The sequence below is a fragment of the Dendrobates tinctorius genome, unplaced genomic scaffold, assembly GCF_039654945.1.
Source record: "Dendrobates tinctorius isolate UK_male_01 unplaced genomic scaffold, ASM3965494v1 ptg000117l, whole genome shotgun sequence".
NCBI classification, from domain to species: domain Eukaryota; kingdom Metazoa; phylum Chordata; class Amphibia; order Anura; family Dendrobatidae; genus Dendrobates; species Dendrobates tinctorius.
The window spans coordinates 1,039,749-1,111,837 of record NW_027361785.1 but is presented as its reverse complement, the minus strand read 5'-3'; the positions used below and the strand labels follow the sequence as shown (position 1 = coordinate 1,111,837).

The following is a 72,089-nucleotide window of genomic DNA, read 5'->3' as shown; positions in this document are numbered from 1 at the left end:
ACTCTTCAGACCTACAGATGACTACCCATTCCTGCTACTACATGTGGGGACAAATGACACCGCAAGAAACGACCTGGAAACCATCTGCAGAGACTTTGAAGACTTAGGCAAGAAAGTGAAAGAACTGGGAGCACAGGTGGTCTTCTCTTCCATCCTTCCAGTGGATGGCCATGGAACAAGGAGGTGGAATAAGATTCTGCAGGTGAACAACTGGCTACGTCGATGGTGCCGTCAGCAACGATTTGGATTTCTGGATCACGGAGTGAACTACTTATACGATGGACTACTTGCTAGAAATGGGGTGCACCTTACGAAGACTGGAAAGCATGTATTTGGAAGTCGCCTTGCTACACTTGTAAGGAGAGCTTTAAACTAGAACAACATGGGAAGGGAAGCAAAAGACCAGAAAAAGCCATACACCTGACAAATGCTATTGAGAACTCTGCTAATAGAAGTGGAAAGGAAGAACAAAGACGAAAGAATCTAATTAATAAAAATATTGGAGAAAGAGAAACCAATCACAAACTAAAATGTTTCTATACTAATGCACAAAGCATGGGCAACAAACAAGGAGAATTGGAACTACTAACACAGGAAAAGAAATATGATGTCATTGGAATCACTGAAACTTGGTGGGACGATACACATGATTGGAATACAAGACTAGAAGGATACAACTTATTTGCAAGAAACAGACTTGATAAACGAGGAGGGGGTGTTGCATTGTATGTTAGAAACGCATATATCTGCACAGAGATTGAAGCTTCAGAGACTGGGAGTTCTGTGGAAACTGTTTGGGTAAGAATACAAGGACAGAACAATGGAAAGGACACGATTGTAGGCATTTACTACAGGCCGCCTGTGCAAGCTGAAGATATGGATGAACTCTTTATGCATCAAATGGCCAAGTTCTCCAAAAAATATGACATAGTTGTCATGGGAGATTTCAACTATCCAGACATTTGTTGGGAATCTCTCTCAGGCAAAACTAACAGGTGTCGGGATCCCTCAGATTACTCTTTCATCTGAAGGACCGATGTTCTTAGGTGTGAAGCACCATATGTCTCTAATCAATTGCTCCGTCGAGAAGGATAACACAGACACGGCTGTATAATACCACTCGGGATGCCTCTCAAGACGCCTCTGGCTTATCAGTTAGGCTTCCGTCTTTTATAGTAAAGAATTTAGACATTTACAGACATGCGCAGTACAAATGATTTTACAACTTGTTTTCGACAAAGAAAGTCATTTAGGCGAAAAAGCAGAGGTATTTGACCTTGGTTCACAAGGGAGATGTCTGAGACATCTCCTCGAAGAACAGATAAGGTTTTAAACAAGAGAATGCAACATAGACAGAACTCAATTTAACTCCTTCAGTTCCTATCATTCCCCCCTTTGACATCTTCATTTTCCACAATCTGGAACACTGGATCCTGCAACAACAGCGGATAGTGGCTCGTTCACCAGGTACTATCCCAGGCCGACGGGTTGCCCAAGGGAGACAGGTCTTCTACCTTCTATATCCCCAAGATACTGAAGCCACGTCCATCATTGCAAGAGTACGCTCCTTCATGCCAGAAATGAGATGTCAATCTAGGACTCAAAGGAATAATAGTTAAATTCTTGTTGTTTACAGTCAAACTTCCTTATCTATTTCTACATCTTTTCTTGCATACAGAGATACACCAAAAAACAAGTTTCAATAGCACATATATTACGAAGATACAAACAACAATACGTAATAGACTTAGTATAATCCCAGTTATCCAGCCTCCAATACCCTTAAACCAATTAGCTGGATTAAGAAAGGAGAATGTATCTGACCACCAACTATCCTTAGTACGATCATTGTCTTTATTGTACTGATCTCTAAGTTTTTGAACATCCTCTATTTTCAATTTTAACTTTATAATGCTGTTGGGATCTATATAATGACAGCAAGCTGGTCCGATGACCTGACACATACCTCCTTGCGCTGCCGTTAAATAATCTAATACTATGGTATGCTGATTAGTGACTATGATGAGCTGATTTTGGACAGCAACGGTGGTGTTCAATATATCCAATATATCCCATATTTGGTCATCTAAGTAATCTGTAGCCCTGACTAATTTATCCCACATTTGAGTAATCATAGGATAAATAAAAATAGAGCTGACAATTTTATTGGCCACACTCATCTGCACTATATGTGGTCTCCCAGAGAGGCGAGGTGTATTGTCAGCAGCTCTTTTGTACAACGTGTGTTTAGGTATGCTCTGAGTATTCAACTGGTCATTCGGAATAACAAAGGTAGCTGGAGTCAAACGACCCAGAGTACAAGCACCTTTTACCCCTACTGGCAACCATTTATATGCATTGTCTCCACATACCCAGAACATGTCACTAGGTAGGTCCCATAGGGCTGAATGTTGTAATACCAGTCTATGGACTAAATCTATGAACGCAGATACATTCTGAAGCATACACCAATTTGGAAGTTGTCCTAAAGGTCTACAATACCCTACATCGGGATTTCCACAGGTGGGAGTTCCTTTCTCATATCCAGATGACTCGTTGCAAGGTATATTACCTGAAATATTAAAACAAGTTTCATTATTGCCCTGGGGAAATAAATTGGAATACTCCCAGGACGTGTTATGCAACCTTCTTTCTAGCAGTATTGGTTTGAAGGCATCAGTAGAGTGGGAAGTTACATTAAAACTAACTTGTAGGCCATACATTGGAATTTGCCCCAGGTAGGTTAATCGAGTTCTATTCCTGGGTACCCAAGCCCCCCCTTTATATACCAGATATTGAGGGTATGTATTACTTCCTGAAAGATTACCCTGCCACCAAGGGTATCCTACCCATCCCACAATAGGTATTTCAACAGTTGTGTTCCATAACTTCACATTATTTGTGGCATTATTAGCAAGTGTATCAGAACAACTGGTCCAGGCAAATAATTCCTCGGGTGGCATAGGAATAACAAGGAACGGAATACTAGTGGCTGATACTGCTGAATGTGTGCAGATCCAGCAAATGATTTGACCAATCATTTAGTATTTTTTCATGATGTTGTATAAACTTATTATTCAAGGACATTGGAGAATTTAGATTGTCCCACGCAGCTACCATTATTACAGATAATGCAACAAAACCAAACCAAAACATTATGCACTCTTATGCTTTGTTAATTCCTGTGGCTAGTTTGCAATGCGATGCGTGGATCCAGGTTGGTCGTCCTTCCAACTTAACAGAAGTAGGCGTTGTTAGGAGTACTTGGTAAGGTCCTTGATATCGGGGTTCAAGGGTCTTTCTGGAGTGTTTCTTGACATATACGTAATCACCAGGTTGTAGACAATGAGTTCCTTCCACACTATCTGGATCTGGAATGGAAGAGAAAACTAGAGAATGCATTTGAGTTAAATGCTTTTGCAACTGGATTACATAACTTGTCAAATTATCCACATTGAGTGTTAAGACCTGTGGGTAGTACAACCCTGTGTTCGGTGGTCTTCCAAACAGTATCTCGAAGGGTGACAGTTTAGTTTTCCCCATGGGTGTGTACCTTACTGAGAATAATGCTAATGGGAGACACTCTGGCCATGGTTTATGGGTTTGTTCCATGGTTTTCTGTATTTTCAATTTTAGTGTCCCGTTCATTCTCTCTACCTTCCCTGAACTCTGTGGGTGGTAGGGTGTATGAAATGCCTGTTCTACACCTATCATTTGCATGACATTTTGCATTACCTCAGCAGTAAAGTGTGTACCTCTGTCTGATTCAATTGTTTCAGGGACACCGAATCGTGGTACTAGTTCCATCACCAGTTTCTTTGCAGTGGCTCGAGCTGTAGCCGTTTTCACCGGGTAGGCCTCTGGCCATCCAGAGAAGAGATCTACACATACTAGGATATTTGCATACACTCCTACCTTGGTAGCTGTATGTCGTCAATCTGCCGTCTCTGAAACGGGTAGAGAGGCCTAGGTGTCGCTTTCTTAGGGACTTTTACTGTTTTACCTGGGTTGTGCTGTGCACAGATGAGGCATGATTGTACAAGTTTCGCGGCTGCGCAACTGAAGCCAGGAGCGATCCAGAAGGCATCTACCATGGCACACATGTGACTTTTTGAGGTGTGATTGGGGCCATGTGCTGCTTGCGCCATGATTGGGAACAGGGACTTTGGTGGGCACATTTTATCCTTATTCTCCCATACTCCATTTGAGTTCAGCTCAGCTCCCAGTCTCCCTCGGTGTACCTTCTCTGTTTGGGCAGCCTTTTGCTGGAGGGATTTCAGGACATCTAGACCCAATGTGGCTGGAATACGCTGACTCCCCGCCACCGTCCACTGCTCTCTCTAGGCCGCCTTGTGCTATTTTAGCAGCCTCGTTCGCCCTTCTATTGCCCTCTACCTCCACGGAGTCACCTTTGTGTGTGCTTTTACCTTGACAATGCCAACCTGGACTGGTAACATCAATGCCTCCATCAATTGTTTCACCAGCTCTGCATTTTTAATGGGCTTCGAATCTGTGAAAATATTAGCGACTTTACCTGCAGCGGCTCTACACGCCTCAGTGAGTGCCTTCAACTCTGCCTCCTGCGCCGACATGTGAGGAGAGAGTGGTTCCGCTCGGATTACCTCATGTGAGGATACTACTGCATATCCAGTGTAGAATCATCCATCCTGGTGGTATCTGGGGCCATCTACAAAAAAGAAACTCAAAGTCTGCATTAGGAACAGGTTTTTCATGAATGTGTGCAAACCCAACTGTCTCCTGACTCATCAGTTCTATGCAGACATGTTCATGCGTCATGTCAAAGTATCCTTCCTCACTTGCCAATACGGTCACCAATTCCCCCTTTTCTGAATCCACAGGCAGGAGGGTGGCTGGATTCAGAACGTTACATCTTTTGAGGAGTGACATACTCAGGAATTAGTAGAGCACACTGAAGTCGGAGCTGTCTGGCCATAGACAGATGTTTTGGTTGAACTTGTAGGAGTATGGCATGGATCGTCAGTGTCATCTCACATGCCTTTCCTATTACGTCTCCACTTTTTTCCTTGTGCTCCAGCATACATGACAGGTCGTTTTATTGTCCTTGTTTGCTCAATTTCTTTAGCTACCTTAAGGAGGTCTTTCGGATCTACATGTCTCCATTCAGGTCTGGCTGTCTGTACTGCGTCTCGTAAGTCTTTGTTCATACCGTCAATGAATGCATTCACCAGTATTCTAACATCAAGTGGGTTTATGCAAATGTACCCCATGTCTGCCCATTTCAGCTGTAACCGTCCAAGGTATATCTCTACTCTCTCTCCTCTTTGCTGTGTCACATTAGTCAGGAGTACAGACTGCTCTGATTGTTCCACTGCAGCCCATTGTCTTAGTGACTCACAGTACGTCTCCCAAGATCGTGCAGATTTATCATCCATGCCCCAAGCCTGATTCTTTGTCACATCTGTGTGTCTTAATTATATGATCTAGTGCGTCACCAGCCTTTAAACTCACCAACCTCTCTAGGTCTGCCCAGGTACACTTATATGTCTGCTGTACTTCCTTTATGTGTCTGTAAAACGGGAATGGTTGGTCTTCAGGGGCAGGCAGCTGCTTCAGAAAAGCTAGCTGGTCAGAGGGGCTCCAGGGATAATACACCTGCATCTTTCTTATTCTAGTCACACTTCTAGGTCCTGATGGGGTTGGCCGTCTGATGTCTACTGTCAGCTTACTCCTCAAGGGCCAATGTCCCCACTACCCACTATCCACACTATTATGTCAGCTTCTTATGATCTTGTCTGGATAAGATTTAGTGCAATTCTCTTAGGTCAGTAGCACAGGTCACACAAGTAGCTATTCAGTCTGGGTTTGTCTGAGTCTGACCACAGTGTTTACAAGTCCATCTGTTTTGTCTGGGTCTCTGGTTACACTTTGTCAATCAAACATTCATAATACACCTTCCACACTGCTGCACATTCTCAAGCATCATTTATTCACTTGCTATTTTCTTCCCTTGTCTGTGCCTTTTTGTACATCCAAACATTCACACTCTGGTATTTTTGCCTTTTTCAATGTTTGTCCCACTTGTTTTACTGCTTCCTTCCTTCTCTGTCTCTTGTAATTTGACACAATTTGCTATACAAATCAATCACACAACTAGAAGCAGGTTCAAACACATTAATGACCAAGCAATCACTTACAATTCCCTTCTAAATTAGGCACCATATCTTACTTTTAACTTCCAATCTTCAATTAAGTACTGTTGCTTTAAAATGCACAAATCTTTCAGCGTGTTCCTTACGGATAGAATTACAGAGAATTTTGAGCACAGCTCACACTCAGCAGAGATAAGAGCGAAGGGAGAAGAAAAACTACGCAGCTCCATCCTTCACCCCTCCCGTCAGAATGCAGCGTCGTCCTTCACAGAATTCTGTAGTTCTTTAGACTTATCAAAATCAATTTCTACAAAGAAACTCAAAATCACGGGATTTCACTGTAAGGGCAGATAACTGTATAATGAGATTAACCATGCCTTGCCCTTTTTCTGGCCAAATGCATTCAGGAAACTTTACAATGTAATGCCACATATAACATGAACTATATCATTACTCAATTCATTCAGTCTCAGATGTAGATTTGAAATATCTATAACGCATCTGTCCGGGATTCCACCACAACTAGAAAGGTCACAAATCTCTTGACACAAAAATGATGTGTGATGATTCATTCATACGTGCTCATTCACTGATTTTTTTTTTTTTTTTTACTCAATTACTCATCTCTCATCTTATTCAGAGGTTCTCATAGACATATATACAAGGATTCACACAGCCTGCCTATCTTGCACTTTGGATTTGATTAATACTTTTTCCAGGTTCTTTGCTGCACTACTTCCATATCTATCCTCAATTATATCACATAACCGGTCTCCTTCTTCAGGTGTCTTTCCCTGACTGTTCCCCATTTTATCTTTTATTCTTATCCTGTCTCTCTTGTTGTCTTCCTGTTAGTCCCCTGCCTTAGGTGGTGTATTTGGTAAGCTCAAGACTAGGCTCTACTATACCTCGTTACCTTCTTCCTAAGGTGCTAACAGGCTAAATGGAGTGTCTGTTCCTCGGTGTACTACGTGTTTCGTGTACTTATATGCTATGTAGCATCCGAACAGAAATACTCCCACAACACACAGGATTGTAAATAAAGTGTCCATCTATTGGGGTTCTTCAGTCATATCCTGTCACAGGCTCATTTCACGGTCCTGTGCTCATTCGGTCACACTCTTATCTGTCACAAGGTTTATTCGTAAAGGGTGTTGATTTAAGCTTAGGCGGTGACCTCCCCGAAAGGACGCTGTCACATGACCCAGTTAGGCAATATCACCACTCTTTGAACGAATACCTACTGTGCAGCTTATTTGTCTACTTTTCACAGTCCTTCAAATCAAAGTAGCCATTCAACAACCTCCTCTATTCCTAGTGCGGAACCGTCTATTGTGAAAAACTTGTCCGTCCGAGCTGCGCAGTATGAACTGTTCACCCAGCCTTATATTCCGTAATGTCAGACCTCTCCCATTTTGATTTGCATCAGCTCTTTTTCTAAAAATAGCTGTGCACACACAGAACCTACAGTAACCTCTCATTCGAGCAGAAATTACATATGCGTGTCACACCCGATTTCCTCAGAGTTCTTATATGGACCTGATTTTACGGCCCCCTTCTCTACTAGATTCCCCTTTATACGGACCTTAGTTATAATGATAGATTATGAAGAGCAGAGAAGAGAAAAATTGATCTCTTACCTGGCCAGGTGTTTAGGTCTGCTGTTCACAATTTCATCAGTAACTGGAGTGGTCTGTAGATCGGGTAGTCTTGGAGAGGTGCCTATATCAGGTCCCTGTTTCGGGCGCCAGGAAACTGTCGGGATCCCTCAGATTACTCTTTCATCTGAAGGACCGATGTTCTTAGGTGTGAAGCACCATATGTCTCTAATCAATTGCTCCGTCGAGAAGGATAACACAGACACGGCTGTATAATACCACTCGGGATGCCTCTCAAGACGCCTCTGGCTTATCAGTTAGGCTTCCGTCTTTTATAGTAAAGAATTTAGACATTTACAGACATGCGCAGTACAAATGATTTTACAACTTGTTTTCGACAAAGAAAGTCATTTAGGCGAAAAAGCAGAGGTATTTGACCTTGGTTCACAAGGGAGATGTCTGAGACATCTCCTCGAAGAACAGATAAGGTTTTAAACAAGAGAATGCAACATAGACAGAACTCAATTTAACTCCTTCAGTTCCTATCACAGGTCAAGGAAATTCTTATCCTCTCTTGCTGACAACTTTATCTTCCAAAAGGTAGGGGAGAAAACAAGGGGAACTGCTACCTTGGATCTAATCCTTATAAACAGGGAGGAAATGGTTGAGGAGGTAAAAGTGGCTGGAACCCTAGGAGGTAGCGACCATACTATTTTAGAATTTTGGATAACTAGAGGCGGAAGACCTGTGAAGACTCAGACGTCAAGGTTAGATTTCAGAAAGGCAGATTTTAAGGGATTCAGAAAGATAATTGGAGGGATCCAATGGCTGGATATCCTTAAAGACAAAAATGTCCAGGAAGGATGGGAAATCTTGAAAAATGAAATTCTCAAAGCACAGTTGTTAACAATTCCGAAAAGAGGGAAGAATAGGAAGCATTTAAGGAAACCAGGATGGGTGAACACAGAACTTAAGCACATGCTAAAAAGGAAGAAAAAAATGTTTATAAAATGGAAAGAGGGAGGCATATCTAAAGAAGAATATAATGCTGTCTGCAGAATCTGCAGGGCACAAATCAGATTAGCTAAAGCTGAAAATGAATTGAGGCTTGCAAGAGATGTCAAAAGCAATAATAAAGGATTTTGGGGATATGTCAAAAGTAAAAGAAAAGTCAAAGATGCTATAGGATTTTTACAGGATGAAAATGATGAAATGGTAAGACAGGATGTTGAGAAGGCTGAACTTTTAAATTCCTATTTTGCATCTGTTTTCTCTCAGAAAGGAAATGTAACACCAACTGTTATTCACTGTCCTATTAAGGGAATAGAAGAATCCAGGATATCTATAAACAGAAAGATAGTGAGGAAACACTTAGCTAACCTAAATGAATTCAAGTCTCCAGGTCCAGATGAATTACACCCCAGAGTACTGAAGGAGATAGCAGAAGAAATTTCTGAACCACTCTCCATAATCTTTGAAAATTCTTGGAGAACAGGAGAAGTGCCAGAAGACTGGAGAAGAGCAAATGTTGTTCCTATCTTCAAAAAGGGGAAGAAGGTGGACCCAGGCAACTATAGGCCGGTGAGTCTGACTTCTATACCAGGAAAGATCTTTGAACAAATTATTAAACAACATGTAAGTCAATACCTGGATAAGAATGAAGTGATCAAACAGAGTCAGCATGGGTTTGTAACTAATAAGTCATGTCAGACTAACTTAATTTCCTTCTATGACGGTATCACTGATTGGGTGGATCAAGGAAATGCTGTAGATATAGTATATCTTGACTTCAGCAAAGCATTTGACAAAGTCTCTCATACAATCCTTATTGAAAAAATGACTAAGTATGGAATGGACAAGGCAACTGTTAGGTGGATTCATAGCTGGCTTAGTGATCGGACCCAAAGAGTGGTCATAAATGGCTGCACATCCAGTTGGAAGAATGTCTCAAGTGGGGTACCACAGGGCTCTGTCCTGGGCCCTGTATTGTTCAACATCTTTATCAACGATTTAGATGAAGGAATTGAGGGTAAACTGATTAAATTTGCTGATGACACAAAGCTAGGAGGGATAGCTAATACTAGAGAAGAGAGAGAGAGGATTCAAAAAGATTTAAATAAACTGGAGAAGTGGGCAGTAACTAACAGAATGGTTTTTAACAGGGAGAAATGCAAAGTACTACATCTGGGCAATAAAAATGAAAAAAGCATATATAGAATGGGAGGAATAGGGCTAAGTGACAGCACATGTGAAAAAGACTTGGGTATACTAATAGATCACAGACTGAATATGAGTCAACAGTGTGATGCAGCAGCAAAAAAGGCAAATGCAGTTCTAGGATGTATTAACAGAAGCATACAGTCTAGATCACGTGAAGTCATTATTTCCCTCTACTCCTCTTTGGTCAGACCTCATCTGGAATATTGTGTCCAGTTTTGGGCACCACATTTTAAAAAAGACATCAACAAACTGGAGCAAGTTCAGAAAAGAGCGACCAGAATGGTGACCGGTCTGCAAAGGTTGCAGGATTTGGGAATGTTTAGTTTGCAAAAGAGAAGACTGAGAGGAGACTTAATTGCTGTCTACAAATATCTAAAGGGCTGTCACATTGTAGAAGGATCAACTTTATTCTCATTTGCACAAGGAAAGACTAGAAGCAATGGGATGAAACTGAATGGGAGGAGACACAGATTAGATATTAGAAAAAACTTTTTGACAGTTAGAGTGATCAATGAGTGGAACAGGCTGCCACGAGAAGTGGTGAGTTCTCCTTCAATGGAAGTCTTCAAACAGAGGCTGGACAGACATCTGACTGGGATGATTTAGCGAATCCTGCTTTGAGCAGGGGGTTGGACCAGATGGCCCAGGAGGTCCCTTCCAACTCTACGATTCTATGATTCTATGATTCTATGATTCTATGATTCATCACCGATCCTCCACCAAATTTCACAGTGGGTGCAAGACTCTGTGGCTTGTACACCTCTCCATGTCTCCGTCTAACCATTAGACGACCAGGTGTTGGGCAAGGCTGAAAATTAGACTCATCAGAGAAGATTACCTTACTCCAGTCCTCTATGGTCCAGTCTTTATGGTCTTTGGCAAACTTCAGCCTGGTTCTCCTTTGCTTCTCAATGATGAAAGGCTTTTTCTAGCTTTAAATGACCTGAGCCCTGCCTCTAGGAGCCTGTTACGAACTGTGCTAGCCGTTTACTTCACCCCAGTTGCCATTTGCCATTCCTTTTGTAGGTCACTTGATGTCATCCTGCGGTTGCTGAGTGACATTCGAATAAGATGACGGTCATCCTGGTCAGTGGAGAGTCATTTTCACCCTCTGCTGGTCTGTAGCTTTGTTGTCCCCAATGTCTGCTGCTTGACCTTGTTGTAATGGACTGCCATTTTAGAAATTTTACGGATGCAGGCAACATGACGCTCACTGAATCCCTCTGCTAGTAAAGCCAGATTTGAGCCCTTCTTTTCTTCACTCAAGAATTTTCTTTTCAACTCCTTTGGCATGGTTAAAAGTTATTTTTTCATTCCTATTGCTTTTGGGATATTACTAGCACTTGTTTTGCCATCCAGCTTGTCCTATTGCAAGAGGATTGTGAACACCACAGCAGGGTTTTTATACTTTCTTTCGTTAAAAAAGATTTGGTTCAGGTGATCACCTAATCAGAAGCACATTAAGTAGAATGAGGTGTACTCTGGTTGGAATTCAACTGACACTGGAATGGAATGGCTGTCAGACATGTAGAGAAGCTGATTTTTATTAAACTGTGCAGTGGTCTCTTAATTTTTGCCAGAGCTGTATAATGTTAATACATCAATCAGTGAAATTAATTATTGAGCATAAATATTTATATCCAGCCTTCAGGCAATTGGAGGTCTACTATCTCATTTCCTTTGCTAGCCTTTTTTATTATTAAAAAAATCCGTTTGACTAATACTTCAATAATCCAAGTCTATCCCAGTGGTCAAACTCCTAATGGAAGTGATTTCTCTGGAGATTTTTCAATGAAACATTGACATAATGGAGGGATTAAGTGCAAAACTAAAATTAGGACTTGTTGTTTTGTAAGCAAAATGTGCAAATTGCACCATAAAGTGCTTAACAAGGAGTCGATGGTAGTAAAGGCTATTAGATCATCTCTTACGTAAGACTATACAATCTCAGAATCACTTCTTGAAAACTCATTTTTTTGTACGATCTCTGAGTACAACCATCGGCAAATGTCATAAAATAGTAATTGTTAATAAACTCCATGGGAAGTAGAAAAGCTATTATATTTCTAAGGGCAAGTATAGTGATATCACATAGTGTTCATGAGTCGCATTTCCTATCAGCTCCAAAGTCAGTGTTAGTTATAAGATTCCCTATTGCGCAATAATATAGATCCTCTCCTCTTCCCTACTTACTCAATCCTTAGCTAATCAGGCAACATTGATTTGGGGGGGGCAATGCCTCATAAATAAGAGCTCAGCATGACACCAGGATAGAAAGTAGGACCCTGCAAGGTGCTGATTGCCTCCACTCCTATGGGATACAGTGTTACGTTTAAAGAGATATCACAGCACTGTGGATGAGCCAGATACAGACTCACAGATCTAGCCTTCGGCAGTTCCTGGCAAGATGCTCAAGTACAGGACACACAAAGAAGGCAAGTCATCTACAGAGAGGAAGAGGCAACTGCTTAAGATCAAATCTGTAAAACACCATCCACCATTGCCTCTGCTGTTTGTAATCTGCTGCCTGAGCTCCCTACAGCTTTGCTCAGGTAAGAGGCTATCACCTTTAATACAAACTATCCATGTAATTAAGACTTAACGTCATCTCCTGTTACCGGGATGACAAGCAATTAATGTAAATAGAATATTCCCAAATTTAATTCTGTAAAAATATCCTGATTATGTTGTGTTAATATATATATTACTACATAACTAACTTGTATTAGATAGTTTGTGTAATATTTATATTAAATGGATTTAGTGACTGGTATTTACATGACACGAAATAAATATTCTCATGTTAGTCTATTACCTGAGCAGGAGTTTAATCTCTTAATTTCCCACATATAAGACATTTTACTTAGTGTGTTTTTATGATAGAGGAAAAGAAAGCTAAGTAATGTGATAACACTCAAGTATGTACATATAAAGTACTGTGATTATAAAGAATGTTAAGAGTTTTTCTGGTTTTAAATGAGCACCATACATTGTGTTTCAGTTCACCTGTGTGTTCAAAATATGTTTGCTCTCAGTTAATGAGAATATTTTTGCATCCATTCAGAAGCAGCAAACCATTTATTACAGTGGTATCCAGTCTCTGTGAAACTTTATGAGCAAGTTTGGGCAGCACGGTGGCTCAGTGGTTAGCATCTGCAAGGAGGAGTATGTTCTCCCCGTGTTTGCGTGGGTTTCCTCTGGGTTCTCCAGTTTCCTCCCACACTCCAAAGACATACTGATAGGGATTCTAGATTGTGAGCCCCATCGGGGACAGGGATGATAATGTGTGCAAACTTGTAAAGCCCTACGGAATATGTTAGCGCTATATAAAAAAAAGAATAAAGAAGTTTACTACAATGTATCATTAGCTCAAAGAACAATGTCTGACCTGTATCAACTTATCAGCTGAGAGCACTAACTATATTTACTGCATGAAGCATTTACTCACAGCAAACTGGTATCTGGATGTTAGGAAGGAAATAGCAAAGTATATTAGAAAGTTGTAAAAGTTTCCATTTATAAAGTGATAAATCATTAACATAATACTGGCTAACACTTTAAAACTGATTGATCAGAATTTGCTATTGATTCCCAGTATGTTAAGGAATAATTCCAGTGCAAAATGTAACAATATATATGGCGAACAGTTTTGGCATTAATTCTCTTTAAAAAATAATGACCTTTGACAGCATGATGATTGAATAGGATAATGATTCCTAAAGGGAAAAGCATAAAGTGTAGATTCATACTTATCCCGGACAACTTTTATCTTGATATGTTGATAATATCGCATGACAAAATTGCCCACGCTAAGTACATTGCTTTGTAACGCAATATTACAGCCCTGACAATTTTCTCTGAACTAGTAATGGTGTCTTATTTTAGTCAACAGTAAAAATGACATTCAAAATTGCATTGTGATATCTCAAAAAATCAAGATGACATTATATTGACTGCAGCTTTAATAGGAACCTATGACTACAAAAATGTAATATGTGATTATCACAAAAGCAGATTTATGAGGCTGCCATCCACTAGGTGCAATATCATCTATTTTCCCTTTTATGTATGTAAAATGTGCAAGATGAATATCCCATCTATTTATCTATGTTGCTGCTGTATCTATCTAACAAATTAAAAAAAAATCAAAATAAAAAACATATTGTGTTCATAGCCTCAGCCCTGCAATGCAACAAACCTGTTGGGTGCCCTGTTAATCTCGTTTGGATCATTAATTGTGCTTTTCAAAGACCAACTTCATTTTAATCCAATTAAGCCACAGACCCCCTGAGCCAGAGATAATTTTCTATAGCCTTTATACTCTTCTTTTTTCACACCTATCTCTAGGGGGTACTTATTTAGATGATACTGCATTTAATATAAATTCACAGACTTGAATGGTAGCCACTGTGTGAAGTGTAGCCATCAAGCTGTAAATTGTGATTGAGTTGATAAACATTTTATTTCATCACAGGTTTTCCCCAGTCAGCAGCGCACTATGTGGATGGATTGGATATTCCAGAGAGTGAGGTATAGTTGTTCTTACTAGACTTTCTATAAGAATGCACAAGGGGAAAGAGGAGTTATATGGTTCCATCTTTGTGACACTTGTGCTCATGCACACGTCCGTTTTCCGTCTCCATGAAATATCTTAGTTGTTTATATAATTGTTGTTTTTTTATTTCCAGTTTCTCATATTACAAAGTTATGACAATATTGTCAATGTTTAGATTTTATTTGACATTATCACAATAGAAATAATAGCATTTTATGCTGTCAAATTTCAAATATATTGATAGGCAAGAGGACCGAACTATAAATTTATAGCTTCATGAAACATACATCACTTACAGTCATATGTTAAAGTAAATACCTTTTCTCATGATTTGATACACCTGGCTATGAAGTTCAAAGCTCAATGAGGTTACAAAACCAATTTAGTGCTTCAGGAAGTCAGTAAAAAGTAGTTAGGAGTGTTCAAATCAAGAAAATGATAAGGGTGCCCATACTTTTGCACCGGTCAAATTTTGTTAAAATGCAGATTGCACATTTTCTGTTAGTACAATAAATCTCATTTGAATCCAGAAATATAACGGAGTCCATCAGTTATTAGATATATGAAACTGAAATAGCTGTTGCAAAAACCAAAATTGTTATAAAGAAAAAAGGTTAACATTAATAGGGGTGCCCAAACTTTAACATATGACTGTATATCTATATAAATCAATACCCATGCACCTTCCCAGCCTATTAATATCAAACCCCCAGCTGTCTTCTTTGCCTTGGGTGGTTATTCAAAATGGGGGGTACATCATTTTGTTTGGGTCCGCCCATTTTTAATAACCCGGAAAGACATAGCAAAAAGGTGGGGCCTGATATTAATAGGCTGGTTAAGGTCCTTAGATATTGGCCCCTTCCCAGCATAATAAGCTCACAGCTGTCTGATTTTCCTTGGCTGGTTATTAAAATAGTGGCGACACCACATAGTTTTTTATTTATTTATTAACAAGTACAGTAAACTACATATGCAAGGCACTGCTCCTCTTCTCCACATGGACCTCCTCCTAGTTAATGATTATTACTTTCTTTTTATTCTGTGTTAAGTAATTTCCCTATCCATATTTGTTTGCACGGCAATAGTCCTGCTCTCTCCCACAGTTTGCTTCCTTTTGCAGCCCCCTAACCCTTAGGCTACGTGCACACGTAGCAGAAAATTTCTGCTGAAAAACCTGACTCCCTTCCCAGAAACCACGCGTTTTTTTCTGCGCAAAAAATGCGCGGTTTTTATGCTTTTTTTCCCCGCGCATTTTCAAGACGCATAGAAATAGCAAGAAACGCGGAAAAATCCGCGAAATTAATGAGCATGCTGTGTTTTTTTTACCACAAAGCGTTTTTTCGTGATAAAAAACGCATCAGTATGCACAAAAAGTGCAAAATGCATAGAAATTAATGGGAAGCTTATTTTTAGCGGTTTTATAGCGGTTTTATTGGAAAATCCGCTAAAAATACTGCTAAAAAAACGCTGTGTGTGAACACAGCCTTACTCTTACTATTTTACAGCACCAAAGTTCAGGTCCCCCATTAACTTACATGGGGTTTGGTTTCTGCGTCAAGTTCGAGTCAAGTTCTCATAACCAAACTTTGTACTAAAGTTTGTCTGAACAAGATGATGTTGATATGTAATCTAGGGCTATCAAATCTTAGCGAATTCCCTATTCTTATTTGTTAAAATGCTGATAAGTTTTTTAATAATTAGAAAACCATCCATTTTGGACTTAACTTCTCCAAATGGGATATAGGGTTTTTCTATTTTTTTTGTGAGCAAGGAATGAAGATGACACAATTTTTAATTGGAAAGTTTTAATGCAGCTGTTTAAAAATGTAGAAGAGCTTCCCAAATTTTTTTCTGGAAGTAGATGTCAAATAAGGAAATAAATAGATAGTACATTATAGACCAGAACTAGACCAACCATGTGCATGACCACCAGGAGTGTAACATGTCACCTTGCAAACCATATTCACAGAAGCAGATAGGTCAGTAGAATGGAACAGACTTAGAAATTTGAGTGGGTACCATTTACCATCTCAATAAAGCCTTGCAAGACAATTCTATAGATAGGGTATTGATAGAATAAGTGGAAATATAATACCAAGCCCCGTCCCAATCTGTTGCTTCTTTGGTTGTGGTGTTCCATCTTCAGGATCTTTTAAACAATGGTCCATTTATGGGCAAATCAGGATTCTAAAAAGGAGGAAACCAAAAGTATTGGCAAACTGTAATTCTTAAGTTCTAATTTTGAGTCACATCACAGATTTTGACATGAAATGACCTAGGGGTGCACTGGATATCTAATCTCTGACCTTTGATGAGTACAGTGGAATTATTGCAGAAAGCTTCAACAGCGATTCAGCAACTATTCACAGGGAAATCCTCAACAGTAAATCTACATAAAATCATGACTTTGCTGTTAATTTCCCTGTGGAAAACAGAACCTGTAAAATCAGAAAATACAGCTAACCTCACCTTCCCTGGTTCTTTATGAATAATATATATAACTAATCTGTGCATTAGCAAATGGGTGCAGACTTTGACAACCATGTGTCATTGTGCTAAGATTAGGATTACACAAAATATGGGTTTAAATAGATAGTAATGTTTTACAGTATTTCAAGTTGCAGTTAATCATATGTGAGATCTATTTTCCTGCCTCCTTTTTTGTCTAGAGACTTGCATTCTGCTTCAGTCAGTGGACAGCGCTGTCAGATCAACCCCAGGTAAAACCATAAGAATGAACACATGTAATGTATACTGTGGGTGACAGTGTTATGTGTGACCAGACACTGTACCGTTACTGAATTCTTTATGAGGCAGTCACCATGTCATATACAGCCTGTTATTGTATATATTCTTAAAATGTCCAACCGATGACCTTTACAATGATGATCTTCAGAAAACATCTCTGTTGATTTTCTTCAACAGGCAAAGTATTATTCAAGTATAGTACGGGTGCCGAAATCTAAGTAATCTGCGTGTGATTTCCTTTTTGAGAACTACATATTACAGGGACAGGCCTTTTTAAAATTGGTCTAGATCTAGTTAACATTTTTTGAACCATTTGGCAAAAACGGCAAAACCAGAAATACAGAGACCCACCATTGAGGCTACTGTATTCATGAGGTATGAGTTCATAGTATTTATATACCAGACATGTATTTGGGTTTATACAGAACAATCACCTGTCACTGGTGAAAGGCACAGAATGAGATGGAAGGAGCTCTCCCATCATGAATATAGTGGTCAGAAAACAAGGATGGGTTACACTCTAATATCTAGACAGCACAAAGCATATTGTGCCTTTCTCATTTTAATTTAACGGCTAATTATAGCTACCATCATATGTGTTAGGCCACATTCACACTATCAGTATTTGGTGAGTATTTTACCTCAGTATTTGTAAGCCAAATCCAGGAGTGGAACAGTCAGAGGAAAAGTCTAAAGGGGGTTTTACACTAAGCAATATCGCTAGCAATATCGCTAAAACGTCACTGGTTTTGTGACGTTATAGCGATATTGCTAGCGATATCGCTATGTGTGATACTTACCAACGACCGGCTCCCCCGCTGTCTATCGCTGATCGCGCGAGAATGTCCGGCTCCATTTCTCGTCGGGTGCTTCCTGCTGAGACTTCCTGCTGTGACGTCCAGCGACGTGTGGAGGCGGGCGGGAGGACGCAGGATCGCTGTGTGTGAATGGTAAGTATCGTGCACTGTGTCGCTGCTGCATCGCTGTGAGGTCTTTCTGTATGAAAGCTCACTAGCGATCATTTAGCGATGCACCAGCGATCCTGACCGGGTCGGATCGCTGGTTGGATCGCTGGTGCATCGCTAAATGTAAAAGGGCCTTAACAGAAACATGTCACCACTTCTGGATTTCTCACCCACTCCTGGTTTTAGCTTACAAATGCTGAGGTAAAACACTGACCAAATACTGAATGTGTGAATATGGCATTACAGAGTGAGTAAGATGAGTTTTGTATTTCTATATGTATTCACACCATTTATACAAAAAGACAGTTGGGTGTAATATTCAGTCTCCCTCTCGCTTAAAACCGCACGTACAGTATCATCAAAAAACAATTTTAGTTATTTAAGTTAATTGGTAGTGCTCATTCTTGCAAAAATCAATTCTGGCTATTTGGTCAGCCTTTTAAGCTTATTTTTAGGAATTGCTTCAGAAATTTTCCACAGGATTCCTGTCAGAAACCATATTGTTTCTTTTGTATCAATAAACCACATGCACATTTTCAGCTACAATTTTGCACAAAATTTAGTATATTTTAGTGTAGATTTGTCTGCAGGTTACTCACCTCAGATGAGGTAAAATCTACAACACAAAACTTACACCTTCACTTCATTGGTCTGGTCACCTGTCAGTCTCTGTTGGCGTTTCATTGTCCTTGTTATTGGACACAATTGGGATGACACTTGAGACTTGATCACCAGGCATCTGACAAAAGGCTCGTGCACACGACTGTATTTTCAGACTGAGCACTGTCCATTAAAAAAACCAAACGCATCGGACCAATGTTATTCAACGAGGCAGAGCAGATGAATGATTTTTGTAACTCACTGAATCTGCATGTGAAAAATATCACAGCATGCACGATTTTTCTCCAAAATAAGATGAGACTCGCCCATTCAAGTCTATGGGTGCGAGAAGAAAAATCAGATTCCATACAGAGCCACAGTTTAGCACCCAATTTTTACAGATATTTGCAATTCTGTAACATGAGAAACTGTACATGGTCTTGTAAATGATTAATAGCTTTTTAATAACAAAAAACAGATTGTATATACTGTAGATGACAAGTGAGAAAAAAAATCATAACACTTTTCAGGATGAAAGTCTGACCGATTTTTTTTATATGCTCATGGGAACCGTGAACCTAACCCAAAAAGCTCCTTCACACATCAGGGATTTCTCTCGTACAAAAAAAAATGGTCTGAGTTTCATCAGTGTTTTTGATCAGAGTGTCATCAGAGTTTGGTCAGTGTGCCAGTTTTTGCCATCAGAACCTGGTCAGAATTTCACCAGCTTTCCTTGGATGAAAAAAACTGATAAGAAATGGACAACACACAGAAGCAACTAAGCACTGTCTGATTTTTTCCTGGTCCATAGACTTGCATTTGTAAGTTTGATACAACACTCGGATCAATTTTGGAGGAGTCTACGTGCTTTTTTAAGGACCACTCAACCCCAGGAATAAACTGGATATGTGAGCTATCCCATAGACTATTAGAGGCACGAGTGCTATCCATGAAAAACACGGATCGCACTCTTAGGGTATGTGCACATGTTGTGGATTGGTCTGTGGAATTTTCCGCACAGAATCTGCATCTCTTGGCAGAAAGCGCTGGCCAAAATGCTTGCAGATTTCAAGGGAAATTGATGCAGATTTCTTGCGGATTGTCATGCATTTTTTGATGTGCGGATTTGCCTTACTCAATGTATAGTCAATGGGTACAGAAATGCTGCGTTTTCGCACAAAGAATTGATGTGCACAGCAATTCTCAAAGTCCCATTGACTATCATTGGTACTGTACGTCACTGCGGATTTAAAGCAATTCCGCAAGTCCAAAAACGCTGCGTAAACGCATAAGAAACCACAACGTGTGCACACAGCCTTACAATAAAAACTGATGTGAAGGATCCTGTACACTATGTTCCCACAATGAGCTTTTGGTGAGTTTTTGATGCTGCATAATTTCTGCACCTATTATTTAAATTAGGTAACTTGCGTTTTTTCATTGTGTTTTTATCATGTTTTTGACGTTGCATTGATTTATTCTCTTTTTGGTGTGTCAAGCTTTAAATAAAGCTATTTTATTTTTTATACTTCCTGGTATTTGGCTTTGACAAAACATTATTGATATACTTAAGTGTGGATTACATGCATTTTGTTGCGTTTCCACTGTGGAAATGCACCAAAGACGCACGTGCATTTTTTACATGCGGATTTTCCGCATCTAATGCAAGTCTGTGTGAAAAATCCACACACAAAGCTCAGCGCACCCGCAAAAGAAATTGACTTGTTGCAGATTTGAAATACCCAGGTCAGTTTATGCACAGTGGCCATGAGATTTCTATAAATCAAATTCACTTTGCCGGAATTGTAAGACACTGAGTTTTTGACGCAGCAAAAATACGCAGCATCAAAAACTCACCAAAAGCTCATCGTGGATACATAGAATAAGGCTGGATTCACGCAAATGTCGGCATAATTGGCAGTTTTTTGTCTTGGAAAACAAAGGCATTTTTGCATCTAAATTGTGTTCTGTATGTCCATTTTAATATCTATATTGCATGTCAAAGAGTTTTTACATGAATAATTCCATAAATAAAGGTCAAACACAGTTTTATATACTAACACCTTCCCAACATTTGCCATACATGTACAGTGCAAATTAAGAGTGGGTCTATTGAGTGGGCCTACAGGTTGAACCTAGCCCATACCCCGAAAATGATGGCTGTGACACACAGCCAGGATCTACTTCAAAGGGTTAGTTTCCACGTACCGTTAACGCAGCGCTTTGGACGGAGCAGAAAACCAGCCCTGCCCCCTTCTGTCTGCGCAGTGATTCCAGATGTGCTCATTGAACACATCCGGAATCACCGCAGGGTACCCATAGAGTAGGCAGTTTATCTTGCGGAGACTGAGCGTGAGACTTGCGAGAAATATTCACCAGTGTCCTTTAGAAAAGCCGGCAATTTAGTGCACTATACTGTAAAATCACACTGACATGTTAAAATAGATAGAATACATGTATACATATAGTGTAACAACCCTGCTGGCATCGCTGCATGGCCTCCCATCCCCCATTCACCAACTTGGTCACTGCTCAAGACCATGCTGTGATTTCTGTCTGCTGCCAGCTCCATGTTCTGTGCCTCTTGTCTCCTCTCTGCTCTGTTCATATTTCCTGACTGTGTGTATAGGAGGCGGCGCCAGAACTCTCTCGTTCTTATGGAGTCAGGGTGCACCTGGCTAATGTGTCCCTAACCAATTACCAAGAGCCCTCTAGTATTTAGGGCTGCTCCACCCACTGAACTGGGCCTGTGCAATGTGTTAGCTCAGTATCTTGCTACTGAGCCTGCCAGGTCCTCTTCTGTGTATCTCCTTCTCTGGGGGTCTTTCTCCTAGCCTTGCTTGGTTCTCTCTGTCTGCCCTCCAGGAGGCAGAATATCCTGGTCTCTGTGTCTTGTCCTAGCTTTGTCTTGTACCTGTCTTGCCTGCCCTCCAGGAGGCAGTATTTCCTGGTCCCTGTGCTATTACTCCATGTCTTGTCTTGGTCTAAGCCTTGCTTTGTATCTTGCTTTGTATCTGTGTATACTTCGGTCCCTGTACCTTGTCTCGTACTGTTTCCCTGTCTGAACTCTGTCCTACCTTTGTCTCCCTGTCTCCTAGTCTGTGGCATATCTCCTTGCTGTGTCTTTCCTTGTGTCCTCCCTGTCTGTGCTCTGCACCCTTGCAAGCTCTGCCTGCTCTTCACCCTTGCAAGCTCTGCCTGCTCTGCACCCTTGCAAGCTCTGCACCCTTGCAAGCTCTGCCTGCTCTGCGGCCTTCAAGCTCTGCGTCCTTCAAGCTCTGCCTACTTTGCACCCTTGCAAGCTCTGCCTGCTCTGCACCCTTGCAAGCTCTGCCTGCTCTGCAATCTTGCAAGCTCTGCCTGCTCTGCACCCTTGCAAGCTCTGCATGCTTTGCAAGCTCTGCCTGCTCTGCAACCTTGCAAGCTCTGCCTGCCCTGCACTCTTACAAGCTCTGCACCCTTGCAAGCTCTGCCTGCTCTGCACCCTTGCAAGCTCTGCCTGCTCTGCACCCTTGCAAGCTCTGCACCCTTGCAAGCTCTGCCTGCTCTGCACTCTTGCAAGCTCTGCCTGCTCTGCACTCTTGCAAGCTCTGCCTGCTCTGCACCCTTGCAAGCTCCGCCTGCTCTGCACCCTTGCAAGCTCTGTCTGCTCTGCACCCTTGCAAGCTTTGCCTGCTCTGCACCCTTGCAAGTTATGCCTGCTCTGCACCCTTGCAAGTTCTGCCTGCTCTGCACCCTTGCAAGCTCTGCCTGCTCTGCACTCTTGCAAGCTCTGCACCCTTGCAAGCTCTGCCTGCTCTGCACCCTTGCAAGCTCTGCCTGCTCTGCACCCTTGCAAGCTCTGCACCCTTGCAAGCTCTGCACCCTTTGCAAGCTCTGCCTGCTCTGCAACCTTGCAAGCTCTGCCTGCTCTGCACTCTTGCAAGCTCTGCACCCTTGCAAGCTCTGCCTGCTCTGCACCCTTGCAAGCTCTGCCTGCTCTGCACCCTTGCAAGTTGTGCACCCTTGCAAGCTCTGCCTGCTCTGCACTCTTGCAAGCTCTGCCTGCTCTGGGCCCTTGCAAGCTCTGCCTGCGCTGCACCATTGCAAGCTCCGCCTGCTCTGCACTCTTGCAAGCTCTATCTGCTCTGCACTGTTGCAAGCTCTGCCTGCTCTGCACCCTTGCAAGTTCTGCCTGCTCTGCACCCTTGCAAGCTCTGCACCCTTGCAAGCTCTGCCTGCTCTGCACTCTTGCAAGCTCTGCACCCTTGCAAGCTCTGCCTGCTCTGCACCCTTGCAAGCTCTGCCTGCTTTGCACCCTTGCAAGCTCTGCACCCTTGCAAGCTCTGCCTGTACTCTGCAACCTTGCAGCCCTCCTCCTGTGTGAACAGGTCCAAACCTGTCCCATCATACTCCACTCCCTCCTATCAGGACCCATACCTGCACCTGCTGTGTGAACAGGTCTCTACCTGTTCCTTCACACACCACACCTGCCCAGTGTCTCGGCCGTGCCTGCCTGCCTAGTGTCTCAGCCGTGCCTGCCTGCCCAGTGTCTCAGCCATGCCTGCCTGCCCAGTGTCTCAGCTGTGCCTGCCTAGCGTGGTACGGTTCTGCAGCACAGGACTTGGGTAGGAGGGGGGGAAAACTGACCCTGCACTGCGACTAGGCTGATACCCTACGATGGAGAGGGTGACCCATTCCTTGTGAATAGACCCACCGACGATCCTAGGTTAATCTCAAGCGAAGACCTATAGATAGGGGGAAGGGGTCCCTGAAAGATCTAAGGACTGGGTACAAAAACTGGTCACCTCCTAATAGAAAACAAAGAAAAGGCTGCAGAAACAAACTGAAAACAGAAACTAAGACTATCAGAACCAGAGGTCCCAGAACTGCACTAATTAAACACACAGAAGGCAAAGCAAGGCTCCAAGCCAGACTTCAAGTGGATTAACACTGCTGTCCAGCAAGGAATGGGAGACAGGTGCAGGTTAATAAAGAGTGATACAATCACCTGACCCAAGACAAACCCAGCACCATGGGAAAAAGACCAGCAGCCAGAAAACTACAAGAAAATGGCAGATAGTCACAAACAGAACAGATTCTAACACAATGGCTCAGCCGTGCCTGCCTGCCCAGTGTCTCAGCCATGCCTGTCTGCCCTGTGTCTCAGCCATGCCTGCCTGCCTGTCAGTCGCACCTGTCTAAGTGTCTTGTCCCTGAGTGGGATCAGCAGCCACAGCCAGACACCACCCTGGAGTGGCACTTGGCAGCTACCTGCCACACAAGCTTGACCTCACCAACAGAGGCTCCAGCAAAAACCGAGGTAGCCGTCATAGTCACTCCCCTTCCAGGGTAGTCTGGTTTGTGGCACAGTGGGGCCACAACCCCCTGGCTCACGCTTACCAGTCAGGGCATGAGCGTGATACATATTGTGTGTGTGTTGTGGTACAGTAAAGGGTGTTTAGGGTGTTTTACTGGATGGGAGATACATTTCTCCCAGCAGATTAATGTTTGGCCGAGTTTTTCCCTAAAGACAGGACCTGCGATGATGTCATGGTCACGTGATCAGCCCATGTGATGTCTACCTCACTTTTGGGAGGGGTTATGGGCTGTGTTACGCCCACAGGGCATGAAGATGTATAGTGGACCGACTAGACCACTGATGGTGCAGTGGTAGCTGTATACCCGATACACAAGAGACAGGAGAATGAGCTTCAAAAAACTAAGGATTTTTATTAAAGAAAGCAAACAAAAGGACAAGGTGCCTGAGGGAAGAACCCTCTGGACCATGACACAGAACCACGTAGTGGAGCACCGGGCAAGGTGTACCCCTATACAGGGGCTCCCCCATCGCAACACCAGATGACCTTAATGCTGCAATGCTCGGACCAGAGGGATGACACATACAGACCGTATAGAGGAGGTGGCAAGAATCCCGGAAGGTCTGTGTAAACACGGAAAGGCTGATCTAGCCTGCAATGGTAACTGGATGATTCCAAGAGGAGAGCCTTGGTCAGTCTGAGGTAGAAACCGGAGTGCCCAGAAGGATCCAGGAGAGGGAATTGCCAGCAGAGGATTATGAGGAGACAGAGATGTTAGAATAATGCAAACAACAGACTTCAGAACGCAGAGCACAGCAGAGTGTGGCCTGAGTGGGAGGCAGAGATCCCACAGAATGAAAACGTTGTTCAGGAACCTCCCTCAAGAGGAGGATGCCTTTTATGCACACAACATCACAGCACAGACAGCCCTAATAGAGAACAGGTGCCCTGCTGTTTTAAGTATGTGCAGGAAGCGGGGCGCCTCCTAAGAGCATTACCAGGAGACCTGCCAAGAGGACGCAAGTTCTTAGCAGAGAAAGGAGCCGCTGATTGTCTGGAGCCACGGACAGGGTGAGTAGTAGCAGTGGAGCTGCGAGATGGGCGCTGGTCTCCCTGTGCAGTGGAGACAGGGCCTGCGGCTGAAGGCATGACAGTAGGTTGGTGTTTGGCACATGGTGAGTGTGTGTCTGGAAGTTACAGGAACTTGACTGGACTTAGCCTGAACATGTATACAGGATCCCCGTGCTGCAGGACTATAGCAGCAAGACTCTCATCAACCCTGGGAATGGCACCTGGCAGATGCTGCGGACCTGGCAGCCACTTAGTTAAGGCCTTTCCCGTGCAAGGGGTGAGTCTGGGACCAGTGGTTCTCCAAGCTGGAGTATATTTATGTTTTTCCTTACTTTCTGTTAATCTGCTGTTTGCAACTGAATTAAACCACTGAAATTGGACTTTAAACCTGTGTGTTGCCTCATTACTGCAGCCATGCCATTACCTACCAGAGCAAATCCCTACAATTGGTGGAGAATGCGGGCATACGCAGTGAGGCCGGGCTGTTTTTCTTATTTTTGATTTGTACCCCAGCCTATGTCCTGGGTGAAACGAGTGGCACAGACCCAGGAGGGGAACTTTCCAGAAATGGAGGCCACGGTAAAAATGCTCATAGAGGCCATGCGACAGCAGCAGGCTATGCAGCAGCAGGCTACACAGCAGCAGCAGGAGGCCTTGCGGCAGCAGCAGCAGGAGGCCATGCGACAGCAGGCTATGCATCAGCAGGCAATGCAGCAGCAGCAGGAAACCAATCCGCTGTTGATACAGCATATCACGACAGCGCAGACAAAAGGAACTAACCGGGGAATCCATGACGTCCAGAAAGCGGTTCGTACAGCGGTTCCCAAAATGGAGAAGTCGGACGATGTGGAGGCGTACCTGGAGATGCTCGAAGGAGTCGCTGAGAGAGAGAAGCTACCCCGGGACCAGTGGGCAGAAATCATCGCTCCGTTTCTGGCCCCAGGACCTTTGAAAGCGTATCAGGACCTACCCACGGAGCAAAGGGCGGACTACACGGTCGTCAGGGGTGAGATACTGGCACGTCTTGGGGTAAATGTGTTAGTTCAGGCCCAGCGGGTACACCAGTGGGAGTTTACCCCCTCCAAGCCAGCTCAGTCCCAGTATTACGACCTGATGCAACTGTTACGAAAGTGGCTGCAGCCTGAGGTGTTGTCCTCCACGGGCATGCTGGACCGCATAGTGATTGATAAGTTTTGGAGGGCTTTGCCCCCCTCCCTCCAGACATGGGTCGGACAGGCATCCCCTACTAATGCCATGCAGATGAGAGATCTCATAGAAAGGTATGGGGCTACCAAAGAGCTACAGGGAGGGACTCCCCGGAAAGTAACAGGAAGGTTCCCTAAATCTCCACCCCTGGTTCGGCGAGCGGAGCCCAGGAAGGCCGCTCAGGACTTATCTGAGGAAGTAAGGAGCCCCATAATCTGCTGGCGGTGCCAGGAATCAAGTCATATGAGAGCTGATTGCCCCCACCTGGCTGAGCCCATGGACACAAACTTTGGGTACCGTCAGTCTCACTATGCCGAACCGATGTGTGCAATGGGAACCCCGAAAGGTCCAAATGTGGAACATTTGTGTCGGGTTGAAGTGGAAGGCACCCCAGCTGTGGCACTTTTGGACTCAGGGAGTCTTGTAACCCTGGTACGAGCCAGCTGGATACAAACCAGTGAGTATACGGGTCAGAAAATAGGGGTGTTGTGTATACATGGGGACCTAAAAGACTATCCCACCGCACTAGTGGTGATAAACACGCCAGCGGGAAGGAAGTGCCACGAGGTGGGGGTTGTGACTAATCTGCATTATGAAGTGATAATTGGAAGAGAATTTTCTTTATTTTCTGTGCTGTGGCCATCTGTTGTCCCACCCACGGAGCAACTGCCAGCACCAGAGGCAACCAGTTTACATTCTCCAGAAGTAGGGCATGAACCTGGTGGCCCGGAGGAAGAAGTGCTGGCGGTAGGAGTAACCTTCCCTTCGGTGGAGGAGGGGAAGAATTCTCCCATAGAAGTATTGGCTGGAGAGGTGGAAGACTTGCCGCCGGGACCCGAGTTGTTAGACTTGAATGTAGCAGGTGACAATTTTGTTACGGTGCAACGCCGAGACCCTACTTTGGCCCGGGCCAGAGAAAATGTACTGTTTGTTAATGGGGAACCCCAACAACCTGGGGCTGCTACAGTGTTGCCACGCATTGAGCTGAACCAAGATTTGATGTACCGAGTGAAGAAAGTACGTGGGGAAATGGTAGAACAGTTACTGGTACCTCAGGCATATCATAGGCTGGTAATGGACTTAGCACATGCGCATGTACTTGGGGGGCGTTTGGGCCAAAAGAAAGCCCTAGACTGAATTCTACAGCGGTTCTACTGGCTAGGGGTCCATGAAGAAGTTAAACGGTACTGTAATTCCTGTCCAGTGTGCCAGGTAACCAATCCCCAGCCTCACTTTCAGAGTCCCTTGGTGCCTTTACCAATCATAGAGGTACCCTTCGAGAGAGTGGCAATGGATCTGGTCGGGCCTCTCAATAAAGTCGGCAAGGGGACACCAACACATCTTGGTAGTTCTAGATTATGCTACTCGATATTCTGAGGCCATTCCGCTGCGCCACACATCAGCTAAGCTTATAGCAAAGGAACTCATGGGTATGTTTTCGCGTGTGGGAATTCCTCAAGAAATTTTAACAGACCAGGGAACCCCCTTTATGTCAAAAATTATGAAGGAACTCTGCCGTTTGCTAAATGTTAAACAGTGGCGCACATCGGTCTATCATCTCCAAACAGATGGTCTGGTAGAAAGATTCAATAAGACGCTGAAGAACATGTTAAAAAAGGCAGTTTCCAAAGATGGGAAGGACTGGGATCTCTTATTGCCATATTTGTTGTTTGCAGTGCGGGAGGGGCCTCAGGCATCTACGGGGGTTCTCGCCCTTTGAACTATTGTACGGCAGACATCCACGGGGCTTAAGGCCCTTTACATTTAGCGATGCACCAGCGATCCCGACCACGATACAACCCGGTCAGGATCGCTGGTGCATCGCTAAATGGTCGCTAGTGAGCTGCCACACAGGCAGATCTCACAGCGATGCAGCAGCGATACAGCGGTCGTTACTTAGCTTTCAGACGAGGCAATCCTGACATCCTCCCGTCCACGTCCACATGTCGCTCGTCAGCGCCAGCAGGTAGCCCAGCAGGAAGCGCCCGACGAGAAATGGAGCTGCGCAATCTCGCGCGATCAGCGACAGACAGCGGGGGAGCCGATCGGAGGTAAGTATCACACATAGCGATATCGCTAGCGATATCGCTGCTGCGTCACCAAATCGGTGATGCTTTAGCGATATTGCTAGCGATATCGCTATGTGTAAAACCCCCTTTACTCGATATAGCCAAAGAGACCTGGTAGAACCAATGTACCCCCCACAAAAGTGTGATAGAATATGTTGCAAAAATGCAAGAAAGAATGGAGACAGTCCTACCCTTAGTCCGGGAACATATGGAGGCAGCACAACAGTCACAGAGTAGGGTCTATAACCGGGGGGCTCGGGTAAGAACCTGTAGCCCTGGGGATCGGGTGTTGGTACTTGTGCCTACCGTAGATAGCAAATTTCTTGCAAGGTGGCAGGAACCCTACGAGATCATGGAAAAGGTGGGGCCAGTGGACTAAAAGGTACACCAGCCAGGACGGAGAAAGCCAGAACAGGTTTACCATGTTAATTTGCTTAAACCATGGAAAGATAGAGAAAACCTTGGTGGGGATAGTCCGCTGCCTGCATTTCAGATGGAGAAGGCTCCATCACCTCGGGGCGAGGCAGGACAAGCACAACCCGCAGTCATAATTGCAGACACTTTGTCTCCTAGACATGCACGAACGTTCAGGATCATGTTTTGATCGCTGGCGTCACGCTGACCAGTATGCATCGCTGTGTTTGACGCCCCTTATCAACGACGAGCGACCTCGTTGGCGACTCCGAACTCATATACAGTAGATAGCGCTGAAGGACGCCTATTCAAAGTCTGAATCGCTATTATAGACAGTGTGTGACATGGTACCAACGATCGCCGTGGTCGTTAGTAACATCGCTGATGGCTGATGCGTCGTTATGAAGATCGGCCTGTATGACTGCTTACTAGCGATGCACAAACGATCTTAGCCAGATCGTATCGTTGTCGGAATCGTTGGTGCGTCGCTAAGTGTAACGGTACCCTTATCCTCTCTATTCCCATTGTCCTGTAGCGGGTGGCATATGGGGTAGAAAGGGATTAATGTCACCTTGCTATTGTAAGGTGACATTAAACCTGGTTAATAATGGAGAGGTGTCAATAAGATAATCCTCTCACAGTGTGTCATCGAAGATAAGTCTCTAGTTTTACAGCACTACAGTGTGAGAAAATTGTCACGCTATAGTGCCGCAAAGTGACAGGTGAACTCCGGTGATATTATATTGTACCCAAATTACCAGTCTTTGTTTCATAGAAAACTGTTATAGTGATCATATATGTTAACAATATAATGCATTTTTCAGATCTCAGATTTTGTCATGGACCTTTGTAGCTCCATTTACAACAGAATGAAAGTTAATGAGGTAAGGACAATAGAAGATTTGTTTGTCAGTGTAAGCAGTCATGAAAACAATATAGACACACAACAGGAATTATTTAAGCAGACAAATGGCGGCTTTGGCAAACTGTAATAGAAAGGGAAATAATCTTACCCATTGGAAGGACATGATGTATTCAAGGGAATAAGTGACTGAGGTCTTTACCTAGAGTGTGACTGAGGGAATTAGAGAGGAAAAATGCAACAGAGAACAAGCAAATGAATGAGGACAAGCGAATGAATGATTATCTATTTGCCTGTTTTCATTCTCAAGTCCCAGGGTGGACGGGTGCATTCTGACGCCTGAACCTTTGACACTAAGACAGCCAATATCTAGGCTTCAATGTTAGCTTACTATTACACATGTAAATTAATAATACAAAAAATTAAAATTAATCAGCTCCCCTAACAGAATATAGCACATGTGAACAGGTGTAAGCTTCTATGACAGCATTATATGCAAACCAAAGAATCTAGCAGCGCTCTGTTCACACAGGTAGGATCCAGCACTAATTAAACATAGCCTTGGGCTCACTGGCAGTGTGCTCTGCCAGTTGACTGTGCACTCCTCCCATCAGCCTATGGTTGTTTTTCATTAGTGTTGGATTCTACCTTCCCTTTTTATTTGTAGGCTTTTAGCCCAAGAGAGGCATATTTGATATTTAGTGTGTCATCAAAGGTACTCTTTGTGGTTGTTGGGTACATGAATAGGCTAATTAGTGTACCTTTATTTTATAAGTATACTCTATGTATAGCAATAATAGAGTTTCAATTTAATATAGTCAATGTTTGCATACATCTTAGTGTATACAGTGTGCTGCTGTATTCTTTGGTTTGTGTAGAAATTCATGAAGAAATAGTACTGTAAACAAAAAATATATAAAACATGAAAATTGCAGAAATGGAGGCTGGAATATTTGCTCAATGTGCAATATAACATTATGGATTTCAATGCCGTTTTATTATTGGGTCAGTTTGGGTTTTTACATATTTTTCTGGGACCACTGCTGCTTCACTCTAACATATGATAGAGGTCAACTCATCATAGCACACAGACCTTCACAGATTAAATATTGATCGCTACCCATTTATCTCCATGTCTGTGTTTGAACAAATCCTTTAAAGAGAATGTGACCATGTTTATGCTTCTCAGCAATCTGAGGACAGCATTAAAAGTTGATAGAAACCTTTATTCCAGCAGGGGGTTACTTACTAGGCTCCTAGATTTAGTTTAAAAAAAATTGCTGATGATTCCATCATCACCAACTAACACCACCTGTACTAAACTGTGCATAGGCAGAAAGGCAATTGTGGGAGTGGGGATAGCCATAGCTATTGCATATTGAGGACTATGTAGAAGCAGCTTATCCCTGAGAGGACTAGTAGAGATACAGCAGATAAAATTTTATTTTATCAAAATTAAAACAAAAAGCCCAAGAAGTAACCCAGCATTCGAATCAGGATCTATGCCCCTACTTTATGTTGCTCTCAGATGGTCAGTGTAAACCTGGTGACAGATTCTCTAGAATTCTGAAATAGCCATATAAAAATGTATGGATGAGGGAAGTGTTCCTTTGAATTTTGGATTAGATCTTAAAGTTGTAGCTACCACAATGTCCTGTAGGTACAGTTGTGGCCAAAAGTATTGACACCCCTGCAATTTTGTCAGATAATACTCCGTTTCTTCCTGAAAATGATTGCAAACACAAATTCTTTGGTATTATTATCATCAATTAATTTGTCTTAAATGAAAAAACACAAAAAGAATTGTCCTAAAGCCAAATTGGATATAAATCCACACCGAACATTAAAAAGAGGGTGGACAAAAGTATTGGCACTGTTTGAAAAATCATGTGATGCTTCTCTAATTTGTGTAATTAACAGCACCTGTAACTTACCTGTGGCACCTAACAGGTGTTGGCAATAACTAAATCACACTTGCAGCCAGTTGACATGGATTAAAGTTGACTCAACCTCTGTCCTGTGTCCTTGTGTGTACCACATTGAGCATGGAGAAAAGAAAGAAGACCAAAGAACTGTCTGAGGACTTGAGAAACCAAATTGTGAGGAAGCATGAGCAATCTCAAGGCTACAAGTCCATCTCCAAAGACCTGAATGTTCCTGTGTCTACCGTGCGCAGTGTCATCAAGAAGTTTAAAGCCCATGGCACTGTGGCTAACCTCCCTAGATGTGGACGTAAAAGAAAAATTGACAAGAGATTTCAACACAAGATTGTGCGGATGTTGGATAAAGAACCTCGACTAACATCCAAACAAGTTCAAGCTGCCCTGCAGTCCGAAGGGTACAACAGTGTTAACCCGTACTATCCGTCGGCGTCTGAATGAAAAGGGATTGTATGGTAGGAGACCCAGGAAGACCCCACTTCTTAGCCCGAGACATAAAAAAGCCAGGCTGGAGTTTGCCAAAACGTACCTGAAAAAGCCTAAAACGTTTTGGAAGAATGTTCTCTGGTCAGATGAGACAAAAGTAGAGCTTTTTAGGCAAAGGCATCAACATTGAGTTTCCAGAAGAAAAAAAAGAGGCATTCAAAGAAAAAACCACGGTCCCTACAGTCAAACAGGGCGGAGGTTCCCTGATGTTTTGGGGTTGCTTTGCTGCCTCTGGCACTGGACTGCTTGACCGTGTGCATGGCATTATGGAGTCTGAAGACTACCAACAAATTTTGCAGCATAATGTAGGGCCCAGTGTGAGAAAGCTGGGTCTCCCTCAGAGGTCATGGGTCTTCCAGCAGGACAATGACCCAAAACACACTTCAAAAAGCACTAGAAAATGGTTTGAGAGAAAGCACTGGAGACTTCTAAGGTGGCCAGCAATGAGTCCAGACCTGAATCCCATAGAACACCTGTGGAGAGATCTAAAAATGTCAGTTTGGAGAAGGCACCCTTCTAATATCAGGGACCTGGAGCAGTTTGCCAAAGAAGAATGGTCTAAAATTCCAGCAGAGCATTGTAAGAAACTCATTGATGGTTACCGGAAGCTGTTGGTTGCAGTTATTTTGGCTAAAGGTTGTGCAACCAAGTATTAGGCTGAGGGTGCCAATACTTTTGTCTGGCCCATTTTTGGAGTTTTGTGTGAAATGACCAATGTTTTGCTTTTTGCTTCATTCTCTTTTGTGTTTTTTCATTTAAGACAAATTAAATGAAGATAATAATACCAAAGAATTTGTGTTTGCAATCATTTTCAGGAAGAAACTGAGTATTAGCTGACAAAATTGCAGGGGTGTCAATACTTTTGGCCACAACTGTATGTAATCTACATTTTAATAAATTATATTTTTATTTTTTATTCTAGGAGAACAACCAAGAAATATACAAAAGAGTAAGTATCATAATGTCGCATTATTTACTACTTTATACAGTGGCATGTAAAAGTTTGGGCATCCCTTGGTCAAAATTACTGTTATTGTGAACAGCTAAGCAAGTTGAATGTGAAATGATCTCAAAAAGGCCTAAAGTTAAAGATGACACATTTCCTTGGTATTTTAGGCATAAAAATAAATATATATATATATACTGTATATATATATATATATACAGTGGGGCAAAAAAGTATTTAGTCAGTCAGCAATAGTGCAAGTTCCACCACTTAAAAAGATGAGAGGCGTCTGTAATTTACATCATAGGTAGACCTCAACTATGGGAGACAAACTGAGAAAAAAAAATCCAGAAAATCACATTGTCTGTTTTTTTTCATTTTATTTGCATATTATGGTGGAAAATAAGTATTTGGTCAGAAACAAAATTTCATCTCAATACTTTGTGATATATCCTTTGTTGGCAATGACAGAGGTCAAACGTTTTCTGTAAGTCTTCACAAGGTTGCCACACACTGTTGTTGGTATGTTGGCCCATTCCTCCATGCAGATCTCCTCTAGAGCAGTGATGTTTTTGGCTTTTTGCTTGGCAACACGGACTTTCAACTCCCTCCAAAGGTTTTCTATAGGGTTGAGATCTGGAGACTGGCTAGGCCACTCCAGGACCTTGAAATGCTTCTTACGAAGCCACTCCTTCGTTGCCCTGGTGGTGTGCTTTGGATCATTGTCATGTTGAAAGACCCAGCCACGTTTCATCTTCAATGCCCTTGCTGATGGAAGGAGGTTTGCACTCAAAATCTCACGATACATGGCCCCATTCATTCTTTCATGTACCCGGATCAGTCATCCTGGCCCCTTTGCAGAGAAACAGCCCCAAAGCATGATGTTTCCACCACCATGCTTTACAGTAGGTATGGTGTTTGATGGATGCAACTCAGTATTCTTTTTCCTCCAAACACGACAAGTTGTGTTTCTACCAAACAGTTCCAGTTTGGTTTCATCAGACCATAGGACATTCTCCCAAAACTCCTCTGGATCATCCAAATGCTCTCTAGCAAACTTCAGACGGGCCCGGACATGTACAGGCTTAAGCAGTGGGACACGTCTGGCACTGCAGGATCTGAGTCCATGGTGGCGTAGTGTGTTACTTATGGTAGGCCTTGTTACATTGGTCCCAGCTCTCTGCAGTTCATTCACCAGGTCCCCCCGGGTGGTTCTGGGATTTTTGCTCACCGTTCTTGTGATCATTCTGACCCCATGGGGTGGGATTTTGCGTGGAGCACCAGATCGAGGGAGATTATCAGTGGTCTTGTATGTCTTCCATTTTCTAATTATTGCTCCCACAGTTGATTTCTTCACTCCAAGCTGGTTGGCTATTACAGATTCAGTCTTCCCAGCCTGGTGCAGGGCTACATTTTGTTTCTGGTGTCCTTTGACAGCTCTTTGGTCTTCACCATAGTGGAGTTTGGAGTCAGACTGTTTGAGGGTGTGCACAGGTGTCTTTTTATACTGATAACAAGTTTAAAAAGGTGCCATTACTACAGGTAATGAGTGGAGGAAAGAGGAGACTCTTAAAGAAGAAGTTACAGGTCTGTGAGAGCCAGAAATCTTGATTGCTTGTTTCTGACCAAATACTTATTTTCCACCATAATATGCAAATAAAATGAAAAAAATAAAATACTATCAATACTTGGGTAATCGTTTAGTTAATTTGTGTTGCAAATCTGTAGCGTTGAATGTATGATGTGAAATGTTTTTATGTGCAATATAATCATTATAATTTGTCATAACTAACCACAGTTGGTTACTATGCCCAGGCAACACCGGGCTCTTCAGCTGGTATATATATATATATATATATATATATATATATATATATATATACACAATGGCTACGGAAAGTATTCAGACCCCTTTAAATTTTTCACTCTTTGTTTCATTGCAATCATTTGGTAAATTCAAAAAAGTTCATTTTTTTCTCATTAATGTACACTCTGCACACCATCTCGACTGAAAAAAAACAGAAATGTAGAAAACATTTTTGCAAATGTACTAAAAAAGAAAAACTGAGATATCGCATGGTCATAAGTATTCAGATCCTTTGCTCAGACACTCTCATATTTAAGTCACATGCTGTCCGATTCCTTATGATCCTCCTTGAGATGGTTCTACTCCTTCATTGGAGTCCAGCTGTATTTAACTAAACTGTTAGGACTTGATTTGTAAAGACACACAGCTATCTATATAAGACCTCACAGCTCACAGTGCCTGTCAGACCAAATGAGAATCATGAGGTCAAAGGAACTGGCCAAGGACCTCAGAGACAGAATTGTGGCAAGGCACAGATCTGGCCAAGGTTGCAAAAGAATGTCTGGGCTGATACGGAATCTTGGGCGTCCTGCATGGTTAGTACCTATTGGCACTCCCTTTTGCAAGTATCACAGCTTGTAAATGCTTTTTGTAGGCAGCCAAGAGTCTTTTAATTTTTGTTTGAGTGATTTTCATTCATTGTAATTATTCCTTGTAAAATTCATCCAGTTCTGTGAGATTCCTGGGTCGTCTTGTATGCACTGCTATTTTAAGGTCTTAGACAGATTTTCAATTATGTTCAGATCAAGGAACAGTGAGGGCCATTGTAAAACTTTCAGCTTGCACCTTTTGAGGTAGTCTATTATGGATTTTGACTTATGTTTAGGATCATTATCCATTTGTAGAAGTCATTCCCTTTTCAACTTCAGTTTTTTTACAGATAGTGTTATGTTTGCATCAAGATTTTATTGAAATTTCATTGAATCCATACTTCCCTCTACCCATGAAATGTTCCGTGTGCCATTGACTGCAACACATCCTCAAAGCAAGATTGATCCACCCTCATGCTTAATGGTTGGTGAGATATTCATAGAATCATATTCTTTTCCTAAAATTCTGTGCACACATACCTTTTATCATTGTGGCCAAATAGTTCTATTTTAACCTCAGCAGGACTTATTTAAAAAATGCATCAGGCTTGTTTAGATGTTCTTTTACATACTTCTGAAACAGAATTTTATGATGAGGAGGCAGGAGAGGTTTTCTTCTGATGACTTTTCCATTAAGGCCATATTTGTGCAGGTGTCTCTGAACAGTAGAACAATATACCACAACTCCAGAGTATGCTAAAACTTTCTGAAGGTCTTTTGCAGTCAAGTGGGGGTTCTGATTTGCTTCTTCAGCAATCCTACGAGCAGCTCTCTGTGAAATTTACTTGGTCTTCTAGACCTTATCTTGACCTTCACTGTTCCTGTTAATTGTCATTTCTTAATTACATTTTGAACTGTGGAAAGGGCAGCTTGAAAACACTTTGCTATCATCTTATAGCATTCTCCTGCTTTGTGAGTCTCCACCATTTTCATTTTCAGAGTGCTAGGCAACTGCTTAGGAGAACCCATGGCTGCTGGTTTTTGGCACAAGGTTAGAGGAGGCTGGATTTTTATAAAGCTGGGAAATTTGCATCACCTGGCCTTTCCTATTGATGATAGTGAACAAGTTAAAACCTTAACAGGATATTTTAAGGTCTGAAACCTTGGTCAAGTTATCTGAGCACACAAAACTCCAAGCATGCCCAATCTTTTGTATCGGCCCATTTACCTTTTTGTAATTTTTAAACTGTAAAAGATTACAATATATATATATTTGCCCAAAAATACAAAGGAAATGGGTAATCTTTAATGTTAGGACGTTTAGAGATCATTTCATCTTCAACTTGCATAATTGTTCAACATAACAGTAATTTTGACCAGGGGTGACCAAACTTTTACATATGAATAAATTGTGAAGAGACAAAGCGCAATAGGGTCTTATCCAATGACAATGGAGTGTCATAAAAAGTGAGATACACTCACCTTGCCAAGTTGCTTAGTGGCAACACATGAACAATATGTGACTGCTGCTGCACAGATACCAGTCATGAGGACGATCACTGGTACAATGGAAAACAAAGGGCGGTATCACTTATGCGCTGCTGAGATGAAAAATCCATAAAATCAAGTCATTTAGCGGAACAGATTACAAGTCAATGCGTTTCGGGTCACACAGGGCCCCTTCATCAGGACTAACCTCTTCTAGGTTAGTCCTGATGAAGGGGTTCTGCATGATGCCAAAATGCGTTGACTTGTAACTTGTTCCAATAAATGATTTGATTTTAATGATTTTTCATCTCAGCAGCGCATAAGTGATGCCGCCCTTCGCTTTCCAAATTTTTACATGCCACAGTATTTATAATTCTCTTCTTACAATGTCCCTTTTTATAGTTTCTGTTTCACTACTCCAGAGCTCAAGATCCTGCCCTCAAAACTGGGGTAAGTACATACAACTTTATGCATGTAAAATGTGCAATGGCATCATTGCCCCTCATCAGAACAGAGCACGGTACTGACAGAGGTCTTAAGGTATGTGCCCATGATCATGAAGAGCAGCGTTTTGGACGCAGCTTACCTGCGCTGCTTCCAAAAGGCTGCGTTCTACAGGGTGGACCATTTATATGGATACACCTAAATAAAATGGGAATGGTTGGTGACCCAAATTGGTGCGCTGAATTTGCAGAATGGACAAAACAAAAATTGGAACAGGACCCTCAGTTTATACAGAACATTATGTTCAGTGATGAGGCAAACTTTTTTGGGTTGGCCATTTATATGGATACACCTAAATAAAATGGGAATGGTGACAGCTTACTTGTGTAGGGTGTCTTGCATTGAAATCTGCTGCAATGACCCTGGTACTGCGTTCACCAGACATCAACACAATTTATCCACTCCTCGTGTGTTAACCTCTGCAACATGTCAATGGCTGTAAGCAAAGATAAACTTGTAAACAACTCATGAAAGAGTAAAGTTACATTAAAACCAAGAACACCATTGTTTTTCGTGTGAAATTCTGAATAAGTTTGATGTGTGACATGACCCGCTTCCTAAAAAAAATAAAGTTGGATCCAAAATGGCCGACTTGAAATAGCCGCCATGGGCACCACCCATCTTGAAAAGTTTTCCCCCTCACATATACTAATGTGCCACAAACAGGAAAGTGATATCACCAACTATTCCCATTTTATTTCGGTGTATCCATATAAATGGCCCATCCTGTATATACACTGATAATATACGGCACCGGGACGAAAGAGAAAGGCAAAGGTAATATAACGTATTCCCTACACAGGCACAAGTTGAGCTTCAAAAGAGATCATGATTTGCATTACATACTATAAGCAATCACAGGTTCAAGTACCCTAGGGGACTGTAAAAATGTTTTAATTAAAAAAATTATATATAATAGTTTAAATCACCCTTTTCCCAGTTTTAACCCCTTCCTTACATATGATGCACTATCCCGTCCATGTGCCCAAGGCCTTAATGCTCATTGACGGGATAGTACATAATCGCGATCAGCTGCGCTTACGGGTGGAGTGCAGCTGATCGCAGACGGGTGTCAGCTGATTATCACAGCTGACACCCAGCACTATGTGCCAGGAGTGGTCACGGACCGCTCCCAGCACATTAACCCCCGACACACTGTGATCAAACATGATCACAGTGTACCGGGGCATAGGGAAGAATCGTGCAGTGAGGGGGCTGCCTGCGTGCTTCCCTGAGACCCTCGGAACAATGGGATGTGCTCGCGTTGTTCCGAGGGCCTCCTCCCTGCAGGCCCCCAGATCCAATATGGCCACGGGGGCCTTCGGGGTCCTGCAGGGAGGTGGCTTCTCAGTGCCTGCTGAGAGCAGGCGCTGAGAAGTCGGCTTGACTGCCTGTCAGATCGCTGATCTGACACAGTGCAGTGTAAAGTGTCAGATCCGTGATCTGACACTATATAGTAATGTTCCCCCTGGGACAATGTAATAAAGTTAAAAAAAAGTGCAAAAATCATTTTTACAAAAATTCCTAAATAAATAAATCCCAAATAAATTCTTTTTTTTTATAAATAAAAAAATAAAAGTACACATATTTAGTATTGCCACGTCCATAGCGACCCACCCTATAAAACTGTCCCACTAGTTAACCCCTTTAGTGAACCCCTTAAAAAAACAAGGCAAAAAACAATGCTTTATCATCATACAGCTGAAGAAAAAGTGCAATAACACACGAATAAAAAGACGGATATAAATAAACATGGTACCGCTGAAAACCTCTTCTTGTCCCACAAAAAACAATCCACCATACAGCGTCATCAGCAAAAAAAAGTTATAGCTCGCAGAATAAAGCGATGCAAAAATAAATATTTTTTTATATAAAATTGTTTTTATTGTATAAAAGCGCCAAAACACAAAAAATGATATAAATTGGGTATCACTGTAATTGTACTGCCCCGAAGAATAAAACCGCTTTATCAATTTTACCACACGCGGAATGGTGTAAAGGCCCCCAAATATATTCATGAATTGCTGGTTTTTGTTCATTCTGCGTCCCAAAAATCGGAATAAAAAGCGACTTAAAAATGTAATGTGCCCGAAAATGGTGCCAATAAAAATGTCAACTCGTCCCGCAAAAAATAAGACCTCACATGACTCTGTGAGTCAAAATATGGAAAAATTATAGCTCTCAAAATGTGGTGATGCAAAAACTATTTTTGCAAAAAAAAAGCATCTTTTAGCATGTGACAGCTGCCAAGCATAAAAACCCACTATAAATAGTAAATCAAACCCTCCTTTATCACCCCCTTAGTTAGGGAAAAATAATCAAATTAATAAATATATATATTTATTTCCATTTTCCCATTAGGGTTAGAGCTAGGGTTAGAGTTAAGTCTAGGACTAGGAATAGGGTTGGGATTAGGGGTAGGGGTGTGTTGGGGTTAGAGTTGGAGTTAGAATTGGGGGGTTTCCACTGTTCAGGCACATCAGGGGCTCTCCAAACGCAACATGGGGTCTGATCTCAATTCCAGCCAATTCTGTGTTGAAAAAGTCATATGGTGCTCTGCCATGCGCCCAAACAATGGTTTTCCCCCACATATGGGGTATCAGTCTACTCAGGACAAATTGCACACCAACTTTTGGGGTCCAATTTCTCCTGTTACCCTTGGGAAAATAAAAAATTGGGGGCAAAATGAGAATTTTTGTGGAAAAAAATATGATTTCTTTATTTTTATGGCTCTACGTTATAAACTTCTGTGAAGCACTTGGGGGTTCAAAGTGCTCACCACACCAAAATGGGGTCACTTGTAGGGGGTTTCCGCAGTTTAGGCACATCAGGGGCTCCCCAAACGTGACAGGACACCCGCAGACCATTCCATCAATGTCTGCATTCCAAAATGTCACTACTTCCCTTCCGAGCCCCGATGTGTGCACATACAGTAGTTTTCTCCCACATATGGGGTATCAGCATACTTAGGACAAATTGGACTACAACTTTTGGGGTCCAATTTCTCCTGTTATCCTTGGGAAAATAAAAAAAATTGGGGAATAAAAGTTCTTGCTTGTGGAAAAATATGATTTTTTTATTTTCATGCCCGAGCGCTATAAAGTTCTGTGAAGCAATTGGGGGTGCAATGTGCTCACCACACATATAGATAAGTTCCTTGGGGTGTCTAGTTTCCAAAATGGGGTCACATGTGGAGGGTTTCCACTGTGTAGGCACATCAGGGGCTCTCCAAACACGACATGGTGTCCGATTTCAATTCCAACCAATTTTACATTGAAAAAGTCAAACGGCGCTCCTTCCCTTTCGAGCTCTGCCATGCGCCAAACAGTGGTTTACCCCCACATATGGGGTATCAGAGTACTTAGGACAAATTGCACAATAACTTTTAAGGTCCTTTTTCACTTGGGAAAATAAAAATTTTGGGTAAAAAGATCATTTTTATGGAAAAAATATGACTTTTTAATTTTTTGGCTGTACGTTATGAACTTATGTGAAGCGCTTGGGGGTTCAAAGCTCTCACCACACATCTAGATAAGTTCCTTGTGGGGTATAGATTCCAAAATGGGGTCACTTGTGGGGGGTTTCCACTATTTAGGCACATTGGGGGCTCTCCAAACGTGACATGGCATCCAATCTCAATTCCAGCCAATTTTGCATTGAAGAAGTCATACGGCGCTCCTTCCCTTCCATGCGCCGAAACAGTGGTTCCCCCCCCATATCAGGTATCAGCGTACTCAGGACAAATTGCACAATAACATTTGCGTCCAATTTCTCCTGTAACCTTGGTAAAATAATAAAAATTGGACCTGAAGTAATTTTTTTGTGAAAAAAGTTAAATGTTCATTTTTTTAAACATTCAAAAAAATCCTGTGAAGAACCTGAAGGGTTAATAGACTTCTTGAATATGGTTTTGAGCACCTTGAGGGGTGAAGTTTTTAGATTGGTGTCACTTTTGGGCATTTTCTATCATATAGACCCCTCAAAGTGACTTCAAATGTGATGTGGGCCCTAAAAAATAAATGGCGTTGAAAAAATGAGAAATCGCTGGTCAACTTTTAACCCTTATAACTTCCTAACAAAAAAAATTTTGGTCCCAAAATTGTGCTGATGTAAAGTAAACATGTGGGAAATGTTACTTGTTTACTTTACATCAGCACAATTTTGGGACCAAAATGTGGGAAATGTTACTTATTAAGTATTTTGTGTGCCATATCTCTGTGATTTAAGGGCATGAAAATTCAAAGTTGGAAAATTGCGAAATTTTCAAAATTTTCGCCAAATTTCCATTTTTTTCCCAAATAAACGCAAGTTATATCAATGAAATTTTACCAGTAACATGAAGTACAATATGTCACGAGAAAACAATACTAAATAATAAACATGACTGGTATTAAACCTCTGGCACCTCAACATATAAAATTATTTAAAATATACATTAAATGCCAGACAAAAAAGTCAAAAAGCCAGCACTTTGCCTTCCCCCAAAAATTGGAAACAAAAGCAATCACTATGTTCTATGTACCCCAAAATGGTATTGCTAAAAATGTCATCTCGGTACACAAAAAATAAGCCTTCACACAGCACTCAGTTACTGGTCTCAGAAAATTACAACACAAGCAACATTTTTTTTCAAATTTCTGGATTATTTTTCAGTTAAAATATAAAAAAATGACACAAGTTTGGTTATGCTGTAATCTGACCTGCAAACTGATGTTGTCAGGTAATTTTTACTGCACATAAAATGTCATGAATACAAAACCTGAAAAACAATGATGAAATTGCAATTTTTTACAATTTCACCCCACCTGGATTTCTTTCCCCGCTTTTTGGCACCTGATCTGGTAAAATGAATGGTGTCATTGAAACCTATGAATTATCCTACAAAAAAGAAGCCCTAAGGCTGTGTGCACACGCTGCGGATTTATCCGCGCGGATTTTGCAAATCCGCAGATAAATCCGCAGGTCAAAAGACCTGCGGTTTATCTGCAGATAAGCCTGTGGTTTTGCCCTGCGGTTTATCATCTCCACAATGGAGGAAATGGCAAAACGCTGCGGAATCCGCAGAAAGAATTGACATGCAATTCTTTCTGCGGATTTGAAACCGCAGCAAAATCTGCGCACAAAATTCCGCAGCGTCTGCACAGCGGTTTTTTATTTCCATAGGTTAGAATGTTACTGTACACCGCAGCAAAAACTGCTGCAGATCCGCAGCGGCCGAATCCGCTGCGGATCCGCAGCAGAATCCGCAGCGTGTGCACACAGCCTTATTCAGCTATATCGATAGAGGAAAAAAAAAGTTTAGTCCTTGGAAATAGGGGAAGAATAAACAAAATAAAAAATTGAAGGGTTGATAGCTTTAATAGGTGCCTTTGTGAAGAAGAGCCGATTTGCATACCCTTTTCCGAGGAAGTCTTGCCTGGCCTACAAATGTCACTACACTAGATTGCATTCTCGGCAAGGTGCAACTGACACCCTTTTATGGTTACTTCTCCAGGAATCTCATATAACCACAGAAGAATTTACAAAAAAGGTAAGTGTTTTTTCTTCTAAAAGTTACATATTGATAACACAAAGTGACTGTAGTTTATGATCCAGACACCTTTTTAGTAGATAAAGGTATTCAAATAACGGGATAACGAGACTAAGTCAGCACAGAATGTCTATTCAAACCAAGTACAGGCGCTCGGAGAATCATGGCGTGATCAAATATGTAAGGCTGGTTTCAAATTAGCGTTTTTTGCACAGCACATCGTGCGCATCCAAGCGCATGCGCCATGCGTACCTATGTTTAACATGGGGGGCGCATGGTCTTGCATTTGCATGTGTTCGTATGTGTTTTCGTTCACATGCGGGTTTTTTTGAAGGTGTGCGCCTAGGCGCGCCAGACACAGCCTGTTGCATTTTTGGGTCCACCGAAAGGTGTCAAAAACAGAATGCGACAAAATAACGCATTACAGTTTATGGGAACGCAGGCGTGCGCATGGACATGCATTCGTCTGCGTTTTCGTGCGCATGCGTTTTTGGTGTAAAAATGTGTAGACACTGGTTTTAACCCCTAGAGAACGAATGTGTATAAAACCGCAAACGCATGCAAAAACGCATGATGCAGTTTTTGCATGCGTTTCTATTGCGCATGATGCGCTGCGTAAAAAAACGCTAATGTGAAAGTAACCTAAGTGCACCTTCCTACCTTCTTGTTCTCACTTTATCTCACCCTTTCCCGAATTGAGTGACAGCTCTGATGGAGATAGATGGAAAACAAGCAGGTGTGAAGGTGCATTTAATTTTCCTCGCCATGATGAATCAAGTGTCTGTACTTGGTTTGAACATTCATTCTGTGCTAACAGCATCCCTGTAACCCTTTAACAGCAGCCAATATGCATTAAAACGTTAAGGGGCCGTATTCTCTCATTGCCATTTTAAAATGGCGATCAGGAATAAGGTTATAGCGCCCCCCAGAGTTGGAAAATTTCCAGGGTTTTAGCTCCCTGGGGTAGCTGATGCCCTAGAGAACATGATTAGTGCCATTTTTTCTGGTCCCCAATCACATGATTGCCGCTATTCAATGACTAACGGCGATCGCGCAAAAAAAAGTGTAAGCTATTAAAAACATTTCTCTCTCTTCTGACTTGATATATATGTCAGAGGAGAGAGAAATGAGGTTCCCAAGCCCCCCTTCCCAGTACCTCCGCCATCCCCTGGTCCCTACAGCTCTGTCCCCTAGCTCTCACTCTAATAGACCCTATCACAGTGATCAAAAGCCAATAATTAGTATGTCACCCCCTGTGTCAACCCCTTAGTTTGATTACATTATTTTATAATATTTATATTTATTTCTTTCAATCTTTGCCGTTAGGGTTGGGCTTACGGTTAGGGTTGAAAGTAAGTTTCCAAAATGGGGTCACTTGTCGGGGGTTTCCACTTTTTAGGCACATGGAATCCACTATTGATTACAGCTCTTTTGTGTTCAATAAGTCAAACTGTGTGCTCCTTCCCTTCTGAGCCCTGTAATGCGCTCAAAGAGTAGTTTTACCCCACATATGGCGTATTGACGTACTCAGGATAAATTGCACAACAAATTTTGCTGTCTTTTTTTCTCCTGCTATCCCTGTGAAAGTAAAAAATTTGGGATCAACTTTGAACCCTTCTAACTACCTAACAAAAAAATATGTTTCAAAAATTGTTTTGATATGAAGTAGACATGTGGGAAAAGTTATTTATTAACTATTTTTTGTGGTATAACTATCTGATTTAAGGGCATAAAAATTTACAGTTTTAAAATTGCGAAATTTTCAAATTTTTCTAAAATTTTTGATATTTTCATAGATATAGGCAAATTATATAGACCAAAACTTATCACTAACATGAAGTACAACATGTCTTGAAAAAACTATTTCAATATCACTGGGATCCGTTGAAGCGTTCCACATAGTGACACTGGTCATATTTAAAAAATTTGGCCTGGCCATTAAGGTCAAAATTAGCTCCGTCACTAAGGGGTTAAAACTGTGGACACTGTAAATTAATCGGAAAAATGTTGGTATATGATAACTGTTTGGATTATGATCTTAGATCATTAATAGAACTAAAACATGGGTAATATAATAAACAATTCTGAGAAGAGGAAATGTAAGGTGGGACAGCACTGTGGAGAGCTTTGTGGATGAGCGTGATAAGCTTATATTGTATTCTAAAGCAGAAACTAGTGTGTTATGGCTCACCTATTTGGATTCTCTAACGCAGTGTTCCCCAACTCCAATCCTCAAGAACCACTAACAGATCATGTTTTCATAATTTCCTTAGTGTTTAGGAGAGGGTCAGCTCTATGTTTTTTCCTTCTGGAGGATGAGAACAAAGTCCAACCAGAACAAGAATAGTGAACAACGGGCTTAACGAGGATTAAATCTGTAGGTGGTTTGAACATATTCCAGGTTCTTATGATCAGTATAAATAGGAGCTAGAAACTTGCATGCATCAAGAATATGTCGTTATTCCTACAAGGCTAATTTAATGGAATGAAGTGTTTGGTCTCCAATGAAATTATTTCACTCTCTGTGATAATTTCTTGGAAGGGAAACTTCATGGAAAATTTCTAGATTTTTGAGAAGTTTGGGAGAATGACTCCTACAAATTTGGTTGAGGTACACATTTCAAGAAAGAATGACTTATTGGTGTCTGGTCTGGATTGTGCAGAACGGGAGTGGAGGAGAAACAATGCTTGATTAGACTGAAGACTTGCATTGCAGAATATGGCAGGACCCGTAAGTTTGCACTCTTTCTGAAAAATATTCAGAATTGAGAGTCCTCAGTGGTTGATACCTTTTAATGGCTAAGGCCGGGGTCACACTGGCGATTAAATCGGACGAATGCAATGCGATAAAAAATCGCATTGCATTCGTCCCAATGTTATTCTATGGGGCAGCTCCCATCATGCGATTTTTGATCGGATCCGATCCTCGGACCGAGACAATCGCAGCATGCTAAGATTGTCACCGATTTTCGGATCGGATTCGACAATACAAGTCTATGGGGGCGAGAAAAAATGGGACTAAAAACGGACTAGATGTGTGACTTGCGATAAAATCGCACCCGGTGTCCTTTAGCAAAAGCCGGCAATTCTTCCAATACAGTAAAACCACAGAGACTGGTTAAATAAAGAATGAATAGATCTAGACACATATATATATATATATATATATATATATATATATTTTATACATTTCATAGGGACACATTTATACATATATTTCGAATTCATTGAGTTCATCATAGCAGAATAGCCGCAGAAACATTTGCCGGCTTTTGTATAATTATTCTCCTGCCCGACATGAAATGACACATGGTTTACATATAGTTAACCATTTCATTTCATGTTTTTTTTGTTATGTCTATCACAATTAATTAGATGAGGGTTTGTGGGTAAAATTTTGGACTTGTAGGGGTTAATTTAAGGGGTTAATTCGTTGTATGAAATTAAGGGGACTCCTTGCAGCCTCAGTGACATCAGCAGGAGTCCCTGCAATTTCATACAACGTATTAACCCCTTAAATTAACCCCTACAAGTCCAAAATTTTACCCACAAACCCTCATCTAATTCATTGTGATAGACATAACAAAAAAACAAGAAATGAAATGGTTAACTATATGTAAACCATGTGTCATTTCATGTCGGGCAGGAGAATAATTATACAAAAGCCGGCAAATATTTCTGCGGCTATTCTGCTATGATGAACTGTATGAATTTGTAATATATATATATTAATGTGTCTCTATGACATGTATAAAATATATATATATATATGTCTAGATCTATTCATTCTTTGTGTGGGGAAACCTGTCATTGGGCTCCATTATATGTCCATTTAGCTACCCTGCGAGAAAATCTCTCCAGACGGATGTCAAACGGATCCTTACATGCGATTAAAATCGCATAAATTACGAAAAATCGCATCAAAAACGGATCAATGCTTAAGATACCTTTGTGCTATTTCGGACCATTCAAATGGGACCGTTTTTTAATGGTTGTGTGTGACTCCAGCCTAACTGAAAAGATGGTAACACATTGAAAGCTTTCGAAACTACTCAGGTCTCTTCATCAGGCATTGACTAATACAAAATCTGAAGAGTCACATATTTATGCACAATACAGCACAGGAAAAATGCAATAGATGAGACAAGTGACGTGAAGCAGAACTATCAATATGGGAGAGGGAGAAACATAAATATTGCTCCAGTTCATAGATAAAGAGTCCGGACTCTTTATCTATGAACTGGAGCAATATTTATGTTTCTCCCTCTCTCATAATGATAGTTCTGCTTCACGTCACTTGTCTCATCTATTGCATTTTTTCTGTGCTGTATTGTGCATAAATATGTGACTCTTCAGATTTTGTATTAGTCTATGCCTGATGAAGAGACCTGAGTAGTTTCGAAAGTTTGCAATTTGTTACCATCTTTTCAGTTAGCCATTAAAAGGTATCAACCACTGAGGACTCTCAATTCTGAATATTTTTCTATCTACTGGCTAACACGGTACAAAAATATACATCTTTCCTGTATCACTTTTTCTGAGTGAGAGCCGTAAGAAAAGATACTTTTTAGGAATAGTTCTTGATGAACTACTGGTAATAATTGGTGAAGGCAAGCAATCATGAAAGAGCTTTGAGACGCACAAGTTGTGGTCAGTCCAGAATAGCTGAAGAATTCTGTAGGCCTAAGGAGGAATGATAATTCTAAATAATGACAATTACCAAAGGCCAGCCTCAGCAAACACCTTAAAGGTACTGTCACACTTAGGGATGTACCAGCGATCCCGGCCAGCGATATGACGCGGTCAGGATTGCTGGTACATCGCTAAGTGGTCGCTAGTGAGCTGCCACACAGGCAGATCTCACCAGCGACATCGCTGGGGACGGGGGTCGCTACTTACCTGTCACACTAGGCGATCCTGCGTCCTCCTGCCCGGCTCCATGTGCGTTACTCGAAGCTGACGACGAGAAGCAGTCATGAACGTTCTTGCGAAATCAGCGATAGCCAGCGGGGGAGCGGTCGGAGGTAAGTATCAGACAAAGCGATGTCGCTAGCAATATCACTATAACGTCACAAGTTATAGCGATATTGCTAGCGATATCGCTTAGTGTGACAGGCCCTTAAGAAATGTTGAGAGGAGTGGCCCAATAAAACAGTTTCACCCTGCTCTTCTTCAGAAATGCAACAGATGTGTGTTTTGGTTCATAGTTATGTTGGAAATAAGAATACATGGTGCCTACAGTGAAACATGGTGGTGGCAGTGTCCTTAAGTGGAACTGCATGAGTGCTTTTAGTGTCGAGGAGCTCCATTTTATTGATGGTATCATGAATTCACGGATGTACTGCTCTACATTGAAAGAGACGATGTTGCCATCACTATGTGCCTTTGGTAGACATGAACTATACTAACATAATTATGGTCCAAAATGCATAACTGTAGCATTCCTAAAGATGAACAGTGTGAAATTGATTAACCCCTTCCTTACATTGGACGTAGTATTCCATCCATGAGACTTGCGACAAGTCCCATGGATGGAATAGTAGGTCATACGTGATCAGCGGTGATCACGGGGGGGAGCGCCACTGATCGCGGCCAGGTGTCAGCTAATTATCACAGCTGACACCCGGCACTATATGCCAGGGGCGTTCACGGACCACCCCCAGCACATTAAGCCCTGGCACACTGCGATCAAACATGATCGCAGTGTACCGGGGGCATAGGGAAGAATCGTGCAGGGAGGGGGCTCCCTACGTGCTTCTCTAAGACCCTCAGAGCAGCGCGATGTGTTCGCGCTGCTCCGAGGGTCTCCTCCCTACAGGACCCTGGATCCAATATGGCCACGGGGGCCTTCGGTGTCCTGCATGGAGGCGGCTATCTCAGTGCCTGCTGAGAGCAGGAGCTAAGAAAGCCTCCTCAGTGCCTGTCAGATCGCTGATCTGACATAGTGCAGTGTAAAGTGTCAGATCAGCAAGCTGACACTATACAGTAATGTCCCACATTGGGACAAAGTAATAATGTAAAAAAAAAAAATCATATGTAAAAATAAATTATAAAAAATTCCTAAATAAATTTTTAAAAAATTCCCTAAATAATTCTTTTTTGTAAATAAAAAAACAATAAAAATACACATTTAGTATTGCCACATCCGTAACGACTCTCCCTATAAAACTGTCCCACTATTGAACCCCTTTAGTGAACCCCTTCCAAAAAAAAGGCAAAAAACAATGCTTTATCATCATACCGCCGAACATAAAGTGCAATAATGCGATCAAAAAGACAGATAAAAATAAACATTATACCGCTGAAAACATCATCTTCTCCCACAAAAAACGAGCCAACATACAGCATCATCAGCAAAAAAATAAAAAAGTTATAGCTCGCAAAATAAAGCAATGCAAACATTTTTTATATAAAATTATTTTTATTGTATAAAAGCGCCAAATCATAAAAAAATTATAAATGAGGTATCGCTGTAATTGTACTGACCAGTAGAATAAAACCGCTTTATCAATTTTCCCACATGCGGAACGGTGTAAACGCCCCGCTCAAAAGAAATTAATGAAATGCTGGTTTTTGTTAATTCTGCTTCTCAAAAATCAGAATAAAAAGAGATCAAAAAATGTCACGTGCCCGAAAATAGTAATAAAAACGTCAACTCATCCTGCAAAAAATAAGACCTCACATGACTCTGTGGGTCAAAATATGGTAAAATTATAGCTCTCAAAATGTGGTGATGCAAAAACTATTTTTACAATAAAAAGCGTCTTTTAGCATGCAACAGATGCCAAACATAAAAACCCGCCATAAATAGTAAATCAAACCCCCCTTTATCACCCCCTTAGTTAGAGAAGAATAATAAAATAAAAAAAATGTATTTATTTCCATTTTCCCGCTAAGGTTAGGGCTAGGGTAAGGGCTGAGATTAGGGTTAGGGGTGTGTTGGGGTTGGAGTTAGAATTGGGGGTTTCCACTGTTTGGGCAAATTAGGGGCTCTCCAAACTCAACATGGTATCTGATCTCAATTCCAGCCAATTCTGCGTTGAAAAAGTCAAATGGTGCTCCTTCCCTTCCAAGCTCTGCCATGCGCCCAAACAGTGGTTTACCCCCACATATGGGGTATCAGCCTACTCAGGACAAATTGCACACCAACTTTTGGGGTCCAATTTCTCCTGTTACCATTGTGAAAATAAAAAATCTAGGGCAAAAATATCATTTTTGTGGCAAAAAAATGTGATTTTTTTATTTTTATGGCTCTATTTTATAAACTTCTGTGAAGCACTTGGGGGTTCCAAGTGCTCACCACACATCTAGATAAGTTCCTTGGGGGTCTAGTTTCCAAAATGGGCTCATTTGTGGGGGGTTCCCACAGTTTAGGCACATCAGGGGCTCTCCAAACATGACAAGGCGCCTGATCTCAATTCCAGCCTATTTTGCATCAAACGGTGCTCTTCCCTTCTGAGCTCTGTATTAGCGTACTCAGGACAAATTGCACAATAACTTTTGGGGTCCTGTTTCCCTTGGGAAAATAAAAATTGGGAGTAAAAAGATCTTTTTTGTGGAAAAAATATTTTTTAATTTTACGGCTGTACGTTATAAAATTATGTGAAGCCCATGGGGGTTCAAAGTTCTCACTCCACATCTAGATAATTTCCTTGGGGGGGTCTAGTGTTGTGAGTTCATTCTTTGGTTCACCAGTTGTGAGCTCCCCTTCTGGACTTCCTCTGGTGGTGACGGGAGGTGGTGCGGCTGGTTTGATCGGTGGGGATCTGCCACCTGAGAATGAGGATGACGATTGGATCTCAGGATTCTCAGATTGGATTTAAGACAGCCGACTCCCTATTCAGTTGCTGGTGATTCCTTCTGGCTTGTCAGCTCTTGGTTTTTAGCTCTGTTCCAGTCATCTAAAGCTAAGTTTTTCTGCTAATGTTCACACTTGATTTTGGTAGTCTATTCAGTTTTTTGTGTGGTCTGCCAGCCCCGGCTGGGGGCTGAGCTGAATTTCCACTTTTAATTATCAGTATTTTGCCAATTGGCTTTTTGCCCCTTACTAGTTCGGTCTCTTTTCGCTCTGTCTCAGAATATTTCAGAGTGCTGATATAGTGGGAGAAGTCTAGTGACTTCAGGGTTAATTTTGCTATCAGAAGTGTTGGACATTATTTTTGTAGGGTTTTATGCAGGTTGCAGACAGTGTCTTCCCTTTCCTTTCCTGTCTAGTTAGTTTGGGCCCCATCATTTGCTCAACCTATTTTCCTGCCTGTGTTTGTGCCTTCATCTTGTTTCACTGTCAGTACATGTGTGGGGGCTATCTATTCCTTTGGGGTCTGCTCTGGGGCAGTTAGTTTTCCCTTTTCTTGCTTTAGGCTTATGTAGTCCTCCGGCCGTGGCGAGGCATCTAGGTTCATCGTAGGCAAGCACCACGGCTACTGCTAGTTGTGTGGTAAGATCAGGGATCTGCAATCTGCATAGTTACCAACCACTCTGGTTTTCTGTGGCTTAGCTTGTTTTGCCTTTTTCTCCTCGGTGACCCATTCATAACAGTCTAGTTTCCAAAATGGTGTAATTTGTGGGGCATTTCCACTGTCTAGGCACATCAGGGGCTCTCCAAACGCAACATGGCGTCCAATCTCAATTCCAGCCAGAAAGGTCAAATGGAGCTGCTTCCCTTCTGAGCTCTGCCATGCACCCAAACAGTGGTTTACCCCCATATATGGGGTATCAGCATACTCAGGACAAATTGCACAATAACTTTTGGGGTCCTGTTACCCTTGGGAAAATAAAAATTGGGGGTGAAAAGATCATTTTTGTGGAAAAAATATGATTTTTTTAATTGTACGGCTGTACATTATAAACTTCTGTGAAGCCCTTGGGTGTTCAAAGTTCCACATATCTAGATAAGTTCCTTGGGGGGTCTAGTTTCCAAAATGGGGTCACTTGTGGGGGGTTTCCACTGTTTAGGGACATCAGGGGCTCTCCAAATGTGACATGGCATCCGATCTCAATTCCAGCCAATTTTGCGTAGAAAAAGTCAAACAGGGCTCCTTACCTTCTGAGCTCTGCGCCGAAACAGTGGTTACCCCCACATATCAGGTATCAGCGTACTCCGGACAAATTGCACAATAACTTTTGCAATCCAATTTCTCCTGTTACCCTTGGTAAAATAAAAAAATTGGACCAGAAGTAATTTTTTTATGAAAAAAAGTTAAATGTTCATTTTTTTTAAACATTCAAAAAATTCCTTGAATGTGGTTTTGAATGTGGTTTTTTGACAAAATTTTGTGTTCGGTGAGATATTAAAATCTTACTTTTCTAAGGGGGATGGGTACTCATTTATGCAGTGCATATATATTATATACTGTATTTGAGATCTATATACCGTACTCCATTATATTTTACAGGATAGCTCCGGTACCATGGGAAGACCTTTTTTCCTTTTTAGGGTAAGTAGTTATCATATGTTCTGACTTCAATTCAATAAAACACTATATTTATGACCATTATCTGCCTGTGATGTTTATTAAAATATTGCATGGTTAATCCCTTCTCCCTTCACAATATCATTGCTGAGTGCCTTCATTAGGTAGTGCATGTCTCCTTCCAATTGTATGAACAGCCAGAAGTTATGTAATTGATCAACATAAATGACATGTTTACAGAAAAAATGGACATAATATAAAAAGGGCAACTATTTAAAGTGATTGTTAGACTTTTGAAAACAATTGGCAGTTATACATTCTTCTATTTTTAAATATAGATTTATTTTTTGGAATGTGCACTCAATGAGGTTGTCCAGTATTAATCTGTTGACAACCTATCCTATGGACAGATTATCAATATCAGATTGGTGGAGGTCTGGAACCACAGATCAGCTGTTATTTGCTCCATTGACTTCAGGGTTGGGGAACCTTTTTTCTGCCAGGGGCCATTGGGGTATTTATATCATCACTCGTGGACTGTACACAATTATCAACTTGAAGTCATAATTATCAACTTGAAATGTATTCTACTATATTTGGTCAAACATTTACGGTAATTAACTCACTCCCAATGTGATGGCTAGAACTGCTTCTCTTTGGTGAGATGTGTTATGTTAGGTGGTATTGATGATGTTGCTACTTGCAACTGCTTTTCCAGATATGTGAAGTCAATTCTTTGCGATGAATTTTGAAAAGATCTCGCAGCAGTAAGTTTTGAACACAGGTATATATTACATTGCATGTCTCCTCACAGTGAGAAATTCATCAATGCCAATGTAATATTTATGGAACTCAGGCAGTTCGGGGTCTGCAGTGTGAAAATCACATAAGAAACACCAAGAATGCTTTATAAACATCACATAGGAGATACCGACTACTGCATATACATCACATAAGAGACACTGAGGCTGCAGCATATACATCACATAGCATACACTGTGGATGGGGCATGTACATCACAGGAGACGCTTGGGCGTAGATATAGCTCATGAGATGCTGGGGGCATATATATCATAGGAGATGCTGAAGCACATACATCACAGGAGGGGCTGAGAAATATACTGTATACCACAGAGGGCTCCAGGACTTCCTGTGATATATATGCCACAGGGTCTCCTGTGATATATTTACCCTCATGTATGTGTGTCAGCCCCTCCTGCGCTATATATATATATATATATATATATATATATAATCCCAGCATCTTCTGTGATATATATGCCTCCAGTCTCTGGGATATATGGATTACAGGAGGGTCTGCTACTGCTGTTGTCATTGATGGGATTGGAACGCAGGGTGCGCTGACTGCACCCATAAAGTACGTCCTGATGCTGGCACAATTCACGACGTAATCATTCATTGCACATGCCACAGCATTCAGTAGTGAATACTGCAGATGCATGCTCACAGTGTCTGGAGCAATTAAAAGGTCGTGGCCTACGTTTTGCTGGCCGCAGACCCAAGCACTGCGATCTCATGCTTGAGCACTGCGGTACCTGGGAATCTGCCTGGAGGCCTAAGAAAAGACATTTATGTCTACAGCTAGAGGTTTCTCACCCCTGATTTACTGAAATAGAAGATAAAGGTGCAGAACACTGAAGAAGGACACTAAACAATGTACACAGCCAACTCTGTATGCCATTTACATTTGGTCCCCAACTGGTAGCTCAGTCCCCCTGTTGGATTCTCCAGTACCAGATCAATGGCGTAATTACTGCTATTGCGCAGTGCCACACTTAGAAATGGCACAAACACACATTTGATAAAATGATACCAGTAGAAAATTGTTAATTTTAAATGATTTGACAGATAAATTTAACCTTGAAGGGCTTATTGTTAGCTCAGCTTTCACAAATGTTACGTATTTCTTTTCCCTTTCTGTTCTTTGCCTATGAGGAAATTTCCACAATGTAGTTTTGATGATTTTTTTTAATAAAAAAATATAATTTTTTTCCTACAATTTTTGACATCCTACATGTGTTTGTTTTAATCTGTAGCATTCAATCTTTCCAGACATATAGTATTCTAAGTAATAATTACATTCTCAACATTTTTATATTTGAATAGCCTAGAAATGGAAGAAAAGTTTCCATAGAGGAACAGTAATACTTCCATACTTAAAGGTATGCCGGAAATGTGCTTCCCAGAGCATGCACCAGCAAGGTAACAGGCTACAGACCTCCTGTATGTGTAGTCTGATATTAAACACATGTGATATCCTACTCCCTGATAATGATTGAACTTGTATTTATAATATGTTTGCGCTACTTTCTTTACTGCTGGGTATGTGTTGTTTGCACAAGTAATAGGTTGTATAGTTGGCGAATCCTGTTAGCTCTGACTTTTCTTTTGCTGAGCACTGCACCTTGTCTTCACTCTGATGTCACCCACAAGTGTAGAAATATCACAACCATTAGACAGGGAAGATACAAAAGGACTTTACATAGTAACATAATTAGTAAGGCCGAAAAAAGACATTGATGTGGCTGGCAGTCAAACAAAGTTCAGGGGAGTATGCAGTGTTGGACTTGAGTGCCAAGAGCCCACAAGTGATATTGATTCTAGGGGCCGACTTTTCAGTGATATGAAATATTAGCTTATCCTTGTTCACAAATTTGCCTATGCTTCTATATGCAGTGGCATGTAAAAGTTTGTGCACCCCTGGACAACTGCGCATATATGGCCTTCATGGAAGAGTCATCAAGATAAAATCTCTCCTGCTTCCTCACCATAAAATTCAGTGTCAGAACTATGGAAAAGAATATCTAAACAAGCCTAATGCATTTCAGATACATGTCCCGTGGACCTATGAGGTTAAAATAGAACTCATTTTCCACAATAATCAAAGATACGTGTAGAGTAAAAAGAGGGCAGAATTTCATGAAGAGAACATCTCGCGAACCACTAAGCATTGAAGTGGATTAATCATGCTTTGTGATTGTGTTGCACCAATGGTATGGGGAACATTTCACGGGTAAAGAGAAGAATGGATTCAATGATATTTCAACAAATTCTTGATGCAAACATAACACCATCTGTAAAAAAGAAGTTGAAAAGAGGATGGCTTCTACAAATGGATAATGATCCTAAACACAAAATCTACAATACACTACCACAAAAGTTGCAAGATGAACTTTTTTTTCAATGGCCCTCACAGTCCACTGATCTGAATATCATTGAAAATCTGTGGCTAGACCTCAAAACAGCAGTGCATGCAAGATGACCCAGGGATCTCACAGAACTGGAAGAATTTTCCAAGGAAGAATGGATGAAAATCCCTCAAACAAGAATTGAAAGACTCTTCTGTCTGGCTGAGAAAATGAGTTTACTTGCTGTGATACTTTCAAAAGGAGGGGTGCTACTATTTACTAACCATGCAGGGAGCCCAAACTTTTGCATCTGCCCGTTTCCTTTTTGTGATTCTTAAAATGTAAAAAATGACAATAAATATATTTTTTTGCCTAAAACACAAAGGAAATGTGTCTTCTTTAACTTCAGGCCTTTTACAGATCATTTCGTCTTCAACTTGCTTAAGTGTTCACAATAACAGTAATTTTGACTAGGGGTGCTCAAACTTTTACATATCACTGTAACAACAACAGGAAAGTTCACTTGTGGGCCAATCCGAACCAGCACTTATGAATGGAAAAACAGTTGGCAGTTGGTGATAGGCTTAACATTAAGAGGGGTTTAGATTTATAACTTTGGATGAAACCATTGAGACAATTGCCATCCACTAGCAGTCATTTAGGATGGACATATGGCTTCAAAATTTACAAGCTAGAGATCAGGTTGAATTTAATGTGGTGGAATGAAACCAATCAGTTTTTCTGATGAGTGCCCAAGGTCAAGCTGCTGTGTTAAAGAGAACATTTCTTATGAAAGTAAAAGCAGAGGTTTTTTTAGAGGTGATAATTAGTATTTAAAGCATATATCTGTCACAGGGAGCAGTCATTGTTGAAAGATTGTAAACCTGTGAGAGCATGGTCCACCATTACAACGGGTGGTGCTAGAGACACTAGGTAAGCGGGGTTCAGGGAGTCATCAAAGGGCCAGAATAGTGTGTCATCAAGTGTCCAGTGAGTGATTTCCTGGGAGACAGATGAGAAGTTAGAAAGATAGGATGTAGACTGCCGTGGGCCAGAAACATTAGTCAAGCAAGGCCAGGCTGCAAACAGAAACTTGAGAAACTGAAACAGAAATTAGGAGAGATGTGCTTAGAGACTGTAAGATGTGGCTTGTGGTCATAATCTAAGTGCAGTGCTGATCTTTAGAAAGAGGTGCACAGGGTCAAAATCAGTCCAACGTTTGTGACTGAGGTGCCCCTTCTACAGTGGGTACAGAAAGTATTCAGACCCATTTACATTTTTCACTCTTTATTTCATTGCAGCCATTTGGTAAACTCCCCATCTTGACTGAAAAAAACCCAGAAATGTAGAAATTTTTGCAAATTTGTTAAAAAAAGAAAAACTGAAATATCGCATGGTCATATGTATTCAGACCCTTTGCTCAGTATTGAGTAGAAGCACCCTTTTGAGCTAGTACAGCCATGAGCCTTCTTGCGAATGATGCAACAAGTTTTTCACACCTGGATTTGGTGATCCTCTGCCATTCTTCCTTGCAGATCCTCTCCAGTTCCATCAGGTTGGATGGAGAACGTTGGTGGATAGCCATTTTCAGGTCTCTCCAGAGATGCACAATTGGGTTTAGGTCAGGGCTCTGGCTGGGCCAGTCAAGAATGGTCAAAGAGTTGTTCTGAAGCCACTCCTTTGTTATTTTAGCTGTGTGCTTAGGGTCATTGTCTTGGAAGGTGAACCTTCTGCCACGTCTGAGGTCCAGAGCACTCTGAGTAAAGAGGGAGACACAAAAGCGCAAATAGGGTCTTATCAAATGTTACAAAGAGTTGTCCACCAAGAGAACTACTCACCTGGTGAGAGTGAAGGAAAGACATTTTAATGGCGGCTGCTGCAGATCCACAGGTCAGTGCAGGACCTGGTTGAAGCATGCACTTCCTACCTAAGTGTCCAGAGCACTCTGGAAGCGGTTTTCATCCAGGATATCTGTACTTGGCTTCATTCATGTCTCCTTCAATTGAAATCAGTCGTCCTGTCCCTGGAGCTGAAAAATACCACCATAGCATGATGCTGCCACCACCATGTTTCACTTTTGGGATTATATTGGACAGGTGATGAGCAGTGCCTGGTTTTCTCCACACATACTGCTCAGAATCATCACCAAAAAGTTCTATCTTCATCTCTTCAGACCAGAGAATCTTATTTCTCATAGTCTAGGCATCCTTCATGTGTTTTTTTAGCAAATTCTATGCGAGCTTTCATATGTCTGGCACTGAGGAGAGGTTTCCGTCAGGCCACTCTGCCATAAAGGCCCAACTGGGGAGGGGTTCAGTGATAGTTGATATTGTGGAACTTTCTCCCATCTCCCTTTTTCATCTGTGGAGCTCAGCCACAGTGATCTTGGGGTTCTTCTTTACCCCTCTCAGCAAGGCTCTTCTAAGGGCCCCATCACACATAGCGACGCACCAGCGATCCCAACAACGATATGACCTTGTCAGGATCGCTGGTGTGTCGCTACATGATCGCTGATGAGCTGCCAAACAGGCAGCTTCACCAGCGATCAGCACCAGCGACACGCGGGTAACAAGCTACGCACGTCGCTTAGTTACCCACTGTGTACCTTAGTTACCAGCGCGCTGGTGTAGGGAGCTGGTAACCAAGGTACTCATCAGGTTTCTAAGTGGCTCGCGGCACTTATAAACCCGATGTGTACGTTGATTACCAGCTCCCTGCACCAGCGCGCTGGTAACTAAGGCACACATCAGGTTTCTAAGCACTGCGCGCCGCTTAGAAACCCGATGTATACCTTAGTTACCAGCGCCAGCTCACTGATCGCTGGTCTCCTGCCTGTCACACGCAGTGATGCGTGCTGGCCAGCGGGAGACCAGTGATCAAAAAAATGTCCTGGCCATTCCAGGACGATCAGCGACACCCGGCAGGGGGGGCCGGTCGCTGGTAAGTGTCACACACAGCGATCTCGCTGGTGAGATCGCTGTTGCGTCACAAACCTTGTGACTCAGCAGCGATCTCGCTAGCGAGATCGCTGTGTGTGACGGGGGCTTAACACTATTGCTCAGTTTGGCTGAACAGTCAGGTCTAGGAAGACTACTGGTCATCCCAAACTTCTTCCATTTAATGATTATGTAGGCCACTGTGCTCGTAGGAACCTTGAGTACTGCTGAAACTCTTTTGTAACCTTGGCCAGTTCTGTGCCTTGCCACAATTCTGTTACGCGGGGCTTAGGTCAAAGAAGGCTGAAATACCCGGGGCCCCTGCGGAGTCCCTCCAGCTAGGGAAAACCCTGTCTGACCCTCAACCCAGGGTTTTTGCTAATGGTGCAAATGCCTGAGCCTCCAACCTTTCCTTATCTCCCGCTCAGCCCTAAGCTGAACCCTCCACCCTCCACCCAGTGAGTCGTCAAACCACCAAAGCCCACACAGTAATGACAGACAGGGAGAACTTAAACCACACCGCGTCGCATACACACAGGACAATACCATAATGTGAACAGGGCAAAACAAAACACAAATATAGGAAGGCGAAAAGGTAACAACGGATCATACGCCACCAGATACGAATTTCTCTCTCCAACACCTCTCCAGACCGGAACCACTTGGCATAAAACACAAGCTATAATCGGCGACGCCCATAGGCCAGCACGACTATTTAAAGACCGTGGGCGTGACCAAACATCCCACCTGATTTCCAGCTAGATTAACCCCCGATAACCTGAGTAAAATCAAGGCGGTGCCACTGCGGCTATAGTGGACGGAGATGGAACTACCGCTGCCTGCCGGACGCTGTGGTGTGAATAGCGTCCGACATGACAAATTCTGTCTGAGCTCCTTGGCCAGTTCCTTGACCTCATGATTCTTATTTGGTCTAACATGCACTGTGAGCTGTGAGGTCTTATACAGATAGGTGTCTCTCTTTGCAAATCAATTCCTATCAGTTTAATTAAACACAACTGGACTCCAGTGAAGGAGTAGAACCATCTCAAGGAGGAGCACAAGGAAATGGACAGCATGTGACTTAAATATGAGTGTCTGAGCAAAGGGTCTGAATACTTATGACCATGTGATATTTCAGTTGTTCTTTTTTAATAAATTTGCAAAAATTTCTACATTTCTATTTTTTTCAGTCAAGATGGGGTGCAGGGTGTACATTAATGAGAAAAAAATGAACTTTTTTGAATTTACCAAATGGCTGCAATGAAAAAATGAAAAATTTAAAGGGGTCTGAATACTTTCCGTGCCCACTGTATTTTCAAAAAATTTAAAGATAGATTGCTGGATCCCACCAGACTGAAACTCAGTAGACTGACACACACAAGCCTACGTAGGTGGCCCACAGAACGGTGAGCATCCCTAATACTTTTAAATTGTCACTGTGAATGATAGTTGAGAGACTGTTGTTGACATTAGAACCCCGTCACACATAGCGACGCACCAGCGATCCCGACAACAATATGACCTTATCAGGATCGCTGGTGTGTCGCTACATGACCGCTGGTGAGCTGCCAAACAGACAGCTTCACCACCGATCAGCACCAGCGACATGGGGGTAACAAGCGACGCACGTCGCTTAGTTACCCACTGTGTACCTTAGTTACCAGCGCGCTGGTGCAGAGAGCTGGTAACCAAGGTACACATCGGGTTTCTAGGCGGCGTGCGGCACTTAGAAACCCGATGTGTACCTTGGTTACCAGCTCCCTGCACCAGCGCGCTGGTAACTAAGGTGCACATCAGGTTTCTAAGTGCTGCGCGCCGCTTAGAAACCCTGTGTTTACCTTAGTTACCAGCGTCAGATCGCTGATCGCTGGTCTCCCGTCTGTCACACGCAGCGATGCGTGCTGGCCAGCGGGAGACCAGCGATCAAAAAATGTCCTGGCCATTCCAGGACGATCAGCGATAACCGGCAGGGGGGCCGGTCGCTGGTCAGTGTCACACACAGCGATCTCGCTGGTGAGATCGCTGTTGCATCACAAAACTTGTGACTCAGCAGCGATCTCGGTAGCGAGATCGATATGTGTGACGGGGGCTTTAGATTGTGCCTTCAACTGTACCTGAGCATCTAACAGAACTTGTCACATTGAACTGCATTTACAATCTGTGGCCGGCACGGTATAGAGGAGGAGAATCTGACCAGAATAATATATAGGTTTGTAGGAAAAGATTCAGAACTTGTATTTTATTCCTTGAAATCTCTGGTGTTTGTATACACATGGATACAGCGGACAGTAATTCTCCATAATAGACAGTTATCACTGCATGCACAGGGAAGACGATCAATCACTAAATAGGATCACTTACTGAACTCATGAATGCATCCACAAGGGATTTCAAAGAATAAAATGTCAGTTTCACTGAAACTTTTCCAACAAAAATGTATATCAATCTGATCAGCTACTTGTGCTGTATAACATCCTGTTGGCAGATCAGATACCATTTTCAACATGTCAGGTTCACTGATGCGCTTTGTACCATTCTGTGCCAAAAGTCCTATCTCGGTGGCCACATGATAAGACATCAGCTTGGCATGAACTAGAATTGTCTTTTAACAATTACCTCTTCACCTACTAATTCTGAACCAACTCCTTCATAAAAAATTAATTGAAAACTCTCATCCAATTTTTCAAGCTATTTCTGAAGCTTGGAAAAAATTTTCTGTTCCAAAAAGAGGCTCTAATAAAGAAGTCATATTAAAAAATTTGACCTTATCAGTTATTTTTCAAGCATCCAATCAGACTATTGACCCCGTTTGGTCTGCACTTGGTCTCAAAAGACTCAAAGATTTATACGATGGTGCTCTTTGTACACCTTATAACAAACTCAAGAATAGATTTCAATCTACTACTCCTGCTTTCTTACAATATGTCATCCTCAAGGACATACTCCATAAGTTCCTTGCTATTTCACCAAGAATTTCTGAACCAGCAGTTAATCTTATTTGTAATATAGATCATAATATTTTCGGGAGTTTTGAGTATACTTACAAGTGGTGTAATAATAACTTTGCAGTGGTCAAGACTCAAAATATTATCAAATGGGAAAACGAATTACATACAATAATTGACCCTCCTGACCTTGAACAGGCATGCTCCCTCTCGTACGCCTCTACCAATTCCTTATCATTACAAGAGACCCACTTCAAACTTTTAACGAGATGGCATTATACCCCTGTAAGTCTCCATAGAATCAACCCTGACAATTCTCCGCTCTGTTGGAGGGTTGTGGAAGGCCAGGAAATATTTTGCATATATTTTGGCAATGTCCTAAAATTGTTCCCTTTTGGAGAAAGGTATCAAATCTTATCGATTTTATCTTAGGAACACGACTTATTTTGTCTCCTCGTCTGGCCCTTCTTTCTCTAGACGCTGACAAAATTGACCCTACTAACAGGCTGTTGATTATGCACATTTTACTAGTTTCCAAACTCAATGTCGCTTTCCTTTGGAAAAATCCAAAACCTCCACAAATTAACGATATTATAGACAAAATTAGCCTTCATCATTCCTTTGAACTGAAATTTGCACATATGCATGATCAATTTGCCAAACATGCTAGGAAATGGTCTAGATGGCTGGAGCTGGTTCTCTTAAGGTCTTCAACCAGAGTGCGCCTGCCTAGGCCCCTTTGGGGTTTTGTCTTTGGCTTGGAACAAATTTAATATATTATATGCTTAAATACTTACCTTTGTAATAGTTCATTGTATAATATGCTTCTGCATTAACTTGTTACATTTTATGTATTCTTTACATTTGGACATTGTTGTCCTTCCTTTTTTCCTTTTCCTTTTCATCTTTCCTTCCCTCCCTCCCCTTCCCCTTCTTCTCCATTTATTAAAACTCCAATAAAACGTTTGGAAACAAAAGTCCTATCTCCTTCAGAGCTTTCATCAATGACGTGTCTGAACCATCTTTATCATCATCAGCTTCTTCTGCTTTGTTATTTTTTTGGTATGTCATCCTTGGCTTTCCAGAGTGATGCTAATTAGTGCCCAAACTGATACAAAGAGGTAATATAGACTGTCTATGAGTTTCAAGAGAAAAGTCTAGATTACATACCTGTGGATCAATTCACTAGAATAACATTATTGCACTGTTTCTTTTACAGAATCACTGAGGATTTCCGGCATGGATTGATCACAGATTATTTTATGTTTAATGTGTTTTTGACTTCAAAGATGCTTTCTTTTTAACAGCTAAACATAATTGCAAACATTACATTACGTTAAGAATATATAAAAGTTATCTGCATTTTTAACATTTTAACAAGTTCTAATAAAGTTACAATGGTAGTAAATTTGTTACAGACAGTGTTTTTAAGTTTTGTGTATTTCAAGATATGCATGTCAGTTTGCAATACAACTGGAGCTGTTCCATTTACAACCATCTCTCCTGTGGGTTTGATAACCAATATACTAATATCATTTATGGAATCTGGTATTCTGTGAATGGAGCTTATGGAGGCTCAAGCAAGAGAACTAGATGTGGAGCAGAGAAAATGAATTACTTTCAACAGTGTATGGTTGCACTCCCCCTTGTAAGGGAGCAATTCTATTAACATTGTATTAGGTGATGTGGATGCAAAGTGGAGCTTGGTTGTGACTTATTAGTTTTGCTTTAATTTTTTCATAATAAAACATTCTCAAAAATCATAATAAAATCTAAAATTATAGTATTAGTTTACCTGCCGTATATTTTATTTTCATTACATTTAATGGTATAAAGTACCAGCGAGGTAATGAAAGGTGATGACATATAACACTTATATGTTCAATGTATTGTTGTACCTTCAATGTCTTGTATTGCAATGTATGCAATTTTCTATAAGGTGCTAATTAATTCTAGCGGCACTGAATAAATTACAGCAGTACATGCATATGATACATACAGCTATTCCATATAGATATCCCATTATTTTGTATTTGTTTTATACTTACACTTTTACATTTGGGAAAAAGGGGACCCAAAACGTTTCTTATAATCTCAAATAACAATATCAGGTAGTAGAATTAAACTAAAGAAAAAGAAGACATGGACAGTATATCTAAAACATACAATGATCTATTGCGACCAAACATTTACAAAATTGAACACAAAGATCTCAGTTTAACATTCTAATCAAACTGCATGAAACCCATTGCCATGTCATGGTGAACCCTTAGTGGGTTCTTAACCTTAAAGGGAACCTGTCAGCTGGAACATGCTGCCCAAACTGTGGGAAGCATGCATCAACCACTAGCTGTACTTTCCCAGCCATGTATGTTTGTCTCTGAAACGCTGCAGCCACCGCCAAAGTGATACAGCACCAACAGGGGGAGTGACAAATGTGCCTTGCAGGACCGAAGCTGCAATGCAAAGCCCCCACGGCTCCAAGTCACACCTTCCCAGAGGCACAGCAGCACATCACCAATGGCAGTCGCTCAGCACCAACACCAATTGAAAGGAGCTAAAACCTCTAAAGGTGAGTATGATCTTATTTTATTATTTTACTTTATAAAAAAAATGTTGGGGTCCACTTATGTAAAAGTGGACAGTTCCTTGAGAGAGATAATCTGTATATCAGGTTTTTAATTATAATAGTACATATTCAAGCAACAAAAAGGGTAAAAAAACATCTACCCTCTTAAACCTTTACCAATATATGATGTACAGGTACGTCACGCCGAGCCCACATCTTTTCTTGGAAATGATGACTGATTTAATCAGCCATAATGTGCCTTTAACAGCCGTGGGTGGAGAAGAAGCTCTGTCCACCGCTGCTAACCTGTTAAATTCCCCCCTCAATCTATGACTGCGGCATTTAACATGCACTGCCCATCAGCGTGCCCTTGAGGTTATCTCAAAGCGCCAATGGGTTGTCCTTATAGCCGGGGATCCTCTGATGACCCCTGTGCATGTCATTACGATACTCCTGTGAAAGCCAGCGCTTAGCTGATGCGCTGCTGTATATAGTATCAGACGTTGCCAGCTTCAAGTCCACTAAGAGGACTATTAAATACAGTAAAAAGTTTTGAAAAAAATAAAAAAACACAAAAGTTCAAATCACCCATTGTTTGCCCCATTAAAAATAAAACAATCGGAAAAATTAAAAATACACATATGGTATCACTGCATTCATAAATGTCTGATACATCAAAATATAATATAAATTAATCCAATCATTAAACAGCGTAACGAGAAAAAAATCAATGCGCCAGAATTTATTTTTTCTGTTTGCCGCAACATTGCATTAAAATGCAATAAGAGACTATCAAAATCTTTTCCACACCAAAATGGTATCAGTAAAAATGTCAGCTGAGGGCGCAAAAAATAAATAATCCCACAACCCATTATCCCAAAAAATGGAACATTACAGGTCTCAGAAAATGTTGACAAAAGCATACATTATTTTTTTTTTGCAAATTTCCCCCCAAAATTTCACCACGTAAATAAAAACAAGATATGCATGTTTGGTATCTGCATACTTATGATGACTTGGAGAATTATATTGCCAGGTCAGTTTTACCAGACAGTGAACATGACAAATTTCAACGCACTTGAATTTTTTTTTCCCATTTTCTAGTGCACTATCTGGTAGAATGAATGGTGTCATTCAAAAGCACAACTCAACCGCAAAAAACAAGCTCTCATATGGGTATGATGACGAAAAAATATGGCTCTTGGAAGAAGGGGAGGAAAAACAATAACGAAAAAACAGAAAATCGACAAGTAACGAAAGGGTTAAAAACTTTGAGTATTGCATAGTGTTCTCAGGCTCTCCATACATCTGACAATTCATGGTATTACTGCATGCACATTTTGCCTTACAGTTCTAGGCCACACAGCTCAAACTGTTTTCGAAAAGACTTCTTTGTGCAGACTACTTCACTTTTATGGTAACATACAATAAAGCCTGACTTTGTTCAATGAGATTATTGTAATTATCACTAAAGGTGGCCATGTACGTGAAGATAACTTCAGTCTGAAAGCTATTTTTCCAGACTTTCCCATAAACGTACAAACTCAGATGCAAATACATCTTTATTTCACTACGGAAAATGTGAAGAAAAGGTTGAAGTGTGTGAAAATCTACCATGACTGACTCTTCATTTCTAATGTGTCTTTCGGAGAGAGTTAGAAAACCTCAATACACATTAGATTACCAAGCGCTTTGACTGAGTTTTGCCTAATGTACGTGGGTGTCATATAAGGCCTGATGCATGCAGGCATAATAAGGGAGCCAAAGACTTCTATAGGCCCCCACTAAATCTCCAGTTGCTCGCCATATTAACTTTAAGTACTTTGTGTGACCCCCTTAAAGTATCTCTTTGACTCAATATTTGGCTGCATGCATGTTACAGTAAAATTATTTTCATAGCACAATTATTTTCATAGTACAATTTTACTGAATTTCAATAGACTATAAAGTATGAAGAATTTTTTTCATGGGTAAAAACTGGCTTGAGACTTTTCACATACCAAGTTTTGCAGATTATAAGATGCACTGGACCATAAGTTGCACCCTAAATTTTGGGGTGGAAAATAGGAAAACATTTTTTTAAAAAAATGGTAGTGCGTCTTATAGTCCCTTTTAATGATAGCTTACCTGGGGGGGGGGCAGGAGGCAGGAGCAGGGCTATACTGCAGGCCCTGGGCTCTCATAAGATGTTGGCATTGGTGAGTGGAGTCACCTTTCCCATAGATTTCCCTGAGGTGGGCTTTGTAAAAATGGCCATTGGAGGCAGTGCATGAGCAGATTAAATCTTGGGAGACCAGATGTAAGTTTTTGTTTTAGCAACAGCTGTCCCGGTCATATGTCACATTTTGTCCTCTTAGTCCATACGTCAAATCTGAATTGACTCACATTCCCTGTGGTTTGTTTCCAGGTTTTTCTCTAGGCTTTTTTCTTGTATATACAGTGGGGCAAAAAAGTATTTAGTCAGTCAGCAATAGTGCAAGTTCCACCACTTAAAAAGATGAGAGGCGTCTGTAATTTACATCATAGGTAGACCTCAACTATGGGAGACAAACTGAGAAAAAAAAATCCAGAAAATCACATTGTCTGTTTTTTTTTTCATTTTATTTGCATATTATGGTGGAAAATAAGTATTTGGTCAGAAACAAGCAATCAAGATTTCTGGCTCTCACAGACCTGTAACTTCTTCTTTAAGAGTCTCCTCTTTCCTCCACTCATTACCTGTAGTAATGGCACCTGTTTAAACTTGTTATCAGTATAAAAAGACACCTGTGCACACCCTCAAACTGTCTGACTCCAAACTCCACTATGGTGAAGACCAAAGAGCTGTCAAAGGACACCAGAAACAAAATTGTAGCCCTGCACCAGGCTGGGAAGACTGAATCTGCAATAGCCAACCAGCTTGGAGTGAAGAAATCAACTGTGGGAGCAATAATTAGAAAATGGAAGACATACAAGACCACTGATAATCTCCCTCGATCTGGTGCTCCACGCAAAATCCCACCCCGTGGGGTCAGAATGATCACAAGAACGGTGAGCAGAAATCCCAGAACCACGCGGGGGGACCTAGTGAATGAACTGCAGAGAGCTGGGACCAATGTAACAAGGCCTACCATAAGTAACACACTACGCCACCATGGACTCAGATCCTGCAGTGCCAGACGTGTCCCACTGCTTAAGCCTGTACATGTCCGGGCCCGTCTGAAGTTTGCTAGAGAGCATTTGGATGATCCAGAGGAGTTTTGGGAGAATGTCCTATGGTCTGATGAAACCAAACTGGAACTGTTTGGTAGAAACACAACTTGTCGTGTTTGGAGGAAAAAGAATACTGAGTTGCATCCATCAAACACCATACCTACTGTAAAGCATGGTGGTGGAAACATCATGCTTTGGGGCTGTTTCTCTGCAAAGGGGCCAGGACGACTGATCCGGGTACATGAAAGAATGAATGGGGCCATGTATCGTGAGATTTTGAGTGCAAACCTCCTTCCATCAGCAAGGGCATTGCAGATGAAACGTGGCTGGGTCTTTCAACATGACAATGATCCAAAGCACACCGCCAGGGCAATGAAGGAGTGGCTTCGTAAGAAGCATTTCAAGGTCCTGGAGTGGCCTAGCCAGTCTCCAGATCTCAACCCTATAGAAAACCTTTGGAGGGAGTTGAAAGTCCGTGTTGCCAAGCGAAAAGCCAAAAACATCACTGCTCTAGAGGAGATCTGCATGGAGGAATGGGCCAACATACCAACAACAGTGTGTGGCAACCTTGTGAAGACTTACAGAAAACGTTTGACCTCTGTCATTGCCAACAAAGGATATATCACAAAGTATTGAGATGAAATTTTGTTTCTGACCAAATACTTATTTTCCACCATAATATGCAAATAAAATGAAAAAAAAACAGACAATGTGATTTTCTGGATTTTTTTTTCTCAGTTTGTCTCCCATAGTTGAGGTCTACCTATGATGTAAATTACAGACGCCTCTCATCTTTTTAAGTGGTGGAACTTGCACTATTGCTGACTGACTAAATACTTTTTTGCCCCACTGTAAATGAGCATTTAGAGCGTATGAACTGCTGCTGACACAAACAGCTCTTTGGTCTTCACCATAGTGGAGTTTGGAGTGTGACTGTTTGAGGTTGTAGACAGGTGTCTTTTATACTGATAACAAGTTCAAACAGGTGCCATTACTACAGGTAATGAGTGGAGGACAGAGGAGCCTCTTAAAGAAGAAGTTACAGGTCTGTGAGAGCCAGAAATCTTGCATGTTTTTAGGTGACCAAATACTTAATTTCCACCATAATTTGAAAAATAAATCTTGCCAAATCAGACAAGGCGATATTCTGGATTTGTTTTCTCATATTGACTCTCATAGTTGTGGTCTACCTATTATGTCAATTACAGGCCTCTCTCATCTTTTTAAGTGGGAGAACTTGCACAATTGGTGGCTGACTAAATACTTTTTTTCCCCACTGTACATGCAGTTGCTATTAATTGGCTATTCTGTTCCCAAATTATTATTAGCTATTTTTGGGTGCTACAAAGGCTCAAACATCCTATGATAAATTATCCATAAAATAACTCAAAGATTCTAAAATACCGCATACTTAACATAGCCTCAATTTTTAATCATTCCAAACCACCACAGTGTTCTCAGCCATAACGTCTATTCCCATCACAGTAGCTAGTCTTTACCACATAGCTCAGACAAAACCTGTAGAGTAGAAATGGTCAGAAATAGGGACACTCTTCTTATACACAAGGCAGCTTCTTCTAAAAAGTCTCTTGTAAAGATATGAGGAACATTCTAAAGTCAATACATGCCATTTTAACATCTTTATAGTCCACTAAACGATTTCTATAAAAAAGGACTCTCAAGAAGTACTGTGGTTGGAGACAATGAGGAGATCACGGTAGTCAACATGTGGCAAACAGCATCCTGGATATGTTTTATATGATCATTATCAGGCCAAGATTATATAGAAATGTTTCTATGGTGTGCAGAGCCGCATATGAAGGAAGATGCAAGAGCGTTACTGAAAAAGAACCAATGTACTCTGTACAGATGGCCTGTATACTGTGCAGTCTCATAATCATGGCTGAATCATTAGCAGTGGGAAATCAATTAGATATACAGAACAATGAAAGACACCATAGATCAATTAAAAATGTTCTATAAATTAGCACAACACAATAGTACACAACATAATTCCATATAATTTTGCACATTTAATAAACATAAATTATCTTCAGGCATACCCTGAAACATATTGGCTAGGTTGACTAGGGACACATAGCAGTATTATAGGCAGACGTTTTCTTGTCCAGTTAATGATTCTGTTATTTACAGTTGTTGACTTCAAAGAAGATATTAAACCAATAAATTGTTCCAAAGTTAGGTGTACTTGATGGAGATTGAGAGTAAAGATTGAATGAAGGACACCAGTCACCGAACCTTGTTCAATTACAGAAAGTGAAGAATTTTCTGTTTTCCAAAAAGCTATTTGTTAACCTCATCAAGGAACATGATGATGTCAACATTTTTACACACTGTCTCTCTCTCTCGCTCTCTGAAAATAAATTGGAGACTTCTAGTTGGCATTTAGTCAATGTGTGCTACAAGTGGTTCTCACAAAATTAGAATATCACCAAAAAGTTAATTTATTTCAGTTCTTCAATACAAAAAGTGAAATTCATCTAATATATAAAGCTCAAAGTGTGTATGTATGTGTGTATGTATGTATGTATGTATGTGTGTGTGTGCGTATGTGTGTATGTCCGGGATAGGCATCCGCACCGTCGCAGCTACAGCCACAAAATTTGGCACAGTCGCACGTCTGGACCCCGAGAGCGTCCTAAGCTATGTTGTGAGGCAAAATTTTAACCCCGCGCGTTCCAATTCACCAAACAATTTTGCCCCTATCTACATACTGGGGGAAAAAGTGTGTGTGTATCAAGCCCCGCCCCTCATTGTGATGTCACAATGCCCCTATTTGCATACTGGGGAAGCAGTGTGTGCGTATCAAGCCCCGCCCCTCATTATGATGTCACAATGGTTGCCATGGCGACGCTGATGTCATCAAAGGTTGCAAGCCCTGCCGCCGCTCATTATGATGTCATAATGGTTGACTATGGAATGGAGGATGTGTGATGAGTATATGGGCACCGGACTAGGGGATGGAGGATATGTATGATGGGTATATGGGAATGGGACTATGGGATGGAGGATGTGTGATGGGTATATGGGCACTGGACTATGGGATGGAGGATATGTATGATGGGTATATGGGAACGGGACTATGGGATGGCGGATATGTATATGGGCATGGGACTATGGGATGGAGGATGTGTAATGGGTATATGGGCACTGGACTATGGGATGGAGGATATGTTTGATGGGTATATGGGCACGGGACTGTAGGATGGCGGATATGTATATGGGCACGGGACTATGGGATGGAGGATGTATGATGGGTATATGGGCACTGGACTATGGGATGGCGAATATGTATGATGGGTATATGGGCACTGGACTATAGGATGGAGGATATGTATGATGGGTATATGGGCACGGGACTATGGGATGTAGGATATGTATGATGGGTATATGGACACTCGACTATGGGATGGCGAATATGTATGATGGGTATATGGGCATGGGACTGTGGGATGGAGAATATGTATGATGGGTATATTGGCATGGGACTATGGGATGGAGGATGTGTGATGGGTATATGGGCACTGGACTATGGGACGGAGGATATGTATGATGGGTATATGGGCACGGGACTATGGGATGGAGGATGTGTGATGGGTATATGGGCACTGGACTATGGGATGGTGGATATGTATGATGGGTATGTGGGCACAGGACTATGGGATGGAGGATATGTATGATGGGTATATGGGCATGGGACTATGAGATGAAGGATGTGTGATGGGTATATGGACACTCGACTATGGGATGGAGGATATGCATGATGGGTATATGGGCACGGGACTATGGGACGGCGGATATGTATGATGGGTATATAGGCACGGGACTATGGGATGGAGGATATGCATGATGGGTATATGGGCACTGGACTATGGGATGGAGGATATGTATGATGGGTATATAGGCACGGGACTATGGGATGGAGGATATGTATGATGGGTATATGGGCATGGGACTATGAGATGAAGGATGTATGATGGGTATATGGGCACTCGACTATGGGATGGAGGATATGTATGATGGGTATATGAGCCACGGCCTATGGGATCGTGGATATGTATGATGGGTATAAGGGCACGGGACTATGGGATGGAGGATAATTATAATTTGCTATAACTAACCACAGTTAGTTACTATGCCCGGGCAGCGCCGGGCTCTTCAGCTAGTATATTATATAGAGTCATTACAAATAGAGTGATCTATTTCAAGTGTTTATTTTTGCTAATGTTGGTGATTATGGCTTACAGCCAAAGAAAACCCAAAAGTCATTATCTCAATAAATTGCAATAATTAACAAAACACCTGCAAATGCTATCTAAGAGTTTAAAAAGGTCCCTATAGGCCCCGTTACACTAAACGATGCACCAGCGATCCCGACAACGATACGACCTTGTCAGGATCGCTGGTGCATCGCTACATGATCGCTAGTGAGCTGCCAAACAGGCAGCTTCACCAGCGATCACTACCAGCGAGGACGCTGGTATCTAAGGTAAATATCAGGTTACTAAGCGGCATGCGGCACTTAGTTACCAGATTTGTACCTTAGAAACCTGCGTGCTCGCTCTGGGAGCTGCCAGCACACAGGTTTCTAAGGTCCACATCGGGTAACTAAGTGACGCGTGCCACTTAGTTACCCGATATTTACCTGGGTTACCAGTTCCCAGCGCCTGCTTAGAGCGCTGGGAGCGTCGCTGATCGTTGGCTCCCGCTGCCACACGCAGCGATGCGCGCTGGCCAGTGGGAGAGTAACGATCAAAAAATGGCCGTGCACGATAGTGCATGACCAGCGATACCCGGCGGGGGGGGCCAGTCACTGATCCCCGTCACACACAGC

The 72,089-nt window shown here is 41.7% G+C and overlaps 1 protein-coding gene across 5 annotated transcripts; it reads left to right on the top strand.

Moving 5' to 3' along the window:
- The first annotated feature begins 12,209 nt into the window (after positions 1-12,209).
- NMS (neuromedin S) lies at positions 12,210-63,259 on the top strand. 5 transcript variants are annotated; one of them, XM_073590468.1, is made up of 10 exons: positions 12,210-12,384; positions 14,424-14,479; positions 17,174-17,224; positions 29,702-29,761; positions 33,088-33,114; positions 37,399-37,446; positions 42,995-43,030; positions 52,426-52,467; positions 54,571-54,626; positions 62,693-63,259. In XM_073590468.1, exons 1-9 carry the CDS (start codon positions 12,357-12,359, stop codon positions 54,607-54,609), a joined length of 387 nt encoding a protein of 128 aa, XP_073446569.1. In that variant the 5' UTR covers positions 12,210-12,356; the 3' UTR covers positions 54,610-54,626; positions 62,693-63,259. The 5 variants fall into 5 exon arrangements, 4 of the variants coding, with proteins under 4 accessions (XP_073446569.1, XP_073446568.1, XP_073446567.1 ...); XR_012234968.1 differs by having other exon boundaries at positions 12,211-12,501; positions 54,571-54,666; XM_073590465.1 differs by having other exon boundaries at positions 12,212-12,501.
- Positions 63,260-72,089: the final 8,830 nt, after the last annotated feature.

Bases quoted from the DNA above. Each gene is read 5' to 3' on its own strand.
- NMS (XM_073590465.1), top strand. From the start codon at position 12,357: ATGCTCAAGTACAGGACACACAAAGAAGGCAAGTCATCTACAGAGAGG. The intron at 12,502-14,423 runs GTAAGAGGCTAT...ATTTCATCACAG, and splicing joins CTCCCTACAGCTTTGCTCAG to GTTTTCCCCAGTCAGCAGCG. The intron at 43,031-52,425 runs GTAAGTGTTTTT...TATATTTTACAG, and splicing joins CAGAAGAATTTACAAAAAAG to GATAGCTCCGGTACCATGGG.